The sequence below is a fragment of the Phocoena sinus genome, chromosome 2, assembly GCF_008692025.1.
Source record: "Phocoena sinus isolate mPhoSin1 chromosome 2, mPhoSin1.pri, whole genome shotgun sequence".
In the NCBI taxonomy this organism is placed as follows: domain Eukaryota; kingdom Metazoa; phylum Chordata; class Mammalia; order Artiodactyla; family Phocoenidae; genus Phocoena; species Phocoena sinus.
The window spans coordinates 137336773-137408861 of record NC_045764.1 but is presented as its reverse complement, the minus strand read 5'-3'; the positions used below and the strand labels follow the sequence as shown (position 1 = coordinate 137408861).

General features: G+C 42.3%; 1 protein-coding gene and 1 pseudogene across 1 annotated transcript; both read left to right on the top strand.

The window, feature by feature from the left end:
* The first annotated feature begins 15639 nt into the window (after positions 1-15639).
* LOC116748637 lies at positions 15640-15932 on the top strand (annotated as a pseudogene).
* Positions 15933-40403: 24471 nt separating this feature from the next.
* On the top strand, positions 40404-46519 carry SIX1 (SIX homeobox 1). Its single transcript, XM_032623055.1, has 2 exons — positions 40404-41270; positions 43337-46519. Exons 1-2 carry the CDS (start codon positions 40711-40713, stop codon positions 43629-43631), a joined length of 855 nt encoding a protein of 284 aa, XP_032478946.1. The 5' UTR covers positions 40404-40710; the 3' UTR covers positions 43632-46519.
* Positions 46520-72089: the final 25570 nt, after the last annotated feature.

Below are 72089 nucleotides of genomic sequence, written 5' to 3'. Positions count from 1 at the left end.
TGCTCGGTTCATCACTTGGGATTCAAAGATGAACAGGCCAGTCTGTAGCATCTAAGAACTAAGTTAAGTGGATTGATATGGACCTACAAACTATTCATGCTAAAGTACTACAAAAGAGGTATGTACAACATGTCCCTAGGAGTTGTACAAGGCCCCACTGGCAAGGTGATATTGTATTTCAAAGAATGAGTAGGGGGCTTCCCTGGTGGCGCAGTGGTTGGGAGTCTGTCTGCCGATGCAGGGGACACGGGTTCGTGCCCCGGTCCGGGAGGATCCCGCGTCCCGCGGAGCGGCTGGGCCCGTGGACTGTGGCCGCTGGGCCTGCGCTTCCCGAGTCTGTGCTCCTCTGGGGGAGGGGCCGCGGCGGTGAGAGGCCCGCGTACCGCAAAAAAAAAAAAAGATGAGTAGGAGCACTCTGGCAGGGCAGAGAGAAAGGATGTTCTCAGTGGATGATATAGCATTTATAATAAGGATTTTAAACTCTATAGACAACGATTAATCATGAAATGCATTATTATTTTTTAAATTTCACTAATATACAAATGGTAGCCATTTGTTATATCATCTTTGGAGAAAGGTCTGTTTAAGTTCTTTGCCCCTTTTAAAATTTGGTTATTTGATCTTTTCTTGTTGAGTTGTAAGAATTCTTTATATATTCTGGATATTAACCTCTTTTAAGATATATGATTTGCAAATATTTCCTTCCATTCCAAGGCTGTCTTTTCATTCCATTGATTATGTCCTTTGACGAACAAAAGTTTTTAAGTTTGATGTAGTCCCATTTGTCTACTTTTGCTCTTGTGGACTGTGCTTTTAGCATCATATCCAAGAAATCATTGCCACATCCAGTGTCATGAGACTTTCTCTTATATTTTCTTCTAGTTCTATAAGTTTGGGGCCTTACATTTAGGTCTTTAATCCATTGAATTAATTTTTGTATGTTGCATAAGATAAAGGTCCAACTTCATTTTTTGCATGTGAATATCCAGGTTTTCCAGCACCATTTGTTGAAGAGACTGTTCTTTTCTCATTGAGCAAAGCTTACCCTTTTAACCACTACCTATAGACAGGCATACCTTGTTTTATTGCTCTTTGCTTTACTGAGCTTCACTGACACTGCATTTTTTTTACAAACTGAAGGTTTGTGGCAACCCTGCATCGCCAAATGATGGTTAGCATTTTTTAGCAATAAAGTATTTTTTAATTAAACCATGTACATTTTTTCAGACATAATGCTATTGCACACTTAATAGACTACAGTATAGTGTAAACATAACTTTTATACGCACTGGAAAACCAAAAACTTTGTGTGACTCATGTTATTGCAATATTCGCTTTATTGCAGCGGTCTGGAACTGAACTCACAATATTTCTACAGTAAGTATATATATATATATATATATATGTACATATATATATGTGGTTTATTATAAGGAGTTGGCTCACTCAATTATGAAGGCTCACAAGTCCCAAGATTGTCAGGGTGTCTCAGCAAGCTAGAGAGCCAGGGAACTCAATGACTTAGTTCCACTCCAAGTCCAAAGGCCTGAGAACCAGAAGAGTTGATGGTATAGTTATAGTCTGAAGTCCAGCAGGTTTGGGACCCAGGAAGAGCCAGTGTTTCGGTTTGAGACCAGAAGCAAGTAATTAAAAATAAATAAATAAAATTCCAGTTCAAAGGCAATCAGGGAAGAAGAATTTTCTCTTATTCAGGGTAAGGTCAGCCTTTTTGTTCTTAATGTTCAACCAAATATCTGAGCATCCCTTGGCCCAGTCAAGTTAACTTCTAAAATTAACCATCACATACTGCCACTTACTAATTGATTGGCCCTGGGCAGATTACTTTATCCTCCTGTGCATCAAGGTCCTCATCTGTAAACTGGGAATAATTATAGTACCTACCTTACAGACTTTCTGCAAGGATTATACAAAAGCATGCATGCAATACACTTAGCAAAACACATAATAATTGTTACTTATTACTGTTAACTTTTAAGTTACTACATACGATTCCACTGTTTGGACAGATTACAATTTATTCAACTGATTCTCTACTATTAAATTTCAATTGTTTCCAGTGTTTTTTCTTTGTTCCTAGTATTTTTTATTATTGAGAAATGCCTTCAAGAATATCTGTGTAGGTATATGTTTAGGCATAACCATAATTATTTCATTAAGATTAATCTTTATAAGTGAAATCACTCAGTTAAGCAGATAACCAAAGATTTCAATACATATATAACCACAACCTTTTCCACTTGACTCTGCACCTCGTTCTTGAGGTGATTATATTTCTCTGCTTCACTGATATTAAGCTTGGCTGTGTGATCTGCTTTGGCCAATGGAATGTGAGCAGATATAATATCCAACCAAAGCTTTAAGTGTACCTGTATGGATTGACTTGCTGCCTTAGAGATTCCACCCTCTTATACTTTTTTCTTTTCTTTTTCTTTTTTTCTTTTTGGCTGTGTTGGGTCTTCATTGCTGCGTGCAGGCTTTCTCTAGTTGCGGCGAGCCGGGGATACTCTTCGTTGAGGGGCGCAGGCTTCTCATCGCAGTGGCATCTCTTGTTGCGGAGCATGGGCTCTAGGAGGGTGGGCTTCAACAGTTGCAGCACGTGGGCTCAGTAGTTGCGGCACACGGGCCCTAGAGGGCAGGCTCAGTAGTTGTGGCTCACTGGTCTATTTGCTCCATGGCATGTGGGATCTTCCCGGACCAAGGATCAAATCCATGTCCCCTGCATTGGCAGGTGGATTCTTAACCACTGTGCCACCAGGGAGTCTTCCACCGTCTTATACTTTTGCCATGAGAACAACATTCCCTGGGTACCTGTTGACTGCAGAATGGAGGACATGTGGATCAGATCTGAACTCAATTCACAGCCCAAATCACAGTCACTCTAGCTGACCCTAAGATCTGGGGGTGAGAAAAATATTTGTCATGTAAGTCACTAAGATATTATGGTTATTTGTTATGCACATCATTGCAGTAATAACTGACTGATGTACAGAGAGATGAGATCATCAGATTTATTGGTCCTACTTCAGTGACCTAAGCTGCCTAGAGTAGTCCCAGAGTACTAAGTCTATTATCATCCTTCCTCCAGACCCCTCCCCCAACAAATCACTGAATCTATATATAAGCTCACTCCTCTTTTTAGGGTTACTGCCAAAATCAAGAGCTTCCAAAATCTATTAGAGAAAATGTTCACAACCAGGAGATGTGTAAATTTCTTAGCCTCTCATTGAGAATCCTTAAAAAGGTTCTTAGAGTCTAAAGTCTTAACTAGCTTTCCCCAAGATATGTTCCAAAGAACCTTAGTCCTTTAAAATGCTAACAAAATCCACAAAAATGGATTCAATTTTGGCCGCTTAAGTGATCACTTTTTAGAAATGCTTTTTCTTTGGAAATGTATTTTTTGAATATGTATTTTATGACATTCTTGAATGTTCATGATGCACACCAGCATATGAAATTATCTGAGAAAGCTTGCAGTAAAGAAACATGCTAAGACTCTGCATGTCCCAATTTTAATTTTCACTAGCCCTTTTTCTCTAGCAATATCTCAATATTTCTTATTAAGTGAGAAGCTAGGATTCTACAGAATCTATTTTGTGAGACCTTAACTCAGAAGGTGGACTCTCTAATGAGGAAATTTCAGACTTTACAGAGGCCAACTAGAAGAGATATTTTAGGTCTCTGTAGTACCTATTATACCATGTCACATTATGTACATATATCAATTAATAAATGAGCCAATCTGCTGTTCCAGAGGCCACATATTACAATGACTTCAATAAGATAGAAGTTTATTTCTTTCATGTAAGAGTCCAGAGATGAGTAGTCTAGGTTGACAAGGTAGTTCTGCCTCACCGGGTCATCTAAAATCCCAGGCGGGCAGTTTGTCTCTGTGACCCTCAACATTGGTTTCCAATCCCTGTCATTTCCCAGCCTGAAGGAAGAAAGAAATCTAGAGGAGGAGATTCCACCTTAAGAAACAATCAAGATATTGCTTATGTCACTTCTTACTTATCATTGGCCCAATCCTAGTCACATGTCCAACGCCTAGCTCCCAGGGAAATATACCTCTAGCTAAGTGGCTATATGTCCTACTAAAAGGTCAGATAATTCTATTCCTAAAAGGAAGAAGAGGACAATAGACACTGGGGGTCAATTAATGGTATCTGTCACTGTTTTTAGCTTACTTTCTTGAAACCTCTGGACTCTCCCTTCTAGGTAACAGAATGGAAGTTGTCATATAAATGAGTCAGGAAATGCTGACTTATTTAAATAACATAAACATCATCTTTAAGTTACCATTATCTCCTATCTCCTTAAAACATCTGAGGCAATGCACAATTCCTAGTTTAAAATACAACTTGAAACTGCTCATTTTTTAATGTTCAGACTCACAAGTAATCAAAGAGATGTAAGCACCTTGAGGGCAAGGAGAATATCTTACCACTGTTGTCAGAACAATGTGCCACACTAGAGGTGCCTGGAAAACATATGTTGCATGAATGAATAAAATAAGATGCCAGCTTGAAAAATGGAATGGGATACTATTATCTCCTTTGAAATTAGTGAAGGTTTAAAGTAATGATGGTGCTTAATGCCGGCGAAGATGCAACAAGGCAGATAGTTTGACATATTACAGATGGAAGTATAAATTAGTACAACCTTTCCAGAGGGCAATTCATCAAATTACAAGAACAAAAAGAAACAAATTTTTGTTGATCACATGGGCAAAGATATAAAAATTTGTTAATATGTTATCTTGGTGAAAGTATCATCATATATTACTGGTGGGAACCTATTTGTAGTAACCACTGTGGAGACATTTTGGGAATGCCTAGCACAATTAAAATGCACATACTCTGACGTAGTACGTTCTCCTCTAGAGGTCTGTCTTCCTGATATATTTGCACAGTTGTGATGTTTGTTTATATAAGGGTCCTTAATACAGACTTATTTGTAGTGGCAAAAGACTGGAAAAAGCCTAAATGTCCTTCATTGGGAGGGGGCAATTAAATGTCAAGCAGCTATTTAAAAATACATTGTTAAAATTGTTAAAGTCAAAGTACACAAGAGTATTTCTACCACCATGATTTGATAGGCTTTTTAAAAAGTGGATGTGGAAGGTACACCCATTTTCATAGCAGCATTATTTATAATAACCAAAAAATGGAGGAAACTAATAAGAACCTGCTGTATAAAAAAATAAAATAAAATTCAAAGAAAAACTGGAGGATAAAACCCAAGTGTTCACATTTATATATATATATATATATATATATATATATATATATGCATATATTGCGCGAGAGAGAGACAGAGAGAGACAGAAAGAATCTGAGGAAGAAAAAACATGATTGAAGGTCAGAGATGGAAGGCTAACTTGTTAAGGTTTATATTTAACTTTTTATCATATGTCACTTTTTCAACAGAAGTAAAAATCTTTGGGGAGTTCCCTGGTGGTCTAGTGGTTAGGATTCCTGGCTTTCACTGCTGTGGCCTGGGTTCAGTCACTGGTTGGGGAACTGAGATCCCACTAGCCACAAAGTGCAACCAAAAACAAAGAAGTAAAACACTTAAAAAGTCACTATTCATATTCTTTGACTCTGTAATTCTCTTTCTATCCCAATGAAATAATTTGAAATACAAACAAAAATTTATGCCCACCATGCATCAAAAACTTGGAAATAACCTAAACATCCAATATTACGGGAACAGTAGTGAAAACTATAATTTATAATTAACATTTTCAATAATACTGGAAAATGATATAATGAAAAACAAACAAACATAAAGCTCGGGACTCCCCTGGTAGCGCTGTTGTTAAGAATCCGCCTGCCAATGCAGGGGTCACGGGTTCGAGCCCTGGTCCAGGAAGATCCTACATGCCACGGAGCAACTAAGCCCATGCGCCACAACTACCGAGCCCTGGGAGCCATAACTACTGAGCCTGCGTGCCACAACTACTGAAGCCCGTGCGCCTAGAGCCCGTGCTCCGCAACAAGAGAAACCACCGCAATGGGAAGCCCGCGCACTGCAAGGAAGAGTAGGCCCTGCTTGCCGCAGCTAGAGAAAGCTGGTGCGCAGCAACGAAGAACCAACGCAGAACCAACGCAGCCATAAATAAATAAATAAAATACTAAAAAATAAAATTAAAATAAAGCATAGTAAAAAGATCACAAGTACCTATGACAGAATGTTATCAGTTGTTGCCCCTGGGGAGCAGCACTGCAGATGCATATTATTCTGTTTCTTTATAGTTTTTTGTTTGATACAAGTCAGAGCTCTTCTGACTGTTAGTGACAGAAACTGAAATCAAACTACCTTAATTAAAGGGATATTTGTGGGCTTACTGAACCAGTTACTAGGACTGACTGGAACCAGGGACTCTTTCCAATCTCCTTCCCCCTCCTCTCTGCACATTGGGATCAATGTCTTCAATGGTAGATCTGCCTTCTCCACAGCCATACGACTCTGTTGCCAGAAGCTCCTGGATTCACATTTTCTAGTTTTTCCACTACAGAGGCAAAGAATGTCCCCTCATTCTTTGGGGGGTGTGGCAGATCCAGCTAAAATAATCCCAACAAAAAATTTTCATTGGCCCATTTTAGATCACATATCCAATCAGAGTGGCCAGGGTGGTGATAGGGAGGGAGGGGAGGGTAGTGCATAGGAAGGCAGGTTTATGGAAGAAGACAGTATCAACCAGGAGGTAACAGGATCTGTTCTCCTTGAGTTTGGGGCACGTCGGTGCAGCCTGCATTCCCCATGCTGTAGCAGAATTTTTTTTTTAAAAAGACAGCAGCACCCACTATGGCCAGATGGTTAGTGTGATAAGGAGTGTGCAATGTACCAAGAAAAGAAGAGAGCTGCTAGGCCATCAAAATAACAACTGTCCATCGTACTGTATTTTCAATGAGCATGTTTACTTGGATAGTCAGGAAGAAAAATTTTAAGTGAGAAAAGAACACCATTTCCTCTTCTCTCTCTTGCCCTGGGGTTTAGTGGTGCCTCTGGAATACTTCCTTATTTACCTTCTGGTCACTTGAAAAAACAGTTATATTCACCTTCTGATTAAACCTTGAAATCAAACTTGCTCCCCCTTAAATGGCCTGGTGAAATAGTTTTCTGAAACCCTGAACCTGGTTGGTTGCTTTTTCCCCCCAAGTCACCTTCCAGGCAACAGAAACACAGCTAACATCTGAGTTCTATCCTATAATTTGAATTTTGGGTTGACGTTCAGTTCCAAAGGTCCTGGTTTCTGCATCTCTCTCCCACTCCTGAACTGGCCAAGTCTGAGTTTATTGACCTTCACAGCACAATACAAAATACACTTGTTTGCTTTGGCCTGTTCTGGTGGGCAAGGAGTCCTGTCTGACTTTGCCTTCCACTGTTTGGTTTGCTAATTATATTGTGTATTTTAGTCACTTTCTGTACACATCACTAGACACCTTTCTTAATGACTCATTATTTCAATGTTTTGGAAGAAAAATATATAATGTGCTCTGCTTTCTTATGACTTAATTCATTTCTTTTTGTAAAGTTACGAGACTAGGCACTAACCCTTAATTGGAATATACTTGTTACAAATTTATTTCTAAGTCTAGCAGAAGCAACTACTATTATACTAGATATAGGATAGAAGTTACACAGAATTGTAGAAAGTTGATGAAATTCATCCATTCTTTTTTATTTTTAATTGCGGTAAAATACACAGAATGTGAAATTTACTGTTGTAAACATTTTTACAGTAAAGTACATTCACATTGTTGTGCAACCAATCTCCAGAATTATTTTCATCTTGCAAAACTGAAACCCTATACCGATTAAACAAAAACTTCCCATTCCTCCCTCCTTTTAGCTCCTGGCAACCACCCTTTTATTTTCTGACTTATGAATTTGACTACTCTAGGTACTTCATATAAATGGAATCATAGAACATTTGTCCTTTTGTGACTAGCTTATTTCACTTAGAAAAATATCCTCAAGTTTCATCCATGTTGTAACGTGTCAGAACTTCATTTTTTAAGGCTAAATAATATTCCATTTATGTATATACCACATTTTATTTATCCATTCATATGTCAATGAACACTTGGGTTTTATTTTCCATTTTTTGGTTATTATAAATAATGCTGCTATGAAAATGGGTGTACAAATATTTCTCTGAGACTCTGCTTTTAATTCTTTTGGGTATATACCCAGAAGTGGAATGCTGGTCATATGGTAATTCTATTTTTAATTTTTTCAGGAACTGCTATACTGTTTCTCAGAGTGGCTGCACCATTTCACATTCCTACCAACAGTGCACAAGAGTTCCAGTTTCTCCACATCCTTGCCAATACTTGCTATTTTTTGGTTTTTGGTAGTGGCCATCATAACAGGTGTGAGATGAAAATTTCATCTATTCTTAGTCTCTCATTTTGTGCATGAGGAACTGAAACCCAGTCATTTTAAATATATTGTCCAAGGTAGTGCAAATCATATGAGGGAGTAAAGTGCAGTGGTTAAAATATTGGACTCTGGATCTAGATTCCCATTTTTTTTTTTTTTTTTTTTTTTTTTTTGCGGTACGCGAGCCTCTCACTGCTGTGGCCTCACCCCTTGCAGAGCACAGGCTCCGTACGCTCAGGCTCAGCGGCCATGGCTCACGGGCCCAGCCGCTCCGCAGCATGTGGGATCTTCCCGGGCCGGGGCACGAACCCGAGTCCTCCGCATTGGCAGGCGGACTCTCAACCACTGCGCCACCAGGGAAGCCCTAGATTCCCATTTTTTAATCTTGGCTCTGCAACTGACTGACTGCATAATCTTGGGCACATTACTTAACTTCTCTGTGTTAGTTTCCTTGTTTGTAAAATGAGTATAATTTAAGGGTACCTATTTCATAGAGTTGTTGTTGTAAGGACTAGATGAGATAACACACATAAAGTGCAGCTTGAAGACGGCCACGGTTTTTTGGACATTCCTCCTATGAGAGGATGGGATATAATTCCCCTCCCCTTGAACCCACACTGGCCATAGGCCCTCAGTTGTCGTTAATAAAACGCAACTGAAGTAATACTGCTTGGCTTCCAAGTCTGAGTCAGAAGAAGACTTTCAACTTCTGCCTTGGTCTCCAGGAACACTCTCTCTGTGGGAAGCCATCTGCCTTATAAGAAGTATGGCTGTCCTGCTAGAAAAAACATATGAAACTACATGAAGAGAGAGAGGGGTTTGTTCCACTGAGCTCAGCTTTCCTGCCATCCTCACAAGGTGCCAGGCATCTGAATGAGCCTGTTTGGCACCCTCTAGACCAAACCAGCTGTCAGCTGAACAAAAAACAAGTGACCTCAGTCAATACCACACTGAGCAAAAGAATTGCCAGCCAAGTTTTACCCAAATGCTATTTTTACGTAATTAATTTGGGCATTAAATCACACAGCAGTTGAACATTGGAACAAATGCCTGGTATACAATAAGTGTCACTAGAATGTAAACTCTCTAAGGGCAGGTATTTTTGCCTTCATTGCTATTTCCCCAGGACTTAGAGCAATGACTGGCATAGAATAGGTGTTCAATAAAGATTTGCTCAATGAATGGATGAAATTAAAACTCTTGCTTTTATTAGTGGTAGATGGTAATCAGAGCCAGTCTGATGATCAGAGCTCTCTGCATCACTCCATGCTGACCTAAAAGCTGCTGACCATTTAGTTTATTTCTCCTGAGATTTTTAGGTCTTTATGATACAACTCTTGGTGTATTCTCAAAAAGTTAATGGTAAAGTATACTCTAATTTGTAAAGGTTGGAGAACATCAAAAGAGACTGCATGGTGTTTCTTATACTAATACTACAATACCAGGCACTTAAAACTTGTAGCTCATTAAATCCTAACAACCCTGCAAAATTTATATCATTTTCTCCCATTCTACACATTAAGACACTAGGGTTCAAAGAGTTTAGGTACTTTGTCCAACCAGAGATGAGAAGCAAAAGCTTCAGGATTTGAACCTAGATCTGCTTCCTCCTTGAAGAGCACTTTTCAGTCTAGAAAACTGTTCATAAAGATCATCAGCACACAACAGTGAGTAAAGAGGGTCTTTTGCTTTAAAAGTCAAGAATAGGGCTTCCCTGGTGGCGCAGTGGTTGAGAGTCCGCCTGCCGATGCAGGGAACACGGGTTCGGGCCCCGGTGCGGGAAGATCCCACGTGCCGCGGAGCGGCTGGGCTCGTGAGCCATGGCCGCTGAGCCTGCGCGTCTGGAGCCTGTGCTCCGCAACGGGAGAGGCCACAGCAGTGAGAGGCCCGCGTACCGCCAAAAAAAAAAAAAAAAAAAAGAATTAAAAGTCAAGAATAGCCCATTCAAGTCCCAGCTGCTGGCCAACTATGAGACCTTCTTCAACTCATTTCATTTATCTCATTTTCCTCAACCAGAAAATGGGAAGAGTGATTCCTGTACTGCCTACCTTACAGTGATTTGGGTGATTCTTATAACCCAAACACTTCGGCAAACATGCTTCTGCAGAAGGATCTTCCCATGGCAACAAAGATAGAAAAAGATGGGCAGAACTTTCTGAGATCCTAAATAGACAAACATTTTTGACAAAATAGTGGCAATTAGTGATTCCAAAGTTGAAATAATCTTCAGCAAAGCAAATTGAGTTCAAAAGAAATATATGTTAAGACAATTAAGATATTTTGAGGTAAAGGATATATTCATCTAGAGTGAAATTTTTACTCAAAATATAATTGTCAATGTAGTCAAAACCTGAATATCTGAAGTTGAATATCAGATTTGAGAATATTGAAGTGTGTGCTAAAATGTTGATGCTTTTAACTCTAGTAGCTTGTGGTACAAATAACTAATCTAGTTTTTTTTTTTTTTAATATATTCTTTCTTTCTTTATTTTTGGCTGCGTTGGGTCTTTGTTGCCGCACGCAGGCTTTCTCTAGTTGCTGTGAGCAGAGGTTATTCTTCGTTGCAGTGTGTGGGCTTCTCACTGCGGTGGCTTCTCTTGTTGTGGAGCACGGGCTCTAGGCACGTGGGCTTCAGTAGTTGTGGCTTGCGGGCTCTAGAATGCAGGTTCACTAGTTGTGGCACACTGGCCCAGTTGCTCCGCAGCATGTGGGATCTTCGCGGACCAGGGCTGGAACCCGTGTCCCCTGCATTTGCAGGAGGATTCTTAACCGCTGCACCACCAGGGAAGCCCACTAATGTAGTTTTTAAATTGTTGAAACAATGGGCTTTCTGCAAATTTCCTCATTTCACCCCCACCTTCCCTCTCTAGCATCCAACTCTGAAAACCAAGGGCTCCTTGGTCTGAGCAGCCTTTGTCAAGCCACAAAAGATCCTGTTATACATTTTCTCTAGGGCCTGTGGGGCCTACTTGACATACATTTGCATAACTATGTTCAGCTTCTCAAGTGATACTTAAAAACAAAAAAGAACAAGGAGAATCTGCACCAAGGGGTCTTGTTGTTTTTAAACAGCAACTGTTTAAATGTGATTTATTTGGCTGAAGTTCTGTCTAACCAGAACCTCACCACCAACATGCAGTCAGGTGTACATATGGGTGCACACACACACACACACATATGCACACACAACCACACACACTGAGCTAGGTTTAGTCTCCCAGACTCAGATTCCTAAATGCTTCTATGACCTATGATTGTATACACTCTGATAGCTCTCAACTCTAAATTCGGAGAGTCTAAAAAAGATTTGAACATGTTAAAAATGTTGTAAATTTGACTATTACAATTGTAGAACCCAATTCAACAAACCAAATTTAGGGTTATAGGAGTATCAAATTTACCAAGAGAGTTTCTGTGATTTAAACTGATATAAGAGCAAGTAATTTGTAAACTCCACTATTTTTCTGAATTTACATCTTTTCAACTTTTCACCCTTTAAAACTCCATCAACACTCCATTTGTTTAGAATATCTAGAATCGCAATTGCTAAAACATAGCATACAGGTAATGGGTTCTGGATCCGTGGTCCTCAGATCTGGGATTCAACCTAACCTGTGACTTAGTGGAGCCAGATCCTCCTTGAGTCACTTGGTACCTGTGTCATAAGATTTTTGTGAAAATTAAATGAGAAAAATAACAGTGTCAAGCATCCAGCAAGTGCTTGAAAACATCAGCCATTTTACTATCATCAAAAAGTCTACAAATAAATTCTGGAGAGGGTATAAAGAAAAGGGAACCCTCCTATACTATTAGTGGGAATGTAAATTGGTGCAGCCACTGTGGAAAACAGTATGCAGGTTTCTTAAAAACTAAAAATAGAACCACCATATGATCCACCAATCCCACTGCAGAGAAAACTAATTGAAAAAGACACATGCACCCCAATGTTCATAGCAGCACTGTTTACAATAACCAAGACACAGAAGCAACCCAAGTGCCAATCAACAGACAATTGGTTTAAGAAGATGTGGTGTATATATATACAGTGGAATATTACTCAGCCATAAAAGAACGAAATATTGCCACTTGTGGCAACACGGATGGATCTAGAGAATATCATACTAAGTGAAGTAAGTCAGAGAGAGAAAGACAAATATCACATGATATCACTTATATGTGGAATCTAAAAAATAATACAAGTTAATTTACAAAACAGAAACAGACTCACAGGCATAGAAGACAAACTTATGGCTACCAAGGGGATAGGAAGTGAGGGAGGGATAAATTAGGAGTATGGAATTAACAGGGACAAACTACTATACATAAAATAGATAAGCAACAAGGATTTACCATATAGCATACGGAACTATGTTCAATATTTTGTAGTAACCTATAATGGAAAATAATCTGAAAAAATATATATAACTGAATCACTTTGCTGTACACCTGAAACCAGCACAATATTGTAAATCAACTATACTCCAATTAAAAAAAAACTATTACTATAAAAAACCCCATTGGCCATTTGTAATTAGCATAATCTTTTGCCAAATTTAATGCTAAGATACTTTAGTTTCACAAACTACCCTTACCACTTAATGCTCCCACCAGTGCCATTGCCTTCATTCCTAAGACCATAGCAAGTTATTTACATTGTCCTTTACAACAGTAAGTATTTTTCACCTCTCTTAGACATGCTCGATGTTGTAAAATGCAGAAAGCAAAAAATAATTCAATTGGAAAGACTGAGTCTCTTGTTAGTGTCAGGATATTTAAACATTTAGCTCAAGTATTGATTCTTTTTGCATTTAAATCAATTTTAGATGTTAACAATAGCTAATCTAATTGCTAGTGACCCTATAACTAACATAAGAACACAAATCATGGGCATCAAGTACGTATTAAAGTCAAATAACAGGTAATTTTTTTCTCTTAGTTCTTTGAGCGTATTGATTAAACCCAATGTAATTTCTCTTTTCAAATGGAATTCCAGCTCTTATTTGAGAATGAAGAAGTAACAACATCCCCTGTAAAGGGCTATCAGACCTCCTTCCATGTCAGTGGAAAGGAGGAAACGAAAATTAAACATGTCAGCCAAAGCACAGATGGGAAACTGGGTAAGCTGATCAACCTCTATTTTGATTACTACATTTGTTAGGGCTAAATGCTTGATCTGTGTTTGAGAATGGCAGTTACGCTGCTAAAAAGAAAGGAAATGAATGATCCCATCAACATTGTGATGTAGTTGAGATTTATCTGCATCAAATCTAACTCTGTTTGGGATAAGCTGAAAATCTTGATCTGTTTAAAAGGTTCCAATTTGGGGCTTCCCTGGTGGCGCAGTGGTTGAGAGTCAGCCTGCCGATGCAGGGGACGTGGGTTCGTGCCCCGGTCCGGGAAGATCCCACATGCCGCGGAGCGGCTGGGCCCGTGAGCCATGGCCGATGAGCCTGTGCGTCCGGAGCCTGTGCTCCGCAACGGGAGAGGCCACAACAGTGAGAGGCCCGTGTACCGCCAAAAAAAAAAAAAAAAAGGTTCCAATTTGGCAGAACTTTCTTCCCTGTCAGCACCGAAAAAAGTCTTTGAAATGCATAGAAACTCTACAAATGAAAGGAGAAGTACGCATGGAGTGAACACGGTCCCAAACATTTTGTAATATTCCACAAGTTTTAAGGGAAAGATATTTAGTGAATCAGAAACAGGAAGCTGGTCTCTACTGGAGCCTATAGCATCTTTGATATGATGTTAATGATTTGCAGAGCCTCTTCCTCTCCACTCCCAACTGATGTGAACTGGGCCAAGGTTAAGTTGATGGAACTACTTAAGCATTCCCTCTAGCTTTTCCCACAAAGATCAGCACAAGGATTAGCAATGGTGTTGTTTATATTACGTTGATTTACTATATCACGCTGCTCCTCATTCCTAACCTTTATGATTCATTCACAGTATTTCACCAAATGCACTCATAAAGTGGGGTTAATCACACTTGCCTATTATAGTGGACAGCTATTGCTCTTGTCTTAATCTTCAGATAAAAGCATTTGAATCTCCTCTGAGGAATACAACTTCCCTACTCAATCCATGGTGTTACGAATACGGATGTTCTCATCCCCAACTCCAAAGATGGGCACATACATCAGGACTGATGCAACCAGAGCCCAGACTCCTGCTGTCCTTGGTCTTTGGTGCCCTGCCCCATCCTTCTATGCAGCAATGGATTTTGCTCCCAGGCCAATTTGGAAACATCGTCTCTGAAGAAATTTAGTCAGTGTATGTGGTGTATTCATGCAATAGTAATTCAGAGTAGAGGTTGGCATACCAGAGACGACCAAATTTGCATTGGCATTTAGAGAGAAGCCCAGACTGACTACCTTCCCCCAGCACCCTAAAGTAAATCCTATCATCCACATTCCTATTGACAAACACAAAATCTAGCTCTAAGTTTGGAGCTGAACAAAGGAAACCTCACCAAAGCCACCTATATCAATTGGACTTGTCCTTGATTCACAAGTAAATGAGTAAAAGACCATGGGTTGGTAGGAAATTCAGTACCTCAAGTTTATTTGGAGAACAACCAAAATAAATATCAAAATAACTGACCTAGACAGTGGAAATATAAATAATTCATAAAACATAAGAAGCTACAAGGAATTCTCATTAATGTCCAAAAAGAGAAGATAATGTATTCATTTAAACCAAAAGAGACTACTATGAAAAAAGAGCAGGTGGAAAACAATGAAGAGTTCATGGAAATTAAAAATACAATCACCAAAATAAAAAAATAACTCTAAGGAATGCAAGAAAAAACTTAAGAAAATCTCCTGGAATATAGAGGAAAAAGACCAGAGACAGAAAACATGAAGGGAAAAATGTCAAGAGGAGTAGAGCAACTAAAAGAACCAATCAATACCTGTCCAACAGGAGTTCCAGGAATACAGACAGAGAAAAAAATTTAAAATAATAGAAGAACATACCCCAGAGTTGATATAAGATATAAAAATTCAGATTGAAAAGGCTTATTAAGTATAGAACAGGATGAGTTTGTAAAAGAAAAAAAGATTCATTCTGAAATTTCAGAACAGGTATAAAGAGAACACACCAAAAGCTTTGGGGCGGGGGGCGGGTTAGGGGAAACAGGTTACTACAAACAAGTAACAATTTCAGGGATTCCATTGACACATGGGATGCAAGAAAGCAATGGGGTAAAGCAGAGCAGACCAGCTGTGGGAGATGCTTGACATTCCAGCCAGAGAAGTGGCCACTGGTGGAGTAGAGCAGGCCAGGGACCACTTACACCTGAGATGGATGATAGACCAGCACATACCAGAGGTAGAAGTCCAAGTAAAATGTTGAAGGAACAGCCTCACTGAGCAACCAAGAGTGTCAGTCATACCCAGTGCAACCTAGCAGCTGTAAATATCTGTAGTGGATTTCCAGGTGAAACCAAGACAGGTATTCTTAGCTGAGACACCAAGAGGTGGTTAAAGCAGTATTGAAACATCAAGATAGCTTATTCCAAGTGAAAAATCAGACAATGTAATAAAGATATTATCCAGGAAAAAAAAATTAGAAAAGCAAGCAAGAAAGCAATGAAGTAATGATTTCAAACAACTAGGAAAATATATATATATTTTTTTTCTTTATTTTTTGCGGTACGTGGGCCTCTCACTGTTGTGGCCTCTCCCGTTGTGGAGCACAGGCTCTGGACGTGCAGGCTGAGCAGCCATGGCTCACGGGCCCAGCTGCTCCGTGGCATGTGGGATCTTCCCGGACCGGGGCACAAACTCGTGTCCCCTGCATCGGCAGGCGGACTCTCAACCACTCCGCCACCAGGGAAGCCCAGGAAAAAATATTTTGAGCATAAAATTCTATACGCAGGCACACTATCAACCAAGTGTGAAAGTGAAATGAAGACATTTCATACATGCAAAGACTTAGAACGGTTCTTATGTATCTCTACTGAAAAAAGTTGAAAAGTACCAAAATACACTTTAGCAACACCAAAGAGGAATCCCATGACAAAGGATGACACAGGATCTAAGAAGCAGCAGAAGAAACCCACAAAGGCCATAAAAAGAAATAATGGGGATAGATTTGTGCAATGTGACAATAACATAGTCTATTTAAAAGTAAGCATTCTGAACTTCCCTGGTGGCGCAGTGGTCAAGAATCCGCCTGCTAACGCAGGGGACACGGGTTCGTGCCCTGGTTCGGGAGGATCCCACATGCCGTGGAGCGGCTGGGCCCGAGAGCCATGGCCACGGAGCCTGCGCATCCGGAGCCTGTGCTCCACAACGGGAGAGGCCCGCGTACAGCAAAAAAAAAAAAAAAAAAAAGAATAGATGGGCAAGAAGAAAGATGGAAATTCTAAAAAGGAATCGAAAAGAAATCTAGAGATCAAAAACAAATGAAGAATGTGATAGGCTTTGGTGGGCTCGTTCGTAGGCTGGACATGGCTGAGGAAGAAGCATGAGGATATGTCAATAAAAACTTCCAAAACTGAAAAGCAAAGAGAAAAAAGACTGGAAAAATGGAACAGAATATTCAAGTTCCATGGGACAACTAAAGAAGGCATAACATAGGTATTCCTTTTGGGAATGTCAGAAAGACAATTTCCTCAAATTAATATTAGACACCAAATATTAGACACACATCCAGGAAGCTCAAAGAACAATAAGCAGGGTAAATGTCCCCAAAATTACACACAGGCATATGATATTCAAACTGTAAAAAATCAAAGATTAAAAAATTTTGAATGAGGCCAGAGGGGGGAAAATATCTCACCTATAGGGGAACAAAGATAAGAACTAACATCTGACTTCTCAAAAATTGTGCAAGTAAGCAGAGAGTGGAGGGACTTCCCTGGTGGCGCAGTGGTTAAGAATCCGCCTGCCAATGCAGGGTACACAGGTTCGATCCCTGGTCCAGGAAGATCCCACATGCCATGGAGTAACTAAGTCCGTGTGCCACAACTACTGAGCCTGCGCTCTAGAGCCCGCGAGCACAACTGCTGAGCCTGCGTGCCACAACTACTGAAGCCCACGTGACTAGAGCTCGTGCTCTGCAACAAAAGAAGCCACCACAATGAGAAGTCCGTGCACCGCAAGGAAGAGTAGCTCCCGCTCACTGCAACTAGAGAAAGCCCATGCGCAGCAACTAAGACCCAACGCAGCCAAAAATAAATTAATTTTTTAAAAAAAGAAGAGAGTAGAGTGAAATATTTAAAGTGTTGAGGAGAAAGAAACATTAACCTAGAATTCTGCATCCTGAGAAATTATCATTCAAAAGTGAAGGATAACTAAAGACTTTCTCAGACAAACAAAAACTGAGAGAATTTGTTGCCAATAGACCTGCCTCGTCAGAAATGTTAAAGAAGTTCTTCAGGGAGAAGGAAAATAATATAGGTCGGAAACTCAGATTTACATAAAGAAAAGAACATTAGAGGAAGAATAAGCAAAGGTAAAATAAAACTTTTTTGCTAAATCTTAGTTGATCTAACAGATAAAGCTTTGCTCAAAATAATAAAAGCAACAATGTGTTCTATAATTTTAGCAAAATGAAAAGAAACTGGGAGGCAGAGACAGAAGGAAGTTAAGAGAAGTGTAGGGACACTAATTTCCTCATCTTACCTAGGAGAGAATCAGATCGTTGATGGATCAAGAAAAAAGAGGTTTAAGTATATTTTTGTAAGCTAAATAGTAACTTATAAAATAATCAAAATTGCATGGGGCTTCCCTGGTGGCGCAGTGGTTGAGAGTCCGCCTGCCGATGCAGGGGACGTGGGTTCGTGCCCCGGTCCAGGAAGATCCCACATGCCGCGGAGCGGCTAGGCCCGTGAGCCATGGCCGCTGAGCCTGCACATACAGAGCCTGTGCTCCGTAACGGGAGAGGCCACAACAGTGAGAGGCCCGCGTAAAGCAAAAAAAAAAAAAAAATTGCATGAAAGGGTAAGGAACTGAGAAGTGTTAAGTGGGCTAAACTCCATATCTTTCATGGAAGGCAGTCAAGAGTATACCCGACAGTTGATAAACCAAATAATAGAGACATAGAATACTATTTAGAGTTCTAGATATGTCCATAAGGAGGACCAAAACCAGAAATGGTCCAAAGTGGTTAACTCCAAGGCATGGACTCACAGTTGTGAGCTGGAGAGTAAAAAGCAGAGACTTCTTCCTGTCAATTTATACACTTCTAAATTGGAGGTTGAATTTTTATTTGCATGATCATGTCTGTTATTTAAATATTAACAAAAAGTAGAATTCTACATAGGAAACCTATAGGATAAAATTTCAGAGGAAAATCCATGGCAATAATTATATTATTATTTTACAAGAAAGACTAAAAATAGGTGGTCAAGATTTCAACTCAAGAAACCAGAAAAAGAAAAACAAATAAGCCCAAAGAAAGTAGAAAGAATTAATAAAGATGAAAGTGAAAACTAGTAAGGGAATAACAATAGAAATGATAAAAGCAATAGCTGTGTTTTTAAGACATTAGAAATATCAAGAGAGATATTTGTAACTTTAATCAAAGACAAGATTTTTCATTTCAATGGTGAAAGAAAAGTGCATTCCTTTCCTTCTGAATGTGTGAGCCTTTACACATACTTAAGAGTACAAGTAAAACAAAAGCAAGGTTTAATGCTCTATAGGTCATCCGGGCATTTAGGGCCATGCCACCATGATAGATGATAGGTAGATAGATACATAGATAGATAGCAACAACACTGCTTTATTTCAGCATTAATTTTGACCTAAATAAAACTGCTGCCTTATAATCAAGTTTATTCAGTCAACAGTCTTTTAAGTTCAACAGGCTTCTACTAATTTAGAAGACAGTGAGATTACTTTTAAAAAAATCTTATTATAAAGCACATTGATTTAAAGGCCCAGATTCCAAAAGGAAATTGTCCTGATATAGATTTAATAACGTATAAATATAATAAATAAAAATTAATATTCTATGTAAAATAAACATTTGCTAGGAAAACATAAATTGCTAAAATTGATTTTAAAAGAAATAGCCTGAATAGAGTAGTAACAATTTAAAAACTGTTGTCAAAGGCCCAAACAACTTCAGACACAAGTTCTTCCAAATTTGCAAGGAAAGGAAAGGCAAACTAAAAAAAGAGAGAGAGAGATATTGAGAAATGAGAGCTTCCAAATTTAGCGTCATCTTGATACCAGAACCTGGCAAGGGAGGCATTGAAAAAGAAAATCAGACCATGGTTCTTAACCTGGAGTCTCTAGACACTGGGATATTGATGATGGAACTTTAAGAGGATCCCCAAATTCTTGAAATAGTATGGATGATTGGGAATATATGATATACATATTATATATATATATATACATATATATTATTCTGAAGAGAGAGTACAAGGCTTCCATCAGATTTTCAAACATGTATATGACCTACAAAAAGAACCACGACAGTAGAGCAATTTCATCAATGAGAATAAATATGTTGTAAATAAAATATCAATGAAATGAAACTAGCAATGTATTTAAAAACTATTATATGACCTAGGAGGTTTTACACAAGGATTTGAGATAGTCACCACAAAGAAATCTACTTATGTTAATAGTGATAATCTCTGGGTAGCAGGAATATAAAATTTTATTTTTGCTTTTTCTATATTTTCTAATTTTACTATAGTGAATGTGCATTACTTGTATAATAATAAAAGGTTATAAATAAATCTGGTAGCACATTTTAAAAGCTATTATTGAGAACATTTTTAAAAGCCATATATATATATGTATATATAATGTTCTCTATTAATAAAGGAGAAAATCTACAAGTACATGTTTATGGAGAGCAAAAAGGTATTTAATAAATTTTAACAGACATATCTAAGAATTATAGAAACCAGAAATAGAATACTTGCTTAATGAAATAAAACACAGTACTAAACATCATATTTTTCTTAAAAAATGAATTATTAAAGGCACTCTGATTAATATTAGGAAGAAGACAAGGATGCTTCTATTGCTGATTTAGCCAAAATTATTATGGAGTTTCAAGCTAAGCTAATAAATACAGGACAGAAGAGACATACTAGCTTGAACCATAAAAAACTGTCAATTTGTAGGACAAAATGGTGAAATAGCAATTTCATATGGTTCAACATAAGACAAATTTGAAAGGAAGAGACATTTATCATTATTTGCAGATGATTTGAGGTCAGCCTAGAAAATCCATGGGAATAATAAAAAATAGTTACAAACAACTATGAGAGTTCTATAAAGAGACCAGTTAAAAGATAACAGCTTTCCTAGATTCCTAGCAGTAGTCAGATAGAAGATTTAAAAATTTTAAATATAAAATATACATAAATATTTTAAATATAAAATCAATATTTTAATAAATAATATTATAAACTTTAAAATTTTAAATGTAAAAACATATAGAATCTATAATAGCAATAAAAACTATGTAATACCTCAGAATAAATTTAACAAGAATTTTGCAAGATTTATGCTAATAAACTCTAAAATTTACCTGAAGGTCTTTGCATTAGTTTCCTGTGGCTGCTGTAGTACACCGCCACTAACTGGCCAGTTTGGTTCCTTTATAGAGCCTCTGAGGGAGATACTGTCCCATCCCTCTCTCCTAGCTTCTGGTCATTGCTGGCACTTCTTAACACCCCGTGGCCTGAAGATGCATCATTTCGATCTCTAGCTCTATCTTCACATAGTCTTCTAGATCTTCACAAAATCCTCTATTTGTGTGTCCTTTCTATCTCTTGTAAGGACTCTCATTTGATTTAGGACCACCCTAATTCAATACGATCTCATCTCAATACTTACCTTAATTACATCTGCAAAAATCCTATTTCCAAATAAGGTACATTTTGGGGTTCTGAATAGATGTGAATTTTGGGAGGACACTATTCAACCCACTACAGGCTTAACATGACCTGAAGAAATATACTATGTTCCTGAATAGGAGGACTTAACATTTTAAATATATCATTTTGTAATTAAAAAAAAATACTAAGAGAGCAACAAAAATTAAATGGAGATAAAATACAATACAATATTAATTACTATAAAAGGAGACAGGAAGGAGGAATAAAGACAAGATGAAACCAATAGAAAACAAATAGAAAGATGATAAATTTAATCCCAATTATATCAACAAACCCACTAAAAATAAGTAGATGTCAGACAGTTTTTAGAAAAGAATAAATTATATTATGTTCATTAAGCACACTTTAAACATAAAGACACAGATAACTTGAAAGTATAATAATGGAAAAAAGATATAGCATGGAAACACCAATCAAAAGAAAGCTGGGGGCTTCCCTGGTGGCGCAGTGGTTGAGAGGCCGCCTGCCGATGCAGGGGACACGGGTTCGTGCCCTGGTCCGGGAAGATCTCACATGCCGCAGAGCCGCTGAGCCTGCGAGTCCGGAGCCTGTGCTCCGCAACGGGAGAGGCCACAACATGAGAGGCCCACGTACAGCAAAAAAAAAAAAAAAGAAAGATAAGTAGGAAATCCCAGAATGTATTAAAATTAAGAAACATACTTCTAAAAAAAAAAAAAAAAAAAGAAACATACTTCTAAATGACCTGTGGGCCAAAGAGGAAATCACAAAGGAAATTCGAAAATATTTGAACTGAAAAAAAAAGAAAATAAAACATATTAAAATTTGTGGGGTGCACCTAAAGCAGTGCCTAGAACGAAATCAATGGCTTCTAATGAATACATTAGAAAAGAGGAATAGTTCAAAATCAATACTCTAAGCTTTCATTTTATGAATACAGAAAATGAAAAGCAACTTAAAAACAGAGCAGAAGGAAGGAAATAATAAAGAATGTACTGCAATCAGTGAAATAAAAAGTATATATACAATAAAGAAATCATCACAGATGAAAATCTATTCTTTAAATAGAGTAATAATATCTATAATCTCCTGGAAAAAATAATCAATAGAAGAGAGAGAAGACACAAATGACCAATATCAGGAGTTTCAAAATATGATGTCACTACACATTCTACTGATATTAAGAGAACATGATGACAACTTTTTGCCAATAAACTTGACAACATAGACAAATTCTTGGAAAAAATACAATTTACCAAAACTGATATAAAAATATAAAAATACTAATACTCTGACATATGTTAAAGAAATGGAATTCATGGATAAAATTCCATAAATATCATCCAGGTCTACGTGACTTTCAAGGTAAATTTTTCCAAATATTCAAGGAGAAATAATAATCTCTCTCAAACCCTTTCAGGGATTAGAGAAAAGAGGAACACTTAACTACTTGTTTTATGAGGCTAACATAAATCTGATGCCAAAACCAAAATCCTTTCTGCATGTGGAGTAAAAAATTCTAAATAAAACATTAGTAAATTTAATAGAGATGTAAAAAAAAAAATTTCATAATGACCAAGTATGGTTCATCCCAGGAATGCAAGTTTCATTTAACATTCTAAAATAATCAATATAATTCTTCACATTGATAGAAAAAAAGAAAAAAACATATAATTATCTCAATAAATACAGAAAATGGATTTGATTAAAAAAAAGAAGACCCACTCAGGAAAAAGATGCTCAGCATATTAAAATAGAATGGAATTTTATTAATATAAGAAAAACTATCTACAAATAAGCCCCAAACCAAAACATCACAGCTTACATATCTGATGGTGCAATATTGAATATTTTCCCTCTGAGGTACAAATTCAATTCTGTGAAAGAAAGCATGGCTTTTTCAACATATGAGGCTAGAACTGTTGTATATCCATATGGGAAGAAAACCTCAAACTTGGCTCCTACCTTATACCACATATAAAAATTAATTAAAGATAGCTCATAAGTATAAATGTCTAATTAAAATATCAAATTTCTAGAAGAAAACATAGAACATCTTCATCACCTTGGATAGACAAAGATTTCTTAAATAGGTTACAAAAGACAGTAACCATAAAAGAATAAAAACATAATTGGACTTAATTGAAATTAAGAACTTTTGTTCAGTATGAGAACTTTAGTATGAGAATGAAGAGGCAGGTCACATACTAGGATAATATTTTCATTATCTATATGTCTATCTATCTATCTGACAAAAGGGTTATATCCAGAAGGTATAAAGAACTCATACAAATAAGACAAAAAAGCACAAACAATTTAAAGAATGGGCAAAAGGCTTGAACAAGTATCACACAAAAGAGATTATCCAATAGCCAATAAGTATATGAGAAGATGGTCAATGTAATTATTCATGAGAGGGATGCAAATTAAAACCACAAGATACTATTATACATCTACCAGAAAGTCTAAAATTTGAAAGACTAAAAAAACCAAGTATTGGGAAAGATATGGAGCAGTTGGGACTCTCCTACAATTGCTGGTGGGAGTTTAACTTTAGAACACAATTAAGCAGTATCTTTTAAAGCTAAATTTACTTCTAGTCCCTGACTCAGCAATTGTACTTCAGGTATACGACCAAGAGAAATGAGAATATATGCCCAATAAAGGACATGTGTAGTAATGTTCATAGCAGCTTTCTTCATTATAGTCAAAAACTAGAAACAACTTAAAGGTCCATCAGCAGGAGGATGGATTACTAATCTATTGTGTATTCATATAATGGAATACAAAACAATAATTTGAAAAATGGACTACTAGCCCACACAACAACATAGATGAATCCCACAGATACGTTGAGCAAAGGAAGATATCATAAAATTGTTTGATTTCATTTATATTAAATTCAAGAACAGGTCAAATGAGTTGATTTTTTTTTTTTTTAAATGAGTTGATTTTGATAGAAGTCAGAAGAGTGGTTACCCCTGGGGTGGGCGGGTGAAGTGGCAAGAGGCAACTTTCTGAGGTGATGGAAATGTTTTATATCTTGATCTGGATGATAGTTAATCAGATGTATACAAATGTAAAAAGTTATTGGGCTGTAATTTGTACACTTTCCTATTTCATTATATCTTTTCCAGACATAATTTAAAAGATGCTAAATTTTAATAATTATAAAATGAAGGGCTTCCCTGGTGGCACAGTGGTTAAGAATCTGTCTGCCAATGCAGGGGACACAGGTTCGAGCCCTGGTCCAGGAAGATCCCACATGCTGCAGAGCAACTAAGCCCATGCACCACAACTACTGAGCCTGCGCTCTAGAGCCTGCGAGCTGCAACTACTGAAGCCCATGTATGTGCCTAGAGCCCATGCTCTGCAGCAAGAGAAGCCACCGCCAAGAGAAGCCTGAGCACCACAATGAAGAGTAACCCCCGCTCGCTGCAACTACGGAAAGCTCACATGCAGCAACGAAGACCCAACGCAGCCAAAAATAAATAAATAAATAAATAATAAATAAATAAATTTATTTAAAATAACAGTTAAAAAAAATAAAATGAAAAAATTTTAATTAGCCACACTTTTGCAATCAGATTGGCAAAGACTGAAGAGTATAGATAGACACTTGGGGAAAGTTAGCCTATTGTATACTGTCAAGGGGAGGGTAAAATGGTACACATTTGAAGGACAATTTGGCAATATACATGAAAATTTTAATATATATACCCTTTGACTCAGCAATTTCACTTTTGCAGTATACCCTAATGAAATATTCACACAAGTACTCAAAGATATGTGTAAAGATTCACAGAATCATTACTTATAAAAGAAAAAAGTTGGAAAAAAGATATGTCCATCAATAAGGGAATAGTTAAATAAGTTTTTTTAAATCCATGAAAAAAAATCCACGAAATATCTTATAGCTATGAAAAAGCTTGAGGTACAACTATATGTTTTGACCTAATAGAAATGAGACTATGAACTGGATAAACAAAGATGGGAAAGCCCGGGCTCCTAGCCTCCATTCTACCACATATCCAGTCACTTCTACATTCTTTATCTCAGTTTATTTATAAAATGGAGTTAATATTGCTGCTTCTTATCCATCTTACAAGTAAGGGGCAAACAAAAGAAGCCCTTTGAAAAGTAGAAAGCATTGTAGAAGTGCAAAGTATTATTCCTGAAAAACATTCTTTTATTAACCAAAACTTTGTTTTTCTTAAATCGCTACTCAGTCCAGATTTCTTTTCTCTATCATATATTTAAACCAGTGTTTCAAAATGTGGGCAGCAGACAAATCTCCATCAAAATGGATGTGGAGAAGTTATTAAAAATACTGAGTCCAGTCCCAAACCTACCAAATTTTTGGAACCCCTGATTTAATGGAAATAGGGATTAAGTCAACAGTTGCCCTTTCATTGAGAAGAGTCTGGGCTGAATCCCATTAATGGTAGCAGGCCATCAGGTCTGGCTTTGATCTGTCTTGCCTTATGGTTTGCCCTCACTGCAGGAGTCAAATGGGCTGGTAAAATAGTACAAATGGTGCCCCCATTTACTCAACCCCAATAGAAGCCAAAGAACATTCAATGAAAAGAACAATGTGCTTGCCACTTTGTAGACAAACATGAACCCAGCTTAGCTTTAAGGACTGTAGCTGTTGGAAAACACCATCTCCTGGGCAGCTGCTTTGGCTACTGTCCCCAATTAACTTAGCAGAGTCTCAAAAATAGAAGGCAGCCTCTGTTCTGTTATATAATAAACAGTTCTTTATTTGAAATGACAATATTTACTTTTCCTATAGTGAACTCCAGCAGCCTACTAGGCAGTGGGCAAACAGTAGAAATGCCTAAAATGGAAATTTGAGAAAGCAGTTTAGCTAGTACAGTTTACTCTAACTTTCTACTTTACCAACAAGTAATTGGAAGATCCTCTCCATGTTTCTCTCATATGGATCATGGATTCCATGTGACTTTGTTACCACCATGCATATCTTTCTTGTTTTGTTGAGTCTTGAAACATGCAAAACAGATGTGATGTAGTGAGTTCTCCAATACTCAAGTGTTTAAGCAGAGGTGAGGGTCGTCCATCAAGAATGTTTTTGGAGGGATTCTACTTAGTGTGGCAGGTTTATCCAGTGACTTCTTGGCCTTTCCCAACAGCAAAGAGTCTGGTGACTATGTTTCCAAAGGGAGAAAATAATAAGCTGTGATTATTAACCATCTTGGGTATTTAATCTCCCTCTCATAAGCAAGAAGCTGTGATTTATGTGATTGTGTTCTTTATTGTAAAAACCCTTTGTATACCTTTTTAAGCAACAAATGACCATTATTTGCAGTGTAGACAACACTTTTAACTTCCTCTTAGATTTTATTTTCCATTCCTTTTATTATATTGTGGCAATGCTCCAGAACATCTCCATTTCTTGCAAATCTTTGGGGAGAGGGGCTCAATTGGGTTACACTATTCTAAAGGTGTCATGCACATTGAGAAATGTTTAAAAAACCTTTTGGTTTCTAAGGTGGTACTCAGGAGGCAATACTGTTCTTTGGCCAATGAGATTTATTTAATTTTTGTGGCTGGTGCTTGGATTGTCTTCAGAGATTTTTCTTTCTTGTCTCATTCTCCTTGTCTGATGTCACTTCCCTGCTAATGCATTCAGCAGAAGCAAACACTGGAAGAGGACAAACTATTTCCTATTTCTTATCTAGTTATTAGTTAGAAACATTTTAATTCCTACAAAATCCTTCAGAAACCCAAAGATCCCACCCCCCAAGTAAAAAACCTAATCTAAAAATTCTCTTTCCAAATCATACAAAGTAGAGACTTCCCTGGTAGTCCAGTGGTTGAGACTCCGTGCTCCCAATGCAGGGGGCCTGAGTTCGATCCCTGGTCAGGGAACTAGATCCCACATGCCACAACTAAGAGCCTGCATGCCACAACTAAAAGGTCCTGCATGCCGCAACTAAAGATTCCACATGCTGCAACTAAAACCCGGTGCAGCCAAATAAATAAATATATTTTTAAAAATCATACAAAATAAATTTCTGGTTAGGTCAAAATTTGGAGTTTAAATTTTATTCCTACTGATAGGACATCCCTTTTTTACGTTCCTACACAGAGTGATTGTTTACTCTCAAAGGAGAGCCCACTAACCAGTTGCATTAAAATTACTTGAGGTGCGTGTTAAAATGCAGATTCCAGGATCCCACTTTAAACCTAGGGAATCAAAAATTCTGGGGGGTTGGGCCACGGTATTTTTACAAGTGCCTCACGTCATTTGCATGCCCACCAAACTTCGTGATAACACTGCCCTTAAGACAAGCCAAATCCTTAATTTTCTGGAATTCCTAGTATTTCTTCTCCTAACTAAACCAAAGAAAGAATTGTAAGCATTGAAAATACAGGCCAAATCTTGTCATAGAATATGTATTCTATTGTAACCCTGTTTATGAACACTTAATAGCTTCTCTGTGGAACAGTTAAGCTGTAGTAATTACCTCAGAGTTCTGTAATCTGTATGTCTCCTCCCACATGACATTTGCACCAAGACTATGGCTTATTTCTAGACAGGATGGAAGAACTACCAGACCTGTGTGGACTGTGCCACTTCATGTTACATTTTCTTTTTCTTAGTGATTTAAAGACATTTATGAAATTTCTCACAAATCTTGAACCTGAATTATAGAATCTAACTTAAGGAGGATAAAATTTTACAAGGACTCACTAAATCAGAATCATTTGAATCTGATCTCTTTATGGAAAATTGCTTTTTAGATAAATTGGAAAGGATCTGGGATTCAAAGTTCTTTTTTAAATTGAAGTGTAGTTGATTTACAATATTATATTAGTTTCAGGTGTAAAATATAGTGATTCAATATTTTTATAAATTATACTCCATTCAAAGTTATTACAAAATAATGACTATATTTCTCTGTGCTGTATAATATATCCTTATTGCTTATTTATTTTATTGGGAGTCATAGTTCTTATCCCCAAACTGCCTCTGAATTATAATTCCGTGTGCAAATTGTACAACCTCTCTGCCATATTTTTGTAATAGGAATAATCTCTCTTTGCAATAAGAATAATACTGAGAAGTTGAGAAAGTTCTGAGAAGATGAATGAGATCAGGCTTGTAAAATGTTAAAGGTTTCTGAGTGAAGGATCCTATAAAAAGTGTAAATTATTAGTATTCCTTTTATGGGCCTTTAATGAGTTATTGACCTGTCAGTGATGAATCTGCCTCTTGAAATATTTCACTTTTTGTTTTTTAGGCTTACTGGAGTAACACAATCTGCCCTTAAATTTTCCTGGAGTATTTTTGGGAGCTTTAAAATTTAGTCAAAAACAAAAAAAGCAACAATACCTCTCTCCCAAACACATGTGCACTCCCTGAGACTACAGTGTGCATCTTTATCTTGACTTACTAATGACTAGATCGATTGAACTTAAACAATTTGGGTCCTCAAAGCCTCAAATGCTTTGGGTTAGCTAAAGTATCACAAGGTCTACTAGCTTATTAGCAGTAAACGCTAGTGTAGGAAAGTGATTAGAAATAAATTATTTACTTGATGTCACTCTTGGTTGTGAAATTATTCTACCCATCTATAGTTTCAGTTATCATGCAAACTGCTCTTTTAAATTTTTGCTCATCCAAAATTAAGGATTTTTGAAAAATCTAACTAGAGACAAAGCAAAAGCAACACATATCTGCATATCACAATCATTAAACTCCTTAGTAACCAGGAACGCCTAGTTGGCTCAAGAGGGTATTTGAAGATTGTTTCAGCGTTTTCAATTTGCAAAGTAGGAGAAGGAATTTTAAAAGATCATTGAGGGGCTTCACTGGTGGCACAGTGGTTGCGAGTCCGCCTGCCGATGCAAGAGACACGGGTTCGTGCCCTGGTCGGGAAAGATCCCACATGCCGCGTAGCGGCTGGGCCCGTGAGCCATGGCCGCTGGGCCTGCGCGTCTGGAGCCTGTGCTCCGCAACGGGAGAGGCCACAACAGTGAGAGGCCCGCGTAGCACAAAAAAAAAAAAAAAAAAAAAAAAAAAAAAATCATTGAGTCTACTGGTTGAAGCTGATCACACTTTGTTGTCTTATTTAATAAAGTTTATCTTATAAGTACAAAATATATCACTTTTATGTAGCAGAAAAAAGCTGAAAAAAAAAAAAACACCACCAAAATCTGGGATATATAAACAGATAAAATGGGTTGGCAGACATAAAGAAAAGTGAGGGACTTCCCTGGTGGCAGAGTGGTTAAGAATCCGCCTGCCAATGCAGGGGACCTGGGTTTGATCCCTGGTCTGGGAAGATCCCATATGCCGTGGAGCAACTGGGCCCGTGCGCCACAACTACTGAGCCTGCACTCTACAGCCTGCGAGCCACAACTACTGAGCCCGTGTGCCACAACTACTGAAGCCTATGCACCTAGAGCCCGTGCTCTGCAAAGAGAAGACACTGCAATGAGAAGCACGCACACCACAACTAGAGAAAGCCTGCGCACAGCAATGAAGACCCAATGCAGCCAAAAATAAATAAATAAAATTTTTTTTTAAAAAGTGAGGAATACATGAAATGGTGTGCTGAGGCTGCTCTTCTTGGATAGTAGGTCCAGAAGGTAAAAAAGTTTCTGGAACTGAATAAATGACAAATTACTATTGAGAAGTTCCTTGCAGAGTGACGTGAAAGAAAAATATTTATATCCATATTGACAGTGACAAAGAGATCTGGGGATAGTTCAGTGGCTTGGGTTTGACTGACATCACTTCTTGAACAAATTTGAGGTTTAAACATTCACAAATGTTCCTAATATTTTTTGAACAAGGAAGTGAGATATTAGCACTTTTTTTTCAGTGCTATATCTACCATTATAGCATCTGTCAGCCTTAACTTTAAACCTTATAGAAGAATCAGCATATTCTGATTTGAGAGTTTCCCCCACATGGTAAAAATAAAATGTGAAATTTCAGTAAATGGCATGAAAAATTTTCGTAGTACCAGCAAGTTTTCAGAAACTAGAGCTTTTACATAATATGGAAGTTTTAATGTTTTGAAGGTTCAGTAAATTATGTAGTATACAAAAGTGAAGTCTAAATTACCCACTCAGAAGCGTAACCCTAGAGCCCACATGTCTGGATCCATGTATGCAGATGGACAGATACACTTCATTTCTCCTGGGAAGTTGAGTTCTAAAAAGCTATCACTCAGAACAGACGGTTTTATGATTGCATGAAAAGAAAAGGAAAGATGACAAAGTTGCTGTAAAAATGAAAGGCCTTTTGGTGTATTAACAGCTGAAAACATTACAGCTTAAATGAAGATGTGAAAAAAACTCAGCTTAAAACTGCAAATTAAAAAAAAAAACTTATGCAGGCTTGAAGCATATGGACACCCACCCAGTTTGCAAAGAGGGCAATGGGAGGCCCAGACTTTAGCTTATTAAAGATGACCTTTCCCCTCTCTAAAATTTCAAAGCTGACGTTTCAAGTGCTGAGCAGACTGTGTGCCATATGTAACATGACCTCAGCCCCACTCTGCCCGAGCACTGATGGCATCACTAATGAGAGGTGAAAGGTCCTTTTCTTGCAGCTTTTTCAGAAACCCACCAACTCTTGCCTGTGAAGTAAGGCTCCTCCCTCCCCTCACCCCTTGATTTCAGGAGAACTGCATTTAATACACAGCCTCAAAACACTTTTATTACCGGTCGATTTCCTTATAGCCACAGCCAAATGGCAGGATGTACAATCACATGCAGAAGAAAATATTTATTTTGACTCACAAGGCAAAGGGATTAAGAGAACATTGTATTAACCTTGCCTTTCATCTATGTTTTAAAGGGAAATTCTCCAGAGGCGTCAATTGAAGTTCTACTTTTTTTTTATAAAGAGTATCAAAGACTTTTAGGAGACCAGGTGTGTGTTTATCCGAGGGGAGGAGAGAAAGGGAAGAAACTATATTAGGGGGAAAGGCAGCTTTCACAAAGCTGCCTCAGAGACTGAAAAAGACGTACTTAACAGGAATCTGTTACAGGCATTCCTACCAGCCAGCTCTCTGCTCCCCCCACCCCCGCCTTTTTCCTCCTTGCTGCTTCGAAACAAAATAGCTTCTTTCCAAGCAGGTTGTTATATTCATGGCATGGTCAATTTCCGCTTGCCAAGAAAATATTTAGGCTGATCAAAGAAATTAGAAAATCGGATGAATAGAAACAGACGTTCCCACAAGAGAAGCGTCTCTCAATGTGAAGAGAGGCAGGCGGATTGCAGCCCACCCAGTTACTCCTAGGAAATAGCTCTCTTGCTAAAGGCAGAACTACAGGGACACCTGGATTCTACTGGAAGGCCTATGGAAGAGTCACGACTCCCCAGGAAATTCACATGGGGACTGGAACTTGGGACTCTCCGACGGATGATCGGTTCTAGTATCTATGAGCAAACCTGGAGGGCCTTTAATTACGTTCATTAATACAGAGGGACCTTTCAAAACATGAGATCCTTTTGTTTTGCTTTGACTTGTTTATAATGAGCATGGAGAGACAAGAACACATTATCCTTTGCAAATGATAGAGGAGTTTCTCCTGAATTAATATAAATTCAGTTTTTAGATTTGTGGGTTTGGGTGGGGAACGGTTGATAGCAATTGTCCTCGGGACCCTTTGGTCTCCGAGTGTGCAACCGGGCCAGTCGATAACAGTAAATAAGAGGTTATTCTACCTCTTCCTTGTTCCTGGGCAAGGCGCAGCCAAACCAGGTGAGGCCACTTGCTGCGGCGCTTCGATGGGAAGGATTGGTTGCCGTTGCGGTTTCCTTCCGCAGGACTCTGGAAAACGAAAAGTGGGCTCCGCTCGGGCAAAGGAGATCCAGATTCTCCTCTATCCCTTGCTCGCCTTGGGCACATCGGGGCAGCGCAATCGCCAGTGAAGCGTCGCAGACCTTACCACGACGCCTCCAGTTTTCCAAAGGAGAAAGCGAGGGAGGGATGGCTCTGAAGGAAGGCAACTGTGGGGGGCTCTTTAGGGCCAAAGAAGACTCCCTTCCTGCGAGTTCCGCTTGGGGCAACGCGGCGCTACTAAGGCCGCAGCTGGAGGAGCTGTTGCCAGGCTGTGGGCTGAGAATCCGCTATGCCACCCTTGCCCCTCCCCGCCGCGCGTCCCTCACCCCCGGGGCTCGGCTGGGCAGATTTTCTTTTCCGTTCTTTTCTTTCTTTTTTTGTTTTGTTTCGGTTCCTACCGGCCAGGCATCCTTTGCCAGGAAGACAGCGCCCTCTCTCTCCTCCCACCGTGCCCGCCGCCGGCCTGCACCCCCTCCCAGCTTTGCTGACCTCCCCTCGCCTCCTTCTCGCCCCCGCCCTCCTCAGCCCTGTCCCCTCCTTCCTTACGCCCCTACGCCTCTCGGCCCCCAGAACCACCCAGGGGAACAACCCGAGAGAATGGCTGGCTCCGAAGCCTTCTCAAGTCTGGGCCACTGGGCCGGCTCGGCCCGAGCGCCCAACCTCTGGCTGTAGAACTGGGCGGAGCCGTCCCCGGCGCAGACGCGGCACCCGAGAACTCGAGCGCGGCCCCGGGGAGGGGTTCCTGGCGCGGGTGGCGGGGCGTGGGTTCGCCCGGCTCTCGCAGGCTGGGTACAGCGGGCCGGCGGGCGGGGCCTCGAGTACGCTGCGCGGCGACCTCTCCCCCGCGCCGGCGCACACCTGGCAGAGCAGCTTACCGGGGACCCCAGAATGCTCCGGCGAGATGTTGACGCGGGCCTGCAAGCAGGGTGACGGGTGGGGGTGGCGGGTGAACTTGAGTAGAGGTAAGGAAAACTCCTACAGCCTTGCTCCAAGCCCTAAAAGCTCCCCTCGCGGCCCGCCGGCTGCCTGGAAGCCTCACCCTGCGGGCTTTCAGCAGTGCTGCGCCAAGTACAGCAACGATGTTGGAAATGGTTGCAAAATCCAAGCCCAGACGGGTGGGCGAGACGCGCGGAGGGGCATGCGAGAGTGGGCACCCTCCACCCCTTATTTAATTCTCCACAGCTCAGAGGACTGCTGCTTCAGACAAATGCCGCGTGGCCCATTCGGGAGCAGAGGCAGTCAAGCTTATGTCCACGAAAACCTGGATTCTTTAGAACCCAAACAATGTTCTCGTATGGGAATGAAAAAACATTTTCCATGGCGTGGATTTGCACCGACATAGAGGCCTGAAGTGCTCCCCTTCCCCTCCTAACCGTTCCCGGCGCTCGGGAGCCGCAGGCGGAGTTCGCCTCAAGCTCACCCGGCTGCAGAGCGCAGGCGGCTCCCAGAAATGCACTAATTGAGTCACAAACCACCGGCTGCCCCTAACAAAGCGAACCGTCTCGGCAGCTCAGCGCCCAATTTGTCCACAGCACTTTCTTCCGCAATTCAGAAGCATTATCTTGTTTTTAAAAGTATCGCGGCAGAAACGTGGCAATTATCCTGGGCTCAGGTTACGCTAAATGGCTTTAGGCTGAGAAATGGAAGAATATAAATGCCGCGAAGGTGGTGATCGGTTTTCTGCCGGGCCTGTACGAGGGTAGGGAGGCGAGCGAGAAGATTTCGGCCAGGGAGAGGGAGGTACGGCGCAAGAACCCACTCTTGGTTCTCTTTCCCAATGGCACCAACAAGAAAGAAGTGTTGGGCCTTTATCCCTAGAGGTTAAGGATTCAGAGCGATGATCTCCTTCAGAGATCTGGAGAGAAGGGGTCATATCCCGACAAGACAGGGCCAAGCTTCTGGCCTCGGCTTTGGGTCAGGAACAGGTTGGGAGCTTCAGGCATTGCTGGGATAAGGAAGGGAAGAGAGGTCAAGGGTCAGAGGGAGAGATGAGGAAGAATCCAGTTTCGGGACAACTACACTAAAATTGGAGAGGGAGAATGGCACTGGGAGAAAACAGCCATGAGGAAAGAGGAGCCGGCCCTGATGACTGGGGAGAGGCGTTCACTCCTGAGCGAGGGGCAGGCCTGGCCCGGGAGCCCGGGCGGACGCTGTAGGGTGGGAACCCTGGAGAACTGGAGAGGCCCAGAGACCACGAGGCGTCTCCGCATCAAGGGAACAAACAAACAAACACAGAAAACCTCTAAGAATCTTCATCTCGGTCCACCAGGGTGAGTTTGGGCCTGGAAAATGGGGAGAAAAGAAAAGAGGGAGCAGCGAAAGGCGTTGGGGTGCCAGCTCCCGGCGGGCAGACGCCTTGCTCGCCGCAGCCGCCCAGCCTGTAGTGGTAGCCACGCTGTGCGCGTGTCTCTTTCCCCTTCTGCTCAAACCAGCCCCCACATCTTGAAGTAATCAGCAGCCGAGAAGGGACTCGTCCCCCTGGCATCTCAGGTTAAAGAAGGAGGTCCAGGAAAATGTGGTAGAGCCATTACAAGAAACCCGAGCCGCAGTCATCAGGGACTCCAATTGCCATCGCATTAGGATTGATTAGAGACCAGCAGTACCGTAATGACCCGGAAAGAGGGGCAGCCGGGGATTATTAATATCAGAATGTGGCGGAGAGGGGAGGTGGGTGAAGGGAAGGAGGGAAGAGCAAAGTGAGGAGGGAGAAGTTTTAAGTTACTAGGATTTATATATAAGTTCCGGCTTACCTGAGGAAACCAGATAGTGAATCACGCAAACAATAAATCTAATTGAATCTAAAATTTCACGAAGCCTGATTATTTTGGGGGGGGGGAGGAAATCAATGTGAAAATCAGGCCAACATCTAGTTTTTATAAATACGTGTTTTTATAAACTTATTTTAAGAATCTAAGTGAAGAGATGGGGAGGAATGCTGGATGTTCACTTTCCTTACCAATGGGTCCCTACAAAAAGACTTAGGGAGGGCATTTTTGAGTCATTTTGGGTCTTCTCTCAAGGGCTATGGGGCAAACTCGCAGAGTCTGCAGAGGAATAATAAACCAAATTTTAATTGAAACAGTGATAACTGGGTAGTGATTTTTGCTTTTTGTTTTGTTTGAGACAGGAACGATCAGGATCCCTAAGAGATGTAGAGAAGAGAGTGGTTTGTCTCCTTTCTCGGACTATGAGCCAAAACAAATCAGCCCCTGATGGTCTGGGCTGAAACGCAGCTCACTGGATAATTAACTCCATCTTTGCAGTCCACCCTAACTGTTTATTTAGTGTCACCCTGCATTACCATCACTAGCACTTTCCTCTGAACAGGAGGAGCTGCAGGCTTTCACCTCCCAAAAGGAAATTCTTCTTAGCTTAGACAGATGCAGTATACAGGATGTACATTAGCTGACAAAAAAGTTGATTGGAAATTCAGTGGAAGATAAGAACTCTTGCCCTGAGGTAATATTAATAAAGCAAAAGAGGCAAGAGTGTCTTAGGTTCTTAAGAACAGATTCTTACAACACTCTCCTTCACTTTCCAGAAAGGTGCTTGGCATCTATCTAATGTTGTGTGGTGTCTTCTGACTCAAATCTGGCGGTTGGCAAGTCTCTGGGCCTGAGCCTTCGCAGAGCACAGCTTAGATCTGCCCTCTTCCCCCCAGGTGGCCAACCCACCTTCCTCAGTCCTCCATGGGTGCCCCCACCTCTTTAACCACACCACCACTCAGTGTGGTGGGTCCCCACCAGCTGAGCCAGACGCCCATGCTCAGACTTCAGAGTCTACTCGCCCTTCACTGCCTGGGTGCCCGATATCAGCACAGCACGCTCTGTGAGACCTCACAGCTCCTGGTCCTGGGGAAGCAGGCGCAGGCGCCAATAGTCGTGAGGAAGGAAGAGGAACAAGAGAGAGAAGGAAAAAAGAAAAAGAGAATAGAGGGATCCAGATAGAGAGGAGAGGGTGTGGCGAGAGAGAGAGAGAGAGAGAGAGAGAGAGAGAGAGAGAGAGAGAGAGAGAAACGCGGAGAAGAATGAGAATGAGGCAGCGAGGGAACGAAAGGGACGGAGGGTGAGATGGAGATAAGAGAGAATAAAAGAGAGAATGAAGGAATCAGAGGTTCACACACACAGAATGAATGAGCTTCCTCTTTCAGACTGAAAAGAGAGGATGAGGTAGAAAGAGACACGGAGAGAGACCAGACCTGGGGACACACACAGAGGGAGAGGATAACCTCTCCAAACACACACACTCCAGCACTGTCCTCATCCAATCTGAGTTCCCTCGCGGCGGTGTGTCTCAGCCTTTCTCTCTCCTCTCTCTTCCTTCCCCGACCCCGGAACAATGTGGAGACTGTATTTTCAGGAGCCGCGCGGGGCGGCACGGTTTTTCGCAGCAAGCTGGGCTCGCAGCCCGCTCTGTTTGTCCAGGTGTGGGCAGGGGGCGGCAGCCTCCCGGCGTCTTGGGCTGCCGCTGCGTTTTCGCACCAAGGAAGCGGGAGGCTCTGCTCGCATGTTTCCCGCTTCCAGGAGAAAACTCCCTCCCTACCTCCATACATAAATATATTAAGGGAACAGACAAATCTTCATTGTTCAGAAATAAGCCAAGGAGGCCGGCCGGCTCCCCTTGGCCCGGCCAAGCGAGGCTGGAAGGAAGGGAGGGAGAGAGAGGCGGGGGCCGCGCGGATCCGGTGTCACGTTGCAGATTCCCACTAAAGATAACGAAACGTGATCTATTTTTCAGAACAGCAAGTGGATGGGAAAGAACCTTGACAACACAAAACTCATTTACTAATGGACTGGTTTTGGGTTTCTCTCCTTTGGGTCCGCACATCGCCCTGCCTGAGCCCTCGGCCTATTCAGAGCTCGTGGGGAGCAGCATCCCCCAGGAGGCAGGTGGGCGGCTGCTCGGGTGCCGCGCCGCCATCGGAGCCCGGGATCCCGAGGGTCGAGGGCACCTGGAGTTTCCGACCAAGTAGAGGAAAAAGATGGACGTTGTCACTTCAGCCAGGATTTGGGGAGTCTTCTCACTGCCCCAGAGCGACGACGCTAATTTATTGAAGAGACACCTCCCGAAGCCCTTCCCTTCCAAATATCTTTAGGTAGAGTAGAATCCCCGCTGTCGTTCTTAATGGCAAAGGAATTCCAAGAAAGCCGGCCGGGAGCCTCAAAGCATCTCGCTCCAAGCCAGAAGGGAAACAAGTGGGTCCCAGCCAGAGCTTTTTGAACCAAGGCCTTATGTCAACCTGACCGAGAAACCCCAGCACCAACTGGTGCCTCTGCATTGACCTTTCCATAGACCAGTTGTGCGCACCCGGCCGTTACCTGTACGGAGGGAGGCACAGGAGAGCAGAAGCCTGGTGTTGGGAGCTCCTTTCCAGCCGCGTTACCCTCGGGAGCCGCGAAGCGGCGAGGGCAGCAGCTAGAGTTGCTCGTTGCCTTTAAATCTCCGCCGCATCTCTGTTTTCTTGTGATTTGCGTTGACAGCAAAAGGTTTTAAGTTACTAGAACAACTCAAACCTTTCTGTGTGCGATTTAAAATGGATCATTTGGTTTATGTGGTTTGTAAATTCATGTCATTTTACCTCTTTTAGTGGTTTTCAGTGAAAGGTTCCATTTTGGGAAACCTTATATATCTGAGCCAATAATTAACATTTATAACGATTGGTTCCCCTAACCGAGGGATTGAAATAGCAGGTAGGCTCGTTGGTACAAAGCGAAAGGCACTTTTCCTTTCTAGTCACGCGATCTACTGGATTGAACGCTAGGAGAAAGGCTGGCGGGCCCGGGCACGGCCTCCAAGGACGAGCACCACATCACATCAACCCCGGTGCCCGCAATCGCGGCATCCACACGGTCGTCTTCCCAGTTGTCGCCAACGTCTAGTGCGTCTTGATTCCTTTTGAAGAGAGATGAAAAGAAGTGGGCAGGGAGGTCTGGAGGAAGCCGGAAAAAAGGTGGTCATATTGGTGTCTAATTGTCATCTCTCTGCTCCCTGTAAATCAATACCTGCCCTTATTTGTCCAAGCTGTGCCTCATTTCCTTATACAAAATTGTTAATTATAAAGTACACCCCATACTCAATTTACCGTTTGTCTTTTCAGAGACTTGGTTGTACTTACAGACTCCCGCCCCCCCCCCCACATTCCTCTAACACACACACACATTGTAATTCTGTGCACTCGCTCCAGACTTTAGGGCATTAACTGATTTTTTAGAGCCGAGTTTAAGCCTCTGTTCCAGTCCTCACACAGCTGCCATGTCAATAAGGACTGTTCCAAGCAGAGACGTTCCTTCTGGCAGGACACTGCAGCTCCTCAGGACTTCATCTGAAACATCATGAGCACTAAAATAAGACCGCCAGGGAAAATTACCAGACACATGGGCTTGGGCTCAGCTTTGCCAGGTTTCCAGTTTAGAAAGTAAGTCATTGGGCACACAGTGTGGTAGGGGCTCTTTTGAAATAATATGCACCCATTAAATGCACTTAAAAATAATCCCAAACATATTGAAATATCAGCATCTATTTCCAAGGTCTAATTGCATGGGATACTGCAGGGTTTCAAAGATGCAAAAAGCATTGTTTGGGAGTTCAGCGGAGAAGCAGCTTCATGTCTACTCGGAGCCTCCTGAGAGACAGCTAGGGAGTGGAAACCCTTCATGAGTTTAAGATGTACATTGCAGGGTGCATTGGACTGGGTGCATTATTTTAAAACCATATAAATAATACAAGGGGAAAGAGACACCGTGCTTCTCCTTCTTCCACTCCCACTTATGTCTCAATATGTAAATGGTTCTGCGATGCTGGGCTCTTGCTGATGGAATCAAAACATATTTAAAGAAGATGAGAACCTAGAGTTTGCTCCTTGCATTCACCAAAAGGAGACATTTAAATCAAAAGCATTTTTGAAGTGTACTTAAAATTCTGTTTTGTAGTTATCTAATCAGAGATAAGTATAGTCATAAAGTCACTCTCCTTCCACCGTTTGGCTCCCCTTATCTCCACGCATTGTTCTTATCTCCTGCCAGTCTCAGCTCTGACAATAGATTATCTTTGTTTAGAGACGCTAATTGTTTTCAAAATCTTTTTAATAATTGCTTTGGAACAAGGTGTGCAAATGAGGCTTAAGATAATTACAGCTTCATTTGTTTGTGTAGTTTTAATAAGCATTCTCCACACATACACAAAATAAGAGATGATAGGACTGAAACTGCAAGACATCTCTCATTCCCTGGCAGTAAAATAGGCCAGCATTGCAATCTACACACACACACACACACACACACACACACACACACACACACACACCTCTTTATTTAATCTTCTTGGAGCCGCTGTCGTTCTCGCTTTGAGGGCAGTGTCCCTCTCAGAACAGGGCAAGGATTATGTTACAACCAGAGGGCTATTGGAGCCGGACACAGTTTTATTTAATTTACACCCCATCCAGCGCCTTTCGCGCGAGGTTCCCAAAGCATTTTTGCTAATAGCAAGTAAATCTTCTCGGCATTCCTCGGTAGCAGAGGTGGCCTTGGAAAATGCAACCGCGCTAATGGGGAAACCGAGTCCAGAAGCCTGCCCACTTAAACCATAGAACATTAAGATACCAAATCATAAATGAACCTTCGGCATCTCTATCTGCTCAGCAACTATGCTCTACACAACTCTTTGCGTGGTCCTAAATAGTCGCGGCCTTTTGAGAATGAGGGAAGCGCTATACAGCCGGGAGTATCTGTGCCTTTTGGAGGGAGGTGGGGGCAGGAGGGAAGAGAGGAGGAAATTAGGCTTGGCTCCTGGAGCTGAAGCCAGCCGGGAGAGAAGCCATTCTTCCAGCGGTTGCAGCCCGGAGCACTGGTCTGCTCTTGTATTATTTATCGCGTTCCATAAGCTATTCATCAATCCATTACTTATTCATTCCAACATTAAGGTAATTAAATATGAGCTCACCGGGAAAGGGCAAGTCTGCAAGGGACAGAGACAGGGTATGGAGGGAGAGGAGGCGAATCAGGTCTGGAGTCATTGATTTGTGCAGAGATGTGCGCGGCTGCCCTTAGGTGACACTGCAGAGGGGGCTCACTTTTCAAGGTCCTGACGCGCTCACCCACTCCCACCACCCCCGTCCCCGAGAAGCACCGCTCCCTCCCCCCAGCCCCCCCTCGCTTCCCACCGCTCGCGGTCCCCCTCCTCCCACCACTCCCTATCCCTCGCTGCACAGCCTCGCCCTCCCCGCGCGGGGCGGCGCGGCCTCGCGGCCCGGTCTGGCGGCGCGCGGGCTGGCCAGCCCCGGATAGGCGCCGCCCGCAACCAATCAGCGCGCCGGGGACGCTGCGCGCTTTAAGGCAGCTGCGGGGAGAACAGAAACCAAGTTCCCCGGCAACAAGCAGCATCCACCCGGCGGGAGGCCGGAGCCAGCGAGGCCCGAAAAGCTGCGGAGTGAGCCGGACGCTCCTTGTCCAGCGCGAGTCCTACTTCTCCTCCACTAACTCGGCCGCCCGTCCCCAAGTCTCGACTCGCTTTTTAGCCTTCGCAAAGCCTAGGGAGGGGGTTAGGAGCAGCCGCGCCCCCCTCTCTGCGGCTGCCTCCTCCTGCTTTTTCGGCTTTGCTCCCTGCCGCGTGCGCCAGGGCAGTGCGCCCCGGCAGGCCCCAGCCATGTCGATGCTGCCATCGTTCGGCTTCACGCAGGAGCAAGTGGCGTGCGTATGCGAGGTTTTGCAGCAAGGCGGGAACCTGGAGCGTCTGGGCAGGTTCCTGTGGTCGCTGCCCGCCTGCGACCACCTGCACAAGAACGAAAGCGTGCTCAAGGCCAAGGCCGTGGTCGCCTTCCACCGCGGCAACTTCCGCGAGCTCTACAAGATCCTGGAGAGCCACCAGTTCTCGCCTCACAACCACCCCAAGCTGCAGCAACTGTGGCTGAAGGCGCACTACGTGGAGGCCGAGAAGTTGCGCGGCCGGCCCTTGGGCGCGGTGGGCAAATATCGGGTGCGCCGAAAATTCCCGTTGCCGCGCACCATCTGGGACGGCGAAGAGACCAGCTACTGCTTCAAGGAGAAGTCGCGGGGCGTGCTGCGGGAGTGGTACGCGCATAACCCCTACCCCTCGCCGCGTGAGAAGCGGGAGCTGGCCGAGGCCACCGGCCTCACCACCACCCAAGTCAGCAACTGGTTTAAGAACCGGAGGCAAAGAGACCGGGCCGCCGAGGCCAAGGAAAGGTACGCGGAGTGATTCCCGCTGATCGGGCGACCCCGGGAAGCCTTCCTGTCCCCGCCGCCCCTTCCCGCCCCCGCAGGCACCAGCCACCGTGTCCACCCAGCCGGCCGGAGCCCTCCGCCGGGCGGCGCCCAGGCTTCCGCGGCACTGCGGCGAAAGTTCGTGAACTCTGAGATCGCTTGCTAGGGGTGGGGCGGGGGGGGGCTCATCTGATTTGAGCGTCCGCGCGTGGGTTTCCTTGGATGTGTGTTGGGAAATGTTGGCGCTAGGTTTGTTTTTCATGCCTCCTTGGCTGGCTGGGGCGAGGAGTGGCGGGTGGAGAGTGAGTTTCTAGATCAGCTTAGAAGGGCAGTGTTGATTGGTATCGCGAGGAGAGGAGTTCGGTGGGGCCTGAGGGTCTCGAACCTCTCTCCTCTTGTTCCCGGTGAGGGTGGAGCTGGCCAGAAACTTATTCTCAGCCATCACTCCGCCCCGTCCTTCAATCGCTCTGTCCTGGTAGTCTTCTGGGTGAGAGGTCGCTTAATTCCGCACTAGCTGTACAAAGGGAGGAGTCTTTCAAAAGAAATCCACAGAAAAGAGCTTTGGGAGAGTTGGCGCTGCATTTACTCCCTGGCGCCCCAAGCCCAGAAAAGATTGCTCCTCGTCGGCTCCCTCGAGCCTGGCTGGGAGCCGAGGCTGGTCAGTCTCGCTGTCCGCGCCGCCCCCCCGCCCCCCTCCCCGGGTGAGGAAGGGGTTTCCAGTCGCAGACTTCTCTCGCCCCAGAGCTCAGAAGGCAATATTTTTTTAACCTGTCTGTGCCCCCGCCCTCCTCACGCCAACACACCCGGCCACCTGGCCCGGCTCCACTCGTTTGCTGTTGAGTTTCCGACCGAGATTCGGAAGAGCGTGTGGGAGGCGGCGGCGGCGGCTGAGGCGGTGGGGAGAGCGCTTCGGGGAGCCGGGCAGTTTGGGGGAAACCTAAGCTCCCGAGTCGGCTGGGTTTCTTTTGTTCGCTTCGGAGCCTGGGGGCCGAAGATGTCGCCGCCTTGTTCCCCTCTGGGTGGGAAAGCAGAGTCTGGATAGCTGAAATGGGCTCTCTGGGAGAGACTGCGAAAGATGGGGAGAGAGTTGGGGAGACAGGCGGGCCCCGCGGTGGGGAGGACGGCCGAGCCCTCTGAAGGCAGAAGCGCCAAGGGCTACAAGACCCTGCAGTTCACCAGCACCGAGCGCCCAGACTGAGACCCCGGTTCTTCGCACAGGCTCCGGCTGTGCGGGGTCGCGAAGTTGCCCTGTGGGGAATGGGTGCGCGGGTGTGGATGCCCGCAGGGAGTCTGAGAGAGGGCTGTGAGGGACTGCGGGCTGAGCGAGTAACACGGAGACAGGGACAGTACAGTTCCAGGTAGATGTTAGTTTCAAAAAGGCCGTCCTTTAAGCCAGGCCCGAGGGCCCACTCCCTGATGAAATCGGAGAGACTGGCTGCGCTCCCTGTGTTTACTCAGGTCACTGGGCCGCTCTGGACACCACTTCCCATGACCTGTCCTGTGTCTCTGAGACCACAACCTCCGGGCAGGGGCAGGGAAACTCGGCGGTTAATCGTTTCCTCAGATGGGAACAGGACAATTGACTTGATTCACCACCAAACATCTGTTCATTGGGTGCTGTTCGTCCCCCGATCATTTTCTTCATCACCAACAATCATTTGTTGGAAGATTTTCAAATTTCATTACTTCTAAATGTGGTACTTGTTGATAGGTATTTAAAAATAACTGGTTGAACAAAAATTTAAAAATAATTTTTATGTTTCAAATAAGCCCTGCTGATCTGGCTTTCTATAATCTGGGAGAGGAAGGGACCTGGCTCCCCAGGAGCTCTGTCCGTAGCTCCCCATTTCTCAAGTCTCTTCTGCCTCTTCATTTCCCCTAGGACCGTTGGGGATGGGTGAGAGGGCAGAGCTTCTCCATTTGGGTCAATGACTGATTGCACAATGGCCCTTTCCTCCTTCCAGCTCCCCTCCCTCCATCTCACACTTTTTTTTAACTTACTTTTTTTTTTTTTTTTTAACCATATGGTGTTGTCCTCTATTTCTTAGGGAGAACACTGAAAACAATAACTCCTCCTCCAACAAGCAGAATCAACTCTCTCCTCTGGAAGGGGGCAAGCCGCTCATGTCCAGCTCAGAAGAAGAATTCTCACCTCCCCAAAGTCCAGACCAGAACTCGGTCCTTCTGCTGCAGGGCAATATGAGCCACGCCAGGAGCTCAAACTATTCTCTCCCAGGTTTAACCGCCTCTCAGCCCACCCACGGCCTGCAAGCCCACCAGCATCAGCTCCAGGACTCTCTGCTGGGCCCCCTCACCTCCAGTCTGGTGGACTTGGGGTCCTAAGGGGGAGGGATTGGGGCCTCGAAGCAGCGACTAGGGACACTTGTAAATAGAAATCAGGAACATTTTTGCAGCTTGTTTCTGGGGTTCTTTGCGCATAAAGGAATGGTGGACTTTCACAAATATCTTTTTAAAAATTCAAACCCAACAGCAATCTCAAGCTCAGTGCCCTCTTCTCTCCAACTCTTTCCACTTTTGCATTATTTCCCCTCCCAGTGTGGAGATCAGGGAAAAGGAAAAAAAAAAACAACCCAAACAAACAAAAATATCCAGTCACCCAGTCTTGGTTCTGGGCAACCCGTGTTCCTGCTTCAGTAGCCTTTCTTTTTTCTTTTTCTTTTTTTCAATGAATGGGAATTACAAAATCAACTGGATTTTAATTATTTCATTTTAATTTATTTATGGAAAAATGTTTTGAGAAGAGGAAAAGGAAATGAAAATGAGAGAGAGAGACAGAGAGAGAGGAGATCAAGATAGTGAAAAGATCCTCCAGCCTGGGAGGAACTGGTTGCATTCTTAAGGTGAATAGGAAAAATATGATCTTATAACTTTTTTTTGATGGGGAAAATTAAGTTTACATTTTCATATTTAGTGTTAAACAATTTTATGTAGATTAAAATGAAAGAACAGTATTAGGGGAAAAAACAAGTGCCTAAATGTCTTAATGCTCTCTATGTGAGGCAGTTAGAAATAGAAGTGACCATTAGTAATACAAATACTTCTGTCAAATTTAGTGGGGGTTTTTGGTTGTTGTTTGTTTTCTTGGGTTTTTTTATGGCAAACTTTAAAAATGTACCAGTGTGAAAAAACACTTTCCTGAATGCCATTACTTCTCATGCCCTTGAAGCTTTCTTATCTGTAGCCTACTCCTGTTAAGGGTTTCTCCTGTTCCTAGTTTCTAGCTTGCAAAAATAGGTAACAAATCTAGCAACCTGGTATTTGTTACTAAAACAGCATGTGTTTTCAGGTTTCTTTTCTATTGTACCTAAACCAGTCTAAATTAAAACTTAGTAGAACACCAGGAGTACTGATTCTGTTTCTGAAAGGTGAGTTGTGTATTGCTGTCATTGGGCCCCCCCCCTTTTTTAAACGAATAGTTTTCTTGCTTTCTTACTTAATGGTGGTTATGAATTGCAGGGTACTTTGAAGGCCATCCCCTGAACCAAGAGTGGTGACTGAGTTAATTATATGACAGAAAAAGAGTGAATTTAGCTTTGGGGTATTTATTTATTTTTTTATTATTTAGAGATGCAGTTTTGTTTACCACTAGCTCTTCTCCACATCATTCGTATGTTAGCTCTTTTGTATTATTAACAAATTTATGACAAGACTGTGAAAGTAAAATAATTTATCTGCTTGGGGGGAAAAAAAAAGGGAACTTGTACAAGGATAGCAACATTGTGAATTACTCTGTACAAATAGAAAGCAGACCAACAGGACAGGAGTTCTTTGCGGTGCTGCCTGATAGTGTCCAGAAAAATCTCAGTAATCATGTAGGCTCCAAATTATTTTTGCCTGGGGCAAAAATGATGTATCTTTGTATTTAGCTTTTAAAATTAGTGAAACAAATGGCATTATTTATTAAAATTCTACTCAGGATAACAGGATTGGCTTGCTTGTGCTTTGTAAAATATTACTCCCCAGAGGAAGTCTATTTTCTGACATGACAGTTTCATAATTTTGATTTTTATCCATCTGTGTCACCATTAATATATTCATTTCTTTCTTACTCTTTCCTATCTTTCCTGTCCTGATCTAGAAGTGGGGGTGGGAGATGGGGAGATTAAGGCCTTCTTATTATGCGTTTTTGTTTTTTTTTAAATGCTAAATGGCTGTGACTGAGTTCCAGGGAGAAAGGGTCACTGTACTTAACTGTAGTCACTTTTACTTATAAAGTCATTTTTCCCCTCAGTGATGGACAGATGTTCACACAGCCGCTCAGAGACCATCCTTTGGATTGGGAGCTCAGGGTCCCAATCTCCCTTGTTAGTGTTTTGGATCATTAAGTTGGTGTTTATTTAAGTCACTAGGGTGTTTATTCTCCACGTCTTGGGCCACGGAGAAATGCCACCCTCTGCAGGAGGGGCTCTCACAGGGGATCTCCTCGCATTCTTCACATTCACTCCCCAAAACAAACACCCTGCACAAAGATAGCTTTCAATGACCCTGACAGGCTTCAAAGGACACCGCGGAAATCTCCCTGAAAAATAGGAAGGGCCAATTACTTTAATTTCTTACATGCCCTCTCTTCCTACCCAGATGACTAACCCCCCACTCTTCCAGCTCTGTTTAGTATAATTTCAGACTCGTGGAAGTTCTGTCTCCCTGGGCACCCCGGCCCCGTTCCTGCTCCCTTGGTTGGTGAATCTTGGAAATGTCTGCAAATCTGGCAAGGAGCAGAGTGGGCCGGTCCTGTAAAAGCCCCTGTGATTACTGCTTGTAAACTCGTTAAAAGGACAATTTTCTGTCACAGTCATAAACTCTTTGTAAAATCCCTGGCATTCGATCCAGAGTGCGCAAATTCCAGATGTGTTTAATAAGAAATTGCACAATGTGCCTCCCTCGCCATCCTCCTCTCAGTCTGGCTAAACCAGGGACAAGCCGGAGGAAGCGAGAAAGCTGAATATTGCTTTGAGTTTTCTTGGCAATCATTTTAGAGCAATCATTAGGGGGAACTAACCATATATTTTTTTTCCTCGAGGAAATCTTCAAGGACCTGCTGTTAAGGGACCTCTAATTTACCTTCTCGGCTTCACAGTTTAACTGAATCAAAAGCCACTTTTCGATTTGTCCTTTACAGATTTCATAAGGAGAGCCCAAAGTAATGAACGACGGCTTATAAATAGTTTTTAGGATGAAACCTTTCAGAATTTCATCAAGTAAAATGAAAACAATAACATATTAGGGCGATTTTTAAATTTTTTACGTTTTAGATCTGAACACAGGATTGTTCGGGTCCCCACTGCCTGCTTGCCTTGACCTCTTGGCTGAGAACGAAGCTTCCTTAAATGCTCGGGAGGCCAAGGGGCTTGGCCGACGGTTCCTGAATTTGGCTTAGCAGGTAGGGACTCAAGAGTCCCCAAAGCACCACGAGCTGCGGGCAGGGAGAAAGAGGCCGCTGAGGCCGGGCACCGCCGGTCTTGAACTATTCTCCAGGCAGGACAGGTTGGGCTTGACCCCGAGATGAAGCGGAAGCTTCCAGGAAGAGGCAGTGGCATTGGTGCTTGTGGGCGAACTCTGAGTTTGCTGAGCAGTGACCCTTGTCACGCCGCTCTCCCCCGCACCCTGAGGGCGAGTCGGGCACCTGGCACTGACCCCGCACGGAACGGCTGTTCCTCTGCTCCGCCGCAGCCTCCGCGCCTGCAGCGGCGGCTGCGGCTGGAGGGGGCTTCACTCCTACCGCCTCCCCCGCCTGGAGGTCTTTGGTCAAGTCTGCAAGCAGAACTCCAGGTTAGGGAGCCAGAGGCTTCCGTTCCGCGCGTCTCCGGCTGCAGAAAACTGGAGGAGCTGCTCCTGCCACTCTGCCCTCCCAAGGCGCGGGAAATCGGGGCGCCGCTGCTCTCCGCCCCCGGACCCGGGTGGAGCCGCTTCACCGTTTCATGGAGAATCGCGCGCGTCCCGGGAGCCGCATCACTGCGCAGCTCCAGGCTCGGGGCCTGGTGGCCCGGCCTGCGGAGCCCCTGAGGCTGGCCTCTAAGGTCCAGACCATGGAGGAGGCAAAGGCCTGAGCTTCGGGGGACAACGCAGCTGCCGTGGCCTTGGGCACCCCGGAGCCACCTCCCAAGCTCAAGTCGCATCTCGCTCTTTGAATTAAGGAGCTAAGTTCCGGGCGAGGCACGTGAGCCACGCGGGAAGCGCTACCGCTGGGTTGGATCAGGCCCAGTGGCAGAGGGATGAAGCGGTCTTGGCCACTCGCGGCTCCCGGGCCAGGCGGCAGGTGGGAGCGTTCCCTGGTTCTCAGACGCGAGGGCAGCCGGCTCAGGCCCAAGAGCCTGGTCGGGAGGCGGCCTAGGCCCGGCCGCCCTTCCTACTTCAGGTATGGCCCGTTTCCTTTGCTTCCTGCGGCCTGGGTCTTGGCCCTCGGACCTGGGCCCATCACCCGCGCGCTCGGCGGAGGGGTGCCAGCCACAGAGGGCACCCCTTCCCTGGCTTGTCGTTAGAACTTCAACGGTGGCCGAGGAGAGCGGCCCGGGTTTCTAGAGTCTCGGCAGGACCGGGCGGCAGCTCGGCTTCCATCGCTGGGCCTGGTCCGGCGTTTCCCCCTAGCCCGTGGCCCTGGGGCGAGGAGCGGCCTCCTCCCCACGCACCTCCCGGGTCCCCAGCAGGGAGGCCCCGGCCGAGGCCCGCAGCGCGCTTCGGGCTGGGCTGTCGCGGCGCACACTTTGCCCTTCTTTGGTGGGGCAGGTGGTGTTGACAGAACAGGTGGGTCAGGGTTAAGTTGAGGAGAGTGGCTGGTGGCCCACGCGCTCTCTCTACGTTATTTCTTCTTTTTTTTCTGAGCTTTTCCCAGGAGTAGGAGACTAAAAACACTCCCAGACTACCTCCTCCAAACACCCGAAGCCAGCGGAGCTAGTGTCTGTGCCCACTTAGCCCCCAGGGGCAGTTCGCACCAAGGGTACCCGAGGGCTCAGTTCCTTAGCCCGCAGGTATGCTCCGTGACCTTAGGTGGGGACTTGTGAGCCCCCTCAAGTGACCCCCGCCTTCGTTTCTTCCCTAGTTTGATTGAATCCAATAGCTCCACCTGGCAGATTCTCTAAAGATATGGGTAAGCCAGCCAGGACCGAGAAGTCAAAATCATGGGCGAGTTGTTGGCTTGTCCTCTGCCCAGAAAAAGTGCTGCCCTGGAAAGGCTGCATTTTCTTTAGTGTTTTAATCTGAGTATACACACACAACTTAGTTCCAGCTGATGAAATTGGAAACCTGTTCTCCCACTGAGGATGGCAATCACTGTTTTAGGCGCTGTGGTCCTTTCAGACAGCGAGGAACAACACTGCAGTAGCATTTAAAAACAAAGAGAAAGAGATTGCTTGAGGCGCGTGTATGCCTGTCTCCCATCTGAGTTTCAGCTTCTATCCTTTTAACTTGTTAATGGACAGCTGAGACCCCACTTCTCAGCAGGAAGAGCACAGACACCTTAAGGTTTGCTCTCCTGTGTTGCTTTGCTACCTGGGAGTCTCCCCCCTTCCTTCTTTTGCAAAAGTGCCCACTAATTGTTTTCTTTTGCCATAACGTTGAAGTGTTCTTAAAATCACATTCTTCTCCCCCCACCCCCTCAAACAGGAAAATGCAGAAAGAAAAACTAACTAAAACTAAAACCCCAATCCTGTCTTATCTTTGAAAGAGAAAAGAGTTAACTTAAGTTGTAACACACACTTAAGTGTACCTGAAGTGTCTACCCAATTGTAATTAAAATACAATTAGGTGATATTGGCTGTTCTCTCTTCTTCTGTGCCATTAGTGGTTATCATTAAAAAGACAGATAAGTAGAAAGATAGATTCTGGCCCTTTACTTACTATAATAAGGAGGCATGGAAATTGTATACCAACTCCCTCCATCTGGTCCCCTGTCCTTTCCATCCTCCCTAACTTAGAAGATAAATCTTTTATGGGACTGACATAGGCAGATCCAAATAGAAGCATTAATGGATTAACACAAAGCAAATTTAATTTGCTATATAATTTATTTTAGAATAGGATTTAAAATTGATTACAACTTTTAAAATGCCATGGCTTATTTATAATAGATACATAATTTATTGCTGGGGTGGTGGTTCAGGACCTGAGCTGATATGCACGTGGTATCTTGAAGGAAAACACGGTCCTAGACTACGTATTTTTTTATCTTAAGATTCTTAAAAAGAAACAACAACAACAACTTTAAAATGTTTTTTAACATTTCATAGAGCTGGTCGGTTTGCATCCCTGATACAAAATCTGCAGCTTCCAATCAGCAAGCCTGTAAAACCAACTTTCTAGATGTTTTTTACTTTATATTAAGTATTTTTACAAACTCAACTACATTCCCTGCCCCCTCCCTCCCCTTAAGGCATGGCTTTAGCTGCTTTGCAGCACTTCAGTTCTAAACTGAGCTGCTAGTTATCCAAATGATCTAAATGCCAGGGAAAGGCAATGGGACTGTGAAAAAAAACCCCAAAAACAAACCAAATAAAATCCACATAGCTGTGACATCTTTAGTTGGCTCTCAAACAGATATTATATTTAAACTATAAGCATCAGTATGCAGTAATGTTCCCCTTAACTTTTGCAGCTTTTTGTGTGTGTGGTGGTGGTGGGGACTGGTGTGGTTGGCGGAGGGGAGCAGCAACTTACAGAGCTTGTACAGAAAATGCACATTTTGAGGGTGAGGTGGCATAGTCTGCAGTACCTTGCAAAAGGAAATTTTACCTAAAAGTCAAGGAGGTAGTTACAAGGAAGAAGCATTAGTTCTGCATTTAGGATGTCATGAATATGAAAGTAAGTAACAAGCTTAAAAAAAATTAAGCTAGATAGGTCAGCGTGCCTTTGTATCTATGAAGTGAGAAGAACGTTTAAACAATTGAAGCCTTGTCTGTCTTCAGATATGTGTGGTGAATATTTTCTGTGTGTTGCTGATGCTATATAAACATAACATGCTTCTTCCTAAAGTCAAATTCTTTATTTTAATTGAAGAATAATATTGCTCAGGGCTCTACCTCTGAGTACAAACAGCTAATCTAAGAAAATCAGTTCTGGGAATCTGGAACCAATGGCTGTTTTCAAAATAAACAGACAAAATCTTCATAAAGAAGGCCAGGAGGATTATTTTTACACACAGTATATCTCCTGATTTCTCACCAAGAAAAAAACAAAACAAAAAAACCACCCTTTTATGGAAAAACTAAAAGGCAAAATGACAATGCAGTCCCCTTACCATATTTCTGTTCTTTAAAAATCATTCTGATTTAAGACTCCTAACCTGTCCTGGTTAAATTTTCCAACATTAATATATCTTGGAAGCAAATCTGTATGCACTTTCTCTTTCCCTCTATTAAAAAAGAAATGTTCTAGGGAGGGACAGAGATGTAGGGAAAAGAAAAGTAGAACAAAGTAAAAAATAAGGGTGTAATTTAAAACTTGTATTTATAATATTTAATGAGTAGCAGGTAAACAGTATCCTCACAACAAAGAATACCAATATGCTGCTAACCTTTGTGCTTTTGTTCAACTGAGGCAACTAAGAAAATGAATGAGGGAAAATTTGAAATCATTCGGATTTTCCAATACAGAGCCCAATATGGATGCTCAACAAAGTTGACTTAGGGAAGATTCTGGGGGAGGGGAAACACCCATTTACAGAAATTTCTTACAGATTTATGTTAGGGTAGATATTTTCCTTTTATTAGGATCAAGCCCAACTGCATTGACACCCAGGCAGAAAGGAGATGTCCAAATCTACCTGAGTTTGGAGATCACACTTGGGACTCCTTTCAGTAGACAGAACCAGGTGATCTGAAGTTGCCCCATTCTCCCCTAGTTCCCGAGGTTCCAAATCCCACTAAGATGGGAACCCCACAAACTAAGAAACTGCAAAGTGGAGCAGATATAAAGATGTTCTCTCTAAATGTCGTTTGGGTCATTTGGTGTGAATGTGTGTGGTGGGCTTTCTGAAAATGTATTTTTAGTTCCCCTGGGGAACAAGAAAGAGTTAATTTGTTTTCTGACAGGTTTCACACTGTGGGCAGGTCTGCCAAAAAGGAGAGGAAACAGAGAACAGCCCTATGATTAATTCTATCTGTTTTTCCCATGAGCGATCACCTGCTCCAGGGGTCATGAATAGCAGGTAGCTCTCCTTCTCCAGGGCTCTGAGAGCTTCGTTTGTTTGGTGACAGCTGAATGACAAGGCCTGAAACCCGAACCCATCGCCCGGCCTGATGGGGGGATAAAAACCCTGGATGTTCCCTCAAACATTTCAGGAAATGAAAGTTGTAACGCGATCCCTCCAGCGCCCACATCTCCCCCAGCAAACACAAAAGCTCAAAGGAGCCTTCTCGGATTGAATTCGGCCTGGAGTTGATGGAGGGAAAGCGGAGCCCGACGCGGGGCGGGGGGAGGAGAAGGGAGCGGATCGGGGCCACGGCCGGCGGGCCTTCTGAGCCAGGGAAGGAGGAGTGCAGAACCGGGAAAGAGCTGGGCGAGAGAGGCCCGGGCGCCCCTCGGGGCCGGCTTCCACGCCGCGTCCCAAGCGCCCTGCGCCTCCAGACCGCGTGGGCCGCTGCCGCCCCCACCGTTTCATCTGTCTTTAGGGTCAACCCGGATTGAGAAGGAAAACCTGCGGCCTCCAGCCCTCAGACCCCTGCGGGTAGCACGGCCTCTGCACCGGGGCCTAGATCGCCCCCGCGGGCCGCAGCGGGGGCCCGGACCCCACCTTTGAGCCCACGCCGGCCTGGTGGAGGCTCTGGGCGGAGGTTAACCTTCTGCCCCGATTCCGGAGGGCGCAGGGGGAGCTGCTGGAACCCTGAGGCCGGGCGGGCCGCCGCGCGGGCCTCACTCACTCCGCGCCCTCGCGCTCGGCCGCCCCCATCAGTCAGCAGCATCCATCTGCCTCCGGCCTCGCCCGCACCGGTAGTGGAAGCTCCCAGCCAGCGGCCGGGAGGTGGCGTGGAGGCGGGCGGGGGTGGTGGGAGCAAGGGGAGCTGAGAAGTTGACGTTCCGACCCCCACGCGGCCGACCGTCCTTGGGTCGTACTCTCCTGTCAATCACCGCGCCCGGTCCCTTCGCAGCCTCTGGGTTGGTAGGAGGAAGTAAAGACGAGGCGCCTCGAGGCGAGTTTTTCTCCTTAACCCTGACAGTTGTGACTGCTTTGTTCTCTAACAGAATTTCCTTTTTTCCGTCTTCTTGAATTCAGAAATCTTTCTCAGACAGCATTATCAGTCCCCACTTCCCTAGGGGACTAGGGAAGTGATTGTCTTTTTTCTTCTTAAACGTAGAAGCACGTTACTGACTGGGAAGCAGAATAATGCATTGTCACAGATCCATCACTTGCACACACTTGCAACTTGTGTGACTTTGGGCAAGTTACCTAACTTCGCCGAGGCTCATCAGGGAAAATAGGAACCATGATACACTTCAGGGGTACCATGAAGCTTAAATGAGCTGAAGTATTCAGCGTAAAGTGCTTGGTGGAAAAGACAATGAATAGTAGCTACAATTATAACATGCTTGAAGACTCCTTAGACTTTCAGAAAGCTGCCTAGGAAAATTCCCATGATGCTAGAGTTTCCATTGAGGGCAGATTATGACCATTTCCTCCTTTTGTCTGAAACACTGAAAGAATCACAAGTTATTTTAATAGATACCTAAGGTCTGATTAGCCTTTGGGAGTAGCCAAAGCTGAATCTTATTTCTTGAAGCTCTGAGTCTAGAATCTAGAAGTTTAACTTAAGAATTTAATTCTGGAATGATATTTAAATTTACAGTGCTTGGAATTTGTCATCTCTATTGTTCATGATTCAAACACTTGTGTAGATGCCATTATATATGGTAGAGTTCCATTGATGAAAAATAAAACCCACTTAAATATGCCTGAAAATGACAAATTACTTAGAAGAGAACTAAAGCATTCAGCTGAGTAGAGAATTTAAGGCCCCACCTAAACATGTCAACATAAGTGTAGAATAAGAAAGTACTTTGAAGATTTAATGCCTTGCTGATGTTAACACAGTGCTGGATATAATAGCACCTGATAAATATTATTTGAGTAAATGAATGGGCTGCTGAAATGACAGAGAGTCTTTATATAGAACACAATTCCCAGAGTTGGAATTTTGCAGGACCCTCTTGGGTACGTTTCTTCTCTTGTGACATCTAATGATCACAGGGGACGAATAGTTCATTTTGACATGCTGCACATCTTTCTGCGATTTCAAGGACTTTCTCATTCAGGTACTATTGAAAGCTAAGTGCATAGCTGAAATTTGCATGGGTCAATGGAGGGGGCGGAGAGGGAGAGACAGAGGAAGAATATGAGAGAGAGAGTATGAGAGAGAGAGAGAGAGAGAGAGAGAGAGAGAGAGAGAGAGAGAGAGAGAGAATGAGAATATGAGAGAGAACTTCTGGGATTATGTTGAGACTTTTTCCCCCTAGACTGACTCAGTGGTAGAACCAGAGACCCAGAACTACTGATGGGAGGAACAGCCCCAGCAAAGGTAAATATAAAACCTAGAGAGTAGGTGGAGCATGCATGTGGTAGTGCCTTTAAGGATGGATCCTCATGCACTGCAATCCCTTCACAATGATTTTGTTGTCATTACTGAAAGAAGCATTTTGTATTCAGTTCTTTAACTCTGTATTTTCCTCCAGCATCTTCATTTTCTTCAAAAGTATCCTATTCAACTAAAAACTGTACATATTTAAGTTTTTAGTTTGGGGAAGTTGATCAATTTGTAGTTAATCACCACCATACATGCTCAGGATGACTTCACCACCTTTTCTGTCAAAAAACGTTGTATTACACTCACTAATTCCTTGAGGTAGAGATAGAGGGCACAGATGCATGTTGAGAAAATTTTCAAAAAGCTCTGTTATATACATATACTCTGTCTTACGCCTGCAGGATTGTGTAGTCCCACACAAGTATTTATTTTTGGAAAATACACGATATAATATTACTTTTATTTGCAAAGTAGAGATCTGAATGTAAGCAGTACACATACAGAAATGGAGAGAAAAAGTGGGAGTTGAAGCCCATCACTTTTAAGAATGTATCCTATAATCAGAGAAGTATTTGTTAGGAACTATGACTATATTGCTGCTAAATCATTTGCATGTTGTGAAATGATTTGCAGAGTGTCAGGACCAGGAGTTCTCAGAATTATGCTTTCTGTCACTGCTTTTAACATGACCAAAATAAATATGTAGTGTTTTTCTTTCTAAGTTGTTCCAGCATCCACATGTTTAGAAACACAAAAATATGTCCATGTGCTCACTCAAACAATAAAAAGAAATAAGAAAGAGCATTTTATACTGAGGAATAAGTGAGTTCAAATTAGATTAAACTTTGCAGAGGGTGCTTCAAGGAGGTTTGGGTAGATTCCAAGCTTTAACATATCATTCAAGAAATGAAAGGCCTCAGGGCATTCTAAAAGGCATGTCCGCTTTAAATCAGCTTTAGTTCATTTCAAATAAGAAAGTATATGACTGACCTTGGAGGCTGGATAAAGAGTGGAGTCTTATTTCTACTCTGTAGATGTATCACAGTGAAATAAAATAAATGTTGAAATCCAGGCCCCTCAGTGTTAGAATTTCTCTAAAGGATTTATATGTAAGTGGTGAGGCAGCAGTTCCTGTTCAATCACTTAATCTCCGCGAAACTGAAAGACTTATTTGTCAATATGCTGAGAAGTATAGTAACTTTCTTTCCACTGGAAATTAGTTATAGGTAAAATGAATTAGCCCTCATGGAGTGCTTAGAAGATAACATACTAGATGTTTTCAGTATATTTCATGATGCATGACATTTTATGATTTTAATTATAGGTCGACTTCAGAGAGCTAATTGGTCTTCAACAATTGAAAGTATTTTTTCCCTTTTAAAAAGAATTTTATTTATTTATTTTTGGCTGCGTTGGGTCTTCATTGCTGCGTGCAGGCTTTCTCTAGTTGCGGCGAGCGGGAGCTACACTTCGTTGTGGTGTGCGGGCTTCTCATTGCAGTGGCTTCTCTTGTTGTGGAGCGCGAGCTCTAGGCGCATGGGCTTCAGTAGCTGTGGCACGTGGGCTCTAGAGCGCAGGCTCAGTAGTTGTGGCACACGGGCTTAGCTGCTCCGCGGCATGTGGAATCTTCCTGGGCCAGGGCTCGAACCCATGTCTCCTGCATTGGTAGGCGGATTCTTAACCACTGCGCCATCAGGGAAGTCCTTTTTCCCTTTTGATTAAGGCAAAACAATGGAAAAATAAGCCAATTTCTTACAAAATTTAAAGATTTCAACATTAGTTAGCTGAGCTAAACAGGGAATGAAATGAAGTACAAGGTTTATTTTTTGAAGTTCAAGTTTTTAGCATTATATGGTGGCAAATGTACTGTAAAAACATGCACATGACAAATGCTATCATATGTCACACACCATCCCTCCCCCTTTTCAAATGTAGATCACATATGACTTTGGGATAATGAAGACTTGAATTTGAATAACTACCTGAAATAGATAGATAAAATAAAGTAAAATAGAAGTACCAAATTTTGTGAAGATATGAACAAAACTCACAAGCAAGACTCAAGATCGATTCTAATCCTTCATTAAGTACACTTCTTATGAACAGCACAAATGATTAAGAAAGACCTATTTTCTTTGCTGGTGCTCTCAGCCACACCTCCCTTGAGAAGTGTACGAAAGGAAGAATGGTAATGAGGGTTAGGAGCGTCAAATACTGCTAGCCAGTGGGTGCACTGTGGATTGTATTACCTGCAGGAGTGGAGGCAAAATACCCATAAAATAGCCTTTCAGATTCAGTTTGTCTCAAGTTACATTGTGAAATGCAGTGGTTTGGTATAGTTGTATGCCCATTGGCTCCAAGAATTAAACAGAGCTGGGGAGGGCCAAACCTTGCGCAGAAGGACATGCAGGTGGTACCAGAGGTATTGGGGTTTGTGGTTTCCTATGGGAAATTCTTTTGGTGATTTCATCCCCTCCTGGGTAGAGTGGGTAAGAGGCAGAAGGTCCAGAACCTGATCTACAGCGCCTTCTTGGTTCACAGGTCAGTCTATATTGTGAAGACTAATTTCATACAAACGATTATTTGTAATTCCGGCATCGGCTCTGTTTGACTGAGGACACTAATTAGTTAAAAACTGAAATTATATCTTTCATCCATTAAGAAAAGAGAGTTCTAACATACCATATTTCTTAGCTGAGAAATAAAACCTTAAGTCCTGATCACATAATTCACCTTAATATTCTTTAGTTCTCTTGGAAGTGATATCAACAATCCTGGTATCCTGGTTGAAATTCAGGTTTAGGACCTCCCCTATGCTTGTTTATGTTCCAGCCATAACTAGAAGTGGTATTTATGTATTCTTCACTTCCTGTTCTAGACTTTAGTGTGGTATTTTTTTGTGAGTAGTTGTTAAGCTGATGACCAAGGAAGATTTTCTGTTTAGACATATTTTAATTGATTTAACCTCTTAAGGCTGAACAAAAATTATAATATCTATAAATACTTATTATGGGAAAAATATGAAAATTTCTAAATTTTTGATAAATTATTGAGACTATGACACTAATGACTATATGTATACAGTATCTATTTGGGCTACCAGATTGGTACATTTTTTTAGTAAGAAAAATATCATTTATTGGGTTTTATAGAAATCAGTGGATTATTAGGATGAATGAAGTACCACCTCAGACAGAGTGCATTCATGGCTCAGCTCATGTCAAAAAAGGTCTTATGTTGGATCAGCTATTTAGAGACAATAAACAAGACCAGCAGTAAATTTCTAATGTCTCTGTTTTTTCGTAACGTATGGGAACATTTGTTTTCTCAACAATTTGACTTACCTAGTTGTTTTCTTAAAACCTGTATCCTTCTTTTCTTTATGTCTTCCTCTTTCGCACATTCTCATAACCATTCCAGGTAGATTTGATGCAATTGCCTTTACAAATGGAAGTAAACACTATCTTTATTGAATGATTGATTCATTCATCAAAAGTGGGTAATTAATTAAGACTAGTGGGAGGAGATATTAGAGTTGGTAATGAAGATGGATTAAGAGGGATAAGGGAAAATATTTCTCTCTTTTCCTCATAACGTTGTGCTTCAAATTAGCCAAAGATTTGAAAGAGGAAAAATGTAATACTAGAAGGGATTAGATGATTGAGTGAACTTTTCTGTGCTTGTGCTGCCTTGTCGAGCCAATTGCTTTGCGTGTAGGAAGCAGACCTGTCAACACAGTGATCTCTGCTAAAATTCTAGCCCCTTTGCTTTCACCAGAAATGAATCCAAATATTTAGATATGCTCTCAAGTGTTACAGTTAAATTACACATTTTGCCTAGAATGAAAAAGTGAAATTGTGGCCATGTATGAACAAGCGATGATAATAAAAGTAAGGCTTACATAATTCCAAAGGACACATGCACCCCAGTGTTCATTGCAGCACTATTTACGATAGCCAGGACATGGAAGCAACCTAAATGTCCATCCACAGAGGAATGGATAAAGAAGATGTGGTACATACATACGATGGAATGTTACTCAGCCATAAGAGGGAACGAAATTGTGCCATTTGCAGAGATGTGGATGGACCTAGAGACTGTCGTACAGAGTGAAGTAAGCCAGAAAGAGAAAAACAAATATTGTATATTAACGCATATATGTGGAATCTAGGAAAATGGTACAAGTGAACCTACTTGCAAAGCAGAAATAGAGACACAGACTTAGAGAACAAACATATGGACACCAAGGGGGGAAGGTGGGGGGGGATGAATTGGGAGATTGGGATTGACATATATACACTACTATGTATAAAATAGATAACTAATGAGAACCTGCTGTATAGCACAGGGAACTCTACTCAATGCTCTGTGGTGACCTAAATGGGAAGGAAGTCCAAAAAGGAGGGGATATGTATATATGTATAACTGATTCACTTTGCTGTACAGCAGAAACTGACACAACACTGTAAAGCAACGATACTCCAAAAAAAAAAAAGTAAGGTTTAAAACAATAAGTATCTTATGAAATTTTAAACTCATTATTGTCTTTGTTGATGATGGATGCATGGGAAAGGGGTGGTAGAATGTACCTTTAGCTCTCATAGGAACGTTTTTCTACCTTGAGAATTTGGCAATAGTTAGAAAACCCCCATCGAGAAAGGCCTCTCCCCTCCTGGTAGTATGATTTAAAGTGGCTGTCTCAGAAAGAATCTGCCCATGGCCACTAGCTAATTCATAGAATTGAGGTCACATTTATTTGAAAGAGTTGACCAGTTAAATGTAAAGAAAACTCTCCTTTCTAACAATGAGCAGAGAATTATGGTTAAAAATGTTATTCATGAGCAATCCACAAAATGGCTCTTGGGTCAAAGGTAGCATTAACAGTGGGGATTTGGCTACAGACTCTAGATGCAGCCCTGTGTGGGATAGCCTTATCTCCCTGCCCTATCTCTTCCGGTAAGACTGTGCTAGTGGAAACTGCAAACTGTTCAGGTAGCTAAACGACTGCCCTCGAGACAGTTTGTCCCTGAGAAATGGGAAGCATAATCACACAGAAAAGCATCATGGTAACATCACATATGTTATAATGAAAGTACAGATTGGTTTCATTGAGTTGCATATCATATATATTATCACTCATGTTTGGGGAGGATAAATATTTTTACTGTAAAAATTTAAAAAAGGATCTTTGCCTTTAGAATATGACTCCAGACCTTAGCTAGGCATGGTTTTCATTAAAAAACCCCAAACAAGGATGCTGCCAGAGCACCCCAGGAAGGTGTTAACCATAGTAAATATTCATAAGGTAATGAGAGAAAGATTTTTATCTGACTAGATTTGATGAACTTATTGGTGTTTAACGGTGTATTCAACCAGGAAAAACAAAGCTAATATAAACAGTGCTCTCTTTTTGGAACAATTGAAGTTGTTTTGGTTAACAAGTATAAGCATGTGTATGAGCTTTTGTTACACCTTTGAAACCAGATTCTTCCAAGTGCCTAAGGTTGTGCCTACAGGAACCTAGCATCACGATTGTATAAAAACACAGCTACCTCAAGCCCAGTGAAACTGACCATTTGGCAACTCAGAAGCCGTAATACCTATTGGACTGAATGCTCCAATCTTCTAAATAGTTTGTAAATTTAAATTAGGCAGGCAGTTTCATGACCCTCTTCCCCTATCCCTTAGTAAACTATAGGTCTTTTAAGGTACAATAATGCTTTTAGGCTGCCAGGGTTCCATTTCTATATTTTTATATTTAAAAATTTCTTTCTATATTTTAAATCAGAACCACATTTTCATCAGAGATCTGCCAAGGAGTATGCCAGCAGCCTGAAAACCTTACTGTGTCCAACATGCTGGCAAAGTCAATTTATTGAGAGTGTAACTTGTACACAATAAATAATTTCCTTTATTGCAATTGTCTAATCTATTGTTTGCCATCTTGTTAAGAGTTCAGCGTGGCTAGGAAAAATATTTGAGGTTCTAGATTACTCAGGAGAACAGGCTGTTACTTACTGAATAATTGCTGTTTTCAAGGCTCTTGGCAGAAGTATTTAAAGGTTTATTGTCACCTTTGATGTCCACTCCAAACATCTTAATATTTATCTTTTAAAAAAGAATTTCTGGCATTGTTTCTAGAACTAGTAGTTATGCTGTCAATAAACCCCTTCTAGTCTTATTTAGCTTGAGTTCAGCACATTAATTCAACATCAGAGGGCCTAGGGCTGGGGCTGAAATCCCAATAATATCTCATGAATTCTCAAATCATCCACCCCTCAGATGGGATCAGCAGGCAATGATTTGGGGACCTTGTTTTGGTCAACTTTAGAAGATGGCATTATAATTCCTTTTTGTTTCTTCCTCCCCTCAACAAGAAAACCTTGACCCCAGTGGGTTATGAACAATCTAGACAGTTTTCTCTGCTGAGTATTCAATACTTGTCTCTGGAGTGCTCTCAGATAGTCAGATGTTGTCCTGATTTTAGAGGCTGACTGTTCTTTGTTTAAGGTTCAGGTAAGAAATTTATAATAAGACCCCATCTACATGCAGGACCTGAGGAGAGTCTCATCAGGCTATATTTTCCCGAAGTCTTATTCTTGTTCTGCTCCTGTTTTCTACTGAATCTAATTTCCTGTTGTGTTCTTTCTTTTCTCCTTCATAATGCTGTCTAAGTTTTAGAGCATGAATAGTATATGAGGGAAGATAAATAGAGGAAGAAGATGGATATCTATCATATGAGAGGGTGTGTTTTATTTATCTTGGTATGACCAGAGCCCAGCTTAGTGCCAGGCACCTAGAGGGTGCTTAGTAGGTGCTTTTGGAATGGACGAAAGAACGATGTTCAGGAACATTAGGGACAGTGAGTTATAGGAACATTTCTTCTTTTATTGAGTATAGCACAAGAGGGAATATATAGGCTATGCTCAGGGAAATTGAGGTGAGACTGTAGGAAAAACCATGTGACTCTAAGGCATTTGGGACCTAAGGACTTTTTACCTGGAAAATTTGGAAGTCCCTGTATTGGGAGAAATTAAAGAATGGGAGATGGTTATTTTTGGAAAATGGTCTTGCTTAGAAAGTCAAAGGTCTCGGGGCTTTCCTGGTGGTGCAGTGGTTGAGAGTCCGCCTACCGATGCAGGGGACACGGGTTCGTGCCCGAGTCCGGGAAGATCCCACATACCGCGGAGCGGCTGGGCCCGTGAGCCATGGCCGCTGAGCCTGTGCGTCCGGAGCCTGTGCTCCGCAACGGGAGAGGCCACAGCAGTGAGAGGCCCACGTAACGCAAAAAAAAAAGAAAGTCAAAAGTCTTAATGAACGTTTCTATATTGGTGTCTCACAGGTGTGGTCTGTAGACCACCCGCATCGAAATCCACTGGTGTGCTTACTTGCATCTTAAATAAATACCACAAGTGATTCTCCCACAAACTAAAATTTGAGAATAATTGTTGCAATTAATATTTCCACTATATAGCCCAGGCCATTGTCGTCTCTTACCTGGATTCCTGCAATAGCCCACACGTTCTCCCCACTGCTTACTCCCTCTCTCCAGTGTGTTCTCCAAAGAGCAGCAGCCAGAATGAGCTTTGGATCATGTCACTTCTCGGCTTTGAGTCCTTCAACAACTTCCCATTATACTTAGAATTAAGTCTAAACTTCTTACTGTAGCCTAGAAGGCCCTGTGTGATTTTTTTTTTTTGCTAATCTTATCTCATTTCACGCTCCCCTTCAGTCACCATACTGAATTAGTTAGAACAGGTAGAGTGATGAGCACTGTATAAATGTTAGCAGTCACAAAACAAACAGAAAACCAACCTGCCCTTGTTATTGGAACCCTAAAAACATGCCCACAGATGTGGCTTTTGAAGGTGTAGCCTGTACAGATGCCGAGGAAAGCGAGACTTGGGTCAGCCGCCTCTTCCTCAGCAGCCTGAAGCTCAGCTCAGTTCCAACCCTTGGGTACCACAGCATGGCTAAACACCGGCCAGCTGCACACGAACTGCCGGGTGGACAGATAGGGGAAACCAGGCTGTCCCACAGGAAACTATTTATAGCCAAGTGCTCCTTCACCTCCAATGTACCATCTAACAGTTTGGTTGGCTCAGCTTTGGGGAAACAGTGTCCTTGTCAAAACACTCGTCAAAAATATCCCAAATCTGTAGAGATAATTGGTGAGGAGACCCAGTAAGGATTGATGGAAACGTCTTCTGCCAGGCTTCAGTCCTATGAGCCTATGAACCATACTTCAGTCCTATGAGCTTTTAGTGCCTCAAACAAGCCAAGTCATTCCCTCTTCAAAGACTTTACAGATACTATTTCCTCTGACCATTAAGATTGCCCCTCTTCTGCCTAATCCTTCCTGTTGCTTGAGTGTTACCTTCTCAGAGAGGCCTTGTCTCTAAGGCCTAAGTATGGCAGCACGGAGTTAAGGCGTGTATGGCTGCAAATATCAGAAGACCACAACCCAAACTGGCTAAAATAGGAGGGCAGGCTCCAGGCACAGTCTCCAGGAGCCTGCTCACACCGTGCCTTCCGGCCAGATCATCTTCTGTGTGCTGATGTCATCCCTACTTCTGTGTGATGATCATCCCTAAGTTGGTTGCAAGGTGGTTGCAGCAGTGCCAGACATCTCATCTCGTCAAAGCTGCGTCCAAAAGCAGAAACTAACACACCATTGTAAAGCAATTATACCCCAATAAAGATGTTTAAAAAAAAAAAAAAAAAAAAAAGCTGCGTCCAGAGGGACAAGAGAAACTTTCTCTTCCTGGAGCTCTCAGGAGGAAGGGAGCTTTTTTTAGAAGCCCCCTTCCCCCAAAGTTTTTTCTTTTCTTTTGTTTCTTTTTGGCTGCGCCACACGGCATACAAAATCTTACTTCCCCAACCAGGGATTGAACCCGTGCCCCCTGCAGTGGGAGCAGAGAGCCTTAATCCCTGGACCTCCAGGGAAGTCTCCAAAAGATTTTTCTTTGTCTCATTGGCCAGAATTGGGTCATAAACCAATTTATAAACCAGTCAGTGGTTGGGGGGAGTAGGGTTTATTGTGATCAGACTTGAACAGCGATTCCTATTCTAATTTGTACCAAGTACACCTTGAATACTCAGAAAACTGTGTGTCTAGATTGTTTATAAATGACTGGGGTCAAGGTGTTCAAGAAATGATAGCTTAAAACACAGACATACACAGAAGTCTTGGGAATCCAAAACCCAAAATAATATCATTTAAATCAATTCATTTTATCTTGACAAATTAGGAATGGGGTTTCAGTGCACTATATTAATATACTGCTGCAAAACAATTTCACATATGAATTCCAAGGCAGTTAGAAAAATGTCAAGTGAATGAAACTAATTGCTGGATGGGCTAGAACTTATCAAGAAATATTCAAAATCATGCCAAACTTATGAAAGTTACTAGTCAGAGAACTTGTCCCCTAATGCCATCGTTCAGCACCACCATTCACTGTGATTAATGTGCCTGGACTGTAGCTCACTCTAAGTCATGTTGCTGATACTGGGTAAGTCAGGATCAGGACTTAGCTCTACGTTCTATAGTATGGTCACCTTGGCTCAGTGCTGGGTGGTTCTTACTTGCGCCAGGCATGATTCTTCATTAAATTCTAGTTCCTTACCCACCTCCCTTGAAAAGGATGTAATTTTATGACCATTAAGATAGATATCATATTTTGGGGACTTCCCTGGTGGTCCAGTGGTTAAGACTGTGTTTCCAATGCAGGGGGCACAGGTTTGATCCCTGGTCAGGAAACTAAGATCCCACATGCTGTGCGGCCAAAATAAAAAGATAATCATGTTTTGGTCAAAAAGATAAAAGGTCTTCTTGACACACAAGATGGGTGGGGGGAGAAGAGGCATTTGCTCTGACCATGTGTGTGATTGTGTCTGGAAGGAGAAACTTAAAGAGATGGCTGTTTTCTGATGACCGTTCTCATATGTTCTCTCCATGAATAAGAGTAACTTCTATTTTTCTGGAAGTGCCCTTTTATTCTCAGAACTACCCTGGGTTAGTTGTTTGGAGGCATTGTCTCCTAGAGGCCAAGCACCCAAGTTTTGGAGTCAGGCAGACCTGAATTCAAATTTTTGACTCTGCCATTTTCCGTCTGTGTGACCCTGAGCAAATAACTTAATAATAATAGTAAGTTGTAATAGTAGTCTAGCAGTAGTAGTAGTAGAGCAGCAGCAGCTGTAGCAGTAGTAATAAAAGTAATTACATACTTAGGACTTACTAGGCTAAATGCTTTGTGCCGACTCTAATTTTCACAACCCTAAGAAATCGTTTGTACTTTTATTCTCACTTTACAAATGAGGAGGTGAGGCTAAAATAGGTTATGCAACTTGCCTCTAAGCTCATTTTCCTTTCCTACAAAAGTGGAGATAATTGTGCTACCTGCCCTCATGGAGTTTGTTGTAAGATTAATTACTGTGTGTTGCAGGTTTTTCAGCGCATGACATATAATAAATGCTCAGTAAGTGGCAGTCTTAGCTAGTGTTAGTATACCTGATCTTATACAGCCAATGAACCTTATTGTACTTCTACTCACTTTGCTAAGGTAATAGAGTAATTGATTTCGCTTGTTCAGGAAGAGATGATATGGATTAATAATAATTAGTACATGTGACTCAAGGGTAGATAAATTCTAAGCATAGTCTGTGATCATGATGATTCCATCCTTTTGCAAAACAATTTCTGGGCCTTTATGTACATGATTTGGCAACTGAAGCCACTATTGTCATATTAAGAGAATCTTTAGCAAGGAATGTCTTTTTTAAAAAAAAATTATTTTTAGCTGTGTTGGGTCTTCATTGCTGCGTGTGGGCTTTCTCTAGTTGCGTCGAGCAGGGGGCTACTCTTTGTTGCAGTGCACATGCTTTTCATCGTGGTGGCTTCTCTTGTTGCCAAGCATGGGCTCTAGGTGCGCGGGCTTCAGTAGTTGTGACACGTGGGCTCAGCAATTGTGGCTCGTGGGCTTTACAGCGCAGGCTCAGTAGTTGTGGTGCACAGGCTTAGTTGCTCTGTGGCATGTGGTATCTTCCTGGACCAGAGCTCAAACCCGTGTTCCCTGCATTGGCAGGCGGATTCTTAACCACTGCGCCACCAGGGAAGCCCAGGAATGTCTTTTTTTATTTCTTCTCGGCTCAACTCACTCTTATTCAAAATGGCTTTGGCTTGATTTTTTTTTTTTTTTTTTTTTTTTTTTGTGGTACGTGGGCCTCTCACTGTTGTGGCCTCTCCCGTTGCGGAGCACAGGCTCCGGATGCGCAGGGCCCCAGCGGCCATGGCTCACAGGCCCAGACGCTCCGCGGCATGTGGGATCTTCCCGGACTGGGGCACGAACCCGTGTCCCCTGCATCGGCAGGCGGACTCTCAACCACTGCGCCACCAGGGAAGCCCTGGCTCGATTTTTAATATTCAAAGTGATATGTGGCTCCTCAATCCTATTCCAAATATTGGCAAATCAGGAAAGGGTCATTAAAGATGTCTTAGGCCAAATTATTATAGACTGGGTGGTTTAGACAACAAGCAATTATTTCTCACAGTTCTAGAAGTTGGAAGTTGGAGAACAGGGTGCCAACATGCTTGGGTTCTTGGTGAGTGCTCCTTCCTGGTTTAAAGAGGGCTGTCTTCTTGCTATGTCCTTGCATGGCACAAAGAGCAGAGTTAGCTTTCTGGCCTCTTCTTTTTTTTTTTTTTTTTTTTTTTGTGGTACGCGGGCCTCTCACTGTTGTGGCCTCTTCCGTTGTGGAGCACAAGCTCCGGACGCGCAGGCTCAGCGGCCATGGCTCACGGCCCAGCCATTCCATGGCATGTGGGATCCTCCCAGACCGGGGCACGAACCCGTGTCCCCTGCATCGGCAGGGCGGACTCCCCAACCACTGTGCCACCAGGGAAGCCCCTGGCCTCTCTTATACGGCCCCTAACCCAATTCATAAGAGCTCTACTCTCATGATCTAATTCCCCCCCAAAGCCCTCACCACCAAAATATTGTCACATTGGGGGATTAGATTTCAACATATAAATATTGGGGGACACAAACACTCAGCCCATAACATCTACGAAGCTGTATTTTCAGTATGGAATTTCTCTGTTCTTGATTACTTTATTAAAAATTTACATAAATCGACTGGCTGCTATGTCCAATGTCAAAACTTCATTTAAGAAGACACTAGGAGTGAGATTTACCGTCTTTTACTAAGAAGGCATCTGTCTACTATTTACTGAGCTGTAAGAACAAGTTTTTTTGTGTGAACAAAGATTTTCGCTGGGCAACAGGGAAGCTTCCGGTAGCCTTGGATGTGAGTGCCACCTGCTGGATGTTGTGCACAAACATTTTCCTGTAAGTTCAGCCCACGAATAGGGGAGTTATTTGCAGTTCTTTATGGGAAAGTGCCCAAGTAACACCCCTTTGATTTTAGGTGACAAGGACAGCTGTAATGTCTAATGAGTAATGTGATCTTTGGCTAAGTGTGCAGATTTATAAGAAAAACATTCAGGAAAACGAACTCAATTCAAAAATATTCCACTGAGCTATTGTTTGTAAGCTTGCCAGTGCCAAGAATATAGTAAATAGTTCTCTGTTTATATTATGAGCTCATGAGTTTTATATGTTGGTGACATAGGCAGTTGGTGGGTGGCTTTTACCTTAAGGAGCCTGTACCTATATCTTGCAGCAGAGTAGGAAATTAGGAACCTGTTGGCTGTGATCATGTGTTGGCTTCAATGCCAAATATGTGATCTCATCCTAGAATTTTGGTTTTGGAGCCATAGCCCCTGTTTGGGGTTTAGTAGAGAAGCATCCCTTTGCATTGCTTTACGCTAATGGGCTCTGTGAAATAACTTCACCTGTGACTTATGGGGCAGTTCTGTAGGTTGGATCTCACAGGAGCTTTGGGACAACCTGTAATTTCCATTGAGGGCAAGAAGGTAGAAATGACTCTTTAGGGGAAATAAATACATATATTCATTCTATTAAGAGCTTCATGACGTTTCTGCCAGTTTGGTCGTTTGGAAGGGCATGAAAATTGCACAGCATTGTTTGTGTACTAGCTACTTGGGAGAGGTGGCGGGATGGGGGCCCTAGGAAAGGGACAATCATTGTAACCTTTTCCTTGGGGTCATTTTAAAAAATCACTTTTTGCAGAAATTTTAAAGTTCTAGGAGTTGGTCTCCAGGTTATTACTGACCCAGGATTGTCTGTAGTATATTCTTGACATCATGAGACCAGTTTTCTGCTTTCAGGATTTTACAGAAACTGGTGGCATGTATTACTCCTGCCCTGGTTCTTTTTTCCTATCACTGGAAAACATCATGCATAATTCGCAAAGGAGTCTGTCGGGCTAAAGCAAAATTCTCTTTCTTTGTTTCAAAGTTTGGTTAATGGGTTTTTGTGGCTAAATTTCTAAATCTACAAAATAGGATTCAGATTTGGAAAGGGCTCAAGGCAGATAGAGCTTTCTGTTTTATTTCTGGTTATGTTCATTTCAGGACCCTGATAACACAGGGATGTTGCCGTTCATTATTTTATGGGGAAATGATGGATGGTTGATTAGATTTCTCCAAAGATTTCTAGTTGACAAGAATCTATACTATGGATGTTACTTACTGTGATGATCATTATGGAATGTATACAAACATAGAATCATTATGTTGTACAACCAAAGCTAATATAATGTTATATGCCAATTATACTTCAATAAAAAAGAACCTATATTGTATGAGATCACATGACATTTGGCACTCTTGTCTGTACCTACATCAATGCCAAGAAAGAATGCAGAATGGAGATGTTAGTTCTCACACCTGCAGTGGCACAGTCAGATCATGAGACTGAGGTATTCTGTCCTAGCTAATGGCTGCACGTCCAGATTGTTGGCTTCTCTCTACATGTGTGTCCTGATTTGACCTAGATTTGTGGGCTGGAAAACATGGAGCTACTCTTCACTGGGGGAAAATCCCCACTTATTATCTGTCCCTTGGATCTCTCAGGGTGCTATGCTGGTTCTACGTTTCTTGCACTTCTAGTCTGGGGCAACATTTGTCAGTTCTTGGGTTTTCTTCCTCCAGCTCCTCTACCCCATAGTATGCAACTCCCAGCAGTTTTTTTTTTTTTTTTTTTTTTTTTTTTGTTGTTGTACGCGGGCCTCTCACTGTTGTGGCCTCTCCCGTTGCGGAGCACAGGCTCCGGACGCGCAGGCTCAGTGGCCATGGCTCACGGGCCCAGCCGCTCTGCAGCATGTGGGATCTTCCCGGACGGGGGCACGAACCCGTATCCCCTGCATCAGCAGGTGGACTCTCAACCACTGCGCCACCAGGGAAGCCCTCCCAGCAGTTTTTTTAAACTGAGACTTTCAAATTATTTAAGTTGCTGTTATAGTTGGTTTAACAGTAGTGTCATATAGATTTGGGCTATATTCATAGAATGGCCTTGATTTTACACTGAATGGATTTTTAGTTCTATTCTCTGATTTTTCATCATTGGAGTCTCATAAAATGTTGCTATGCAAAAATTTGGTCCTGAGCCTATGTGGAACATAAGAGATATTACAGAGTTACATAGTCATATGCTATAGAAGCCATCAGGTTTTGCAAAAAGAGTTTGAGACAAGACAGGAATGGAAGTCCAAATCGCAGTGGGTTTCATCACAAAGTTTTGTGGTGAAACCAAGATGAAGCCACAAGCTTCACTGTTGGGCAGACCATCATTGGAAGAACGATCGATTTAAGGTTAGCCAAGGTCAGGCGGAAGCTTGGCTTTTTCTATTCACATGTTCGAACCCCAGACCTACTGAGTTTTGTATGGTTTGAGGTTTTAAAACAGAAAGCATTTTTGGGCCTAGTCCAAAGCCAAGGCCTGAGGACTAAGGGTAAGGGAAGATTGTTCTGTCTTGGTTTGTTAGCAATGCTAAGGTGAGGGATTTTTGTCTTTGATTACTAGCCGAACCTTATTTACTTAAACTTTGGACGTTTACAAAACCAAAGCATGTCTTTTCTCCCTGTCTGTCTACCCAATAGGAAGATCAGGATTCTTCTCAGAGTCTCCAGACATTTCTATAGACCACAGAAAGATTTATTTCTTGAAAAATTTCATGACTGTGCTTACCAGCACAATATTTAGTTTGGCTCAATATTTAGGTAATTTCTTTGGCTCAATATTTAGTTAATGCAATATTTAGGTAATTCTCTAGGAGTAAAGGTATCAAGGTTGCCTAGTCTGAAAGAATTGGACCTAGCTAAATAGTCTGAAAAAAAATCATGTTGCACTTTCAGAATAAAAATTTGAAGAAAACAAAAGAAACACTCAAGTGCAGAGCCTAAAACCAGTCCCTCAGTGGAGTGTGGGAAACGTGACACATGAAAGACTCACTCCCTTGGCAATTTGTGGGCAGCCCAAGTTCTGATCGGGGCATCATCATTGGGTGGTATGAGGCTGGGAGTCTCTCTAGTTGTGCCAGGACCAAATCTACAAGGTGGCAAAATCAATCAAGTCAATTAGATATGTTGTCAGCTGCAAATTATAGAAAACCATTCTCCAAGGTTTCAATTTTATAGGGTGTTAATTGTTTTTCTCAACAGAAATTCTAAGCCTGGCAAGGTGGCTCACCAATGCTAGGTGAGCCAGTCTAGGTTCCTACCTAGAATTTTTCCTTCTTCCCGCTCCACTGTCATCCTCATTATGGTCACCTTAGGATCTCCAGATGGCTGTCATGGTTCCAGAACTCATGTCTGCTTTCCAGACAGGAAGAAGGAAGAAGGAGCTAAAGGGCAAAGGGCAAAAGTTTAATGACAAAATGGTGAAAAGCCCCATTTTATGAGGGAAACAAGAGCTTATCCAGAAGACTCACCCAGCAGATTTTCACATATGTTGACTGGGTCATCCGGTTAGCAATAGCCACCTCAACTAGCTCAAAACAAGTGGTCAACAATGAGAGGATATGCTGGAACCACACAAAAGAGCAGATGTGAAGTACTCAAGCTAGGGCAGGTCTCACCTACAAATCAGACCCACAGAATAATGGCCAGTAGAGAGCCTTACAGCAACACTGTAGAGGACTCTCAAAGAACACGTTCTCTGTGAAAGTTCATGGAGAAGCCCAGGGGAGTGGGAGTTAGATGATCACAGAGTGATTGTAAATTACAATAATTGGACATTAGTGATTAAACCATAGTGTTATGAGCTATTGCTGACCATTAGCGTTCTCAGAATGAGAAAACCAGCTAAGCCCCACATCTTTCAGGGTCTTCAGGAAGAATCCCTTCCCTCCCTCCCTCCATCCCTCCGTCCCTCCGCCCCTCCCTTCCTTCCTTCCTTCCTTCCTCTCTTTCTTTCCACTTCTCTTCTTTCCTTCTATTCATCCTTTTAAGTTTTTAATCAAGAAAAATCTCAGCATACAGAAAAAGAGAAGGAATAACTAATACCCACATACCTTCCATTAAGTTTCAGTAAGTTATTCACCTATCTTACCTTGTCTTTCTTTCATATATATAAAATTGTACACACATATGTATATGAATATATATGCATATGTATATGTGTATACATGTATGTATATACATGTGTATACATATACACACATATCTATCTATCTATCTATCTATCTATCTAACTCTAAGCTATTTAAGTAGGCTGCAGACTCTTTACCCCTAAATACTTGAGCATACATTTCTTTTTTTTTTGAGCATACATTTCTTAGGGAGACATTTCTGTCTGGATGTGTAATTGCAGCACATATCTGTAGTAGAAAAACCGAGGAGAAGAAAATTTTATTTATTTAAGTACAATTGACATACAACATTATATTAGTTTCAGGTGTACAACATAATTATTTGACATTTGTATACATTGGGAAATGATCACCATGATAAGTCTAGTTACCATCTGTCAACGTCAGAGTTACCAAATATTTTTTCTTGTGATGAGAACTTTTAAGATTTACTTTCTTAGCACATTTGAAATTTGCAATACAGTATTATTGACTGTATCACCATGCTGTACATTATATTACATTCCCATGACATTTATTTTATTTATCTTTAAAAATGATTTATTTATTATGGCTGCACTGTGCAACTTGTGGGATCTTAGTTCCCCAACCAGGGATTGAACCTGGGGCCCATGGCAGTGAAAGCGTGGAGTCCTAACCACTGGACTGCCAGGGAATTCCCACCGATGACATTTATTTTATAACTGGAAGCTTGTACCTCTTGATTCCCTTCACGCATTTTGCCCCCCCACCCAAACCCTCACCCCTCTGCCGACCACCAATCTGTTCTTTGTATCTGTGAGTTTTGTTTTGTTTGTTCATTTGTTTTGTTTTTTAGATTCCATATATAAGTGAAATATATGGTATTTGTCTTTCTCTGTCTGACTTATTTCACTTAGTGTAATACCCTTGAGGTCTATCCATATTTCTGCAAATGGCAAGATTTCATTCTTCTTTATGACTGAGTAGGATTCCATTGTATAGATACACCACATCTTCTTTATCCATTCATCTGTCGATGGACACTTAGGTTGTTTCCATATCTTGGCTGTTGTAAATAATGTTGTAATGAATAATAAATGTTGAAAAGAAAGTGAGACGAGGAATCCGTGAAGCAAATATGAACAGAACACAGAGTGTCTGCATAGCTTCATTCTTTTTTTTTTTTTTTGTGGTACGCGGTCCTCTCACTGTTGTGGCCTCTTTCTAACTGTATCCTTACTTTAAGGAAGAGAAGAGAGTCAGGATGTGAAACATTTTCAAGTTCTTCTGCTACCCTTTTCTATTTTTTTTTTTAAAGTTATAAAAAAATTTTAAGTTAGAGAAAAATTGTTAACACAGATATTCATGTATGTGCAACCTAAAACTAAAAATGGAAATTTAGGAGTAACTTTGCATTTTCAAAAGAGAACAAAACAAGTCTTAATATTCAAGTGCAAATGTATTGAAGGGAAAGAAAGAAAGGTGTAAGTTAAAGATTCCAGAGAAGGTTTATTTGGGGGATTAAACAATGTGGAAAAATTGGAGAAAGAGAAGCATTAGTTTGATTTGTAGAGACTTCGTCCTCAGGATGAAGTTGCATGAAAAGAGTAAAACGAAGCAAGATCAGTTGGTCCCAGCCACTCTTTCACGCCTACCTTGAGGAAGGAACTGCCATTTTTTTTCTCTGCAGTTGGTATCAAAGTTCCTGAAGTGGGCTTCCCTGGTGCGGCAGTGGTTGAGAGTCCTGCCTGCCAAGGCAGGGGACACGGGTTCGGGCCCCTGGTCCTGGGAAGAT

Coding starts and splice junctions, on each gene's coding strand:
- SIX1 (XM_032623055.1), top strand. CDS start 40,711: ATGTCGATGCTGCCATCGTTCGGCTTCACGCAGGAGCAAGTGGCGTGC. Junction 41,271..43,336: donor GCCGCCGAGGCCAAGGAAAG/GTACGCGGAGTG, acceptor TCTATTTCTTAG/GGAGAACACTGAAAACAATA.